Source organism: Gossypium hirsutum, chromosome A01 (genome assembly GCF_007990345.1).
Source record: "Gossypium hirsutum isolate 1008001.06 chromosome A01, Gossypium_hirsutum_v2.1, whole genome shotgun sequence".
Taxonomy (NCBI): domain Eukaryota; kingdom Viridiplantae; phylum Streptophyta; class Magnoliopsida; order Malvales; family Malvaceae; genus Gossypium; species Gossypium hirsutum.
The window spans coordinates 64,263,674-64,335,762 of NC_053424.1; the positions used below are offsets into that span (position 1 = coordinate 64,263,674).

The following is a 72,089-nucleotide window of genomic DNA, read 5'->3' on the forward strand; positions in this document are numbered from 1 at the left end:
TCATCTCATCTCACATATGATTACTTCCTAGAGTTGTCAAGTCTAGGGTTTAAGAACACATAATCTATACCAAATAATCCTCTTGAGAAACCCTAAACCCTTCATTAATCACTTCCCGATCCACTCATTAATCTCCCCTTAGGAATTTAGCCACTCATGTTGTTATTCATAGTCTTAATCTCAATTGAATTAAACATGTAAAGAACACGAATAAATAAGAAGAGAAAATAGATTAGAATAATCCTGGGATTAATGTCGAATGTAGAATGGAGTAGCGAATCTCTCAATTGAAATAATCAATTATCGTCGATCACAAACAAGAAATAAACTAAAATACATTAATAATATAAAAGAACTCTTAGATCAAAATTGATTCCAAGAGGAAAAATAAAGAGTTTAGAAAACCCGAAAGAAAACTAAACCTAATCCTACTCCTAACTACTGGGGTTTTTTCCTATGTCTAAAACGATTTAGTTTCATCAAGCCCCTAAGATCGGAGTGTTGGCAGTCTGGATTAGGTCTTTGACACGTATTAGGTCTTATTATAAAATTGATTGTGCGGATGAAAATAGCCTTGGTATACATGGGCATCATGTTGACCTATGTTGTGCCATACAAGTTCTATGATGCGACACGACATGTAATTTATGTCTGGTATGGTTTGTTTCATGCTTTTACGACTCAGGAAGCTTGTGTATCACTCGTCCTTTGTTCCCACATCAATTGGGCTTATAAATCAGTATCCTACAGAAAAGATAGAAATGTGCAAGTGTACACAATTGCAACAAGTAAATAAAGTTACAAGTAACTGTCGAGATATCGTACCCACAGGGAGTTTATAAGAAATTATTTTATGAAATGCAATTAAAAACACTTTGACGATTAAAAATATTTTGATTTTAAGGAAGTGATTAAAAACTAAAATATAACTAAGTAAGCTAAAATAAAAGAAAAATAAAAGTTCCAATGCACGATTTCAAAAGATGATTTTAATCAAGATGACATAATTGTGTTAGATTAATTACATTTCTTAACTTAATATTTCTAAAACAATGTTCATGTTGCTACGAAAAAATTCACGGCAACTTGGTAACTTGTTAACTATAGCACATACAGGCTTACAAAATTAACTAATTTGTTGAACATATTACTATGCCAATTCAAACAATTAATCAAATTTAATAAGCAAGTAAAAAATTAAGTGAGGTAAAAATATACAGCTATATTGAAACAGTTTAATCACAATAATCTTGCAAGTTATGCAAGGCTAATGTATTGTTTAATACCATCGTTAATTTAACCCTCAGCTACCTTAGAAGATCAAACATGCACTGATTAAGTATTGTGTCAATTAATTACAATTTCAACAAAATTATTAATTAATTCATTAGTTACCTTACAATTGTAATGCAAGAATAACTTAATCATGGTTTTACTTAATCAAACAATTTATGAAGACCTATAACAACACAAACATAATTTTAATAACTCTAGTGGACGAAATGCAATCAACCTAACACAAATTAAATTTAAGCCATGCTAATTAAATTTAGAATAACAACAAAACAAAATATCCGTAGACATGTTCATAACAAAAACAATAAAAATTAAAGGATAGAAAGTAGAATCAAATCTGGTGTTTCTCCAAAGCTTGACTAGTTTGCTCCGCTCCTCCTTCTCCGCTTGTTCTTGTTAAACTGAGGCTTCTATAAGCACTTGAATGCTGCTACCAATGGTTATTGAAGGGCTCTTTTCCAATAAGGAAACTAGTAAGGGAATGAAAGGAAAAAATGGAAAGCAAAAGAAGGTTTGGAAGAAAGAAAATGAGAGAAAAGTGTGGAATGAAATGTGTGAGAGGTGTGTTGAATGAAGAGGTGAAGGGGGTATTTACTGGGATTGGCTGCAAAAAATAGCAAAAAAATCAGCATCTATATGCTCCCCCTTTGTAACATCCCGAATTAGGGCCTAATCAGAACAGTGGTTTTGGGACCGCAAACCTGACATAGTAAAATTCATTTTTATTATATTTTATGGTCTACAATTTCACGGAATTATTTCATGAAAATCTCGTTCGAAAATTTTGACGTTTGGGCACTCAATTTAGTCAAAAGCACTAAATTGTAAAAAGTGTAAAAGTTGAGTTCTACATGTTAGAGGTGTCCAATTGTTATGAAATTTTAAATTGGAGGTCCTTATATGGTAATTAGACCATTGGTTAAGTTGGTGGACAAAAATGGACATGCCTTGGTTAGGCATGTTTCCAAAGTTTTTCATTAAGGGCATTTTGGTCATTTAGTTATTAAAATGAATTAAAAACAAAATTAAAAGACAATTGTTTATCCATCTTCAACCCCTTGGCCAAAACTTGCATGGAGAAACCATGGCTAGGGTTTTTCAAGCTTCCAAGCTCGATTGTAAGTCCGTTCTAGCCCCGTTTTTAATGATTTTTACATTTTTGAAATCCTCGTAACAAGATCTATCTATTTATACCATTTATTTGAGCTAGGGTTGATGTTTAAAAATTTACCCATGTGTGACATGCATGTGTTTTGATGTTTCATGGTAGATTGTGAAAGTTTGATGTGTAAGAAACGACTTTTACTAAGTGATTTTCAGTGAAAATGTCCAAAAGGACTAAATTGTAAAAGTTATAAAATATGTAGTAAAAGTGTGTTTTAATGGAAATTGTGGACTGTGATAATTATAAAAATGATTCGACTAGGCTTGTATGTTAAATAAATTGAATAAAAATCATTTTACAAGCCTAGGGGAAAAAACGTAATTTTTCCATAGTATGGTTTTGGGGTCACATTGAATAATGGGACTAATAAGTGGGCTAAATGTGATGTTATAGATCAAAGAAAATGAGATTCGAGCCTAGAACAAAGGAAAAGGAGTAATTGACGGTTAGGTCCCTCTTTGTCATTTTTGGTGTCGAGGTAAGTTCATGTGTAAATAATGCAATATTATGATCATATTTTTAATGATTTATTAATGTATGAGTTTCTATGTTTAAATTGTTATGATGAGTGCATGAACGACATTATAGACTATGAGAATGACATTGTAAACGAGTTCGACAAGGATGTGACATTGAGAAAATCTCGTTTGAACCTTAGGAATAGTTTAGGATACAAGTGACATGTCACTAGGAACCGTGTGATTTATGAGCTCATGAGATATGTGATATATGTTTATGTGGTTCTGAGTGCTGGTCTTGTACGTCCTACCGGTGGCTGGGTAGTCCGAAATGTGTTGAGGATACCTGATAGCTTGTGTGAGCAGCCCATAGAGCTATGTCCTGATCGACAGCTTGTGTGAGCAGACCCGTGAGTATCTCAAGAATGAGCTTTATGTGTTATGTGATATGAGGTAGGTTTAGCTACGTATGTGGCACTATTGTGCGAGCCTTCCGTGTATCCAATAGTATTCCAAGTGTTCAACAGGTAAATCAAAGATGAGTATGAGAATGAAATTACTACGAGTAAACAGACATGTACGTAAGCCTATAATTGTAAATTCATGATTATTGTGGAAATAATTGTTTATTACCCACTGTGATTGATAGTGTACATACTTGTGATGTTGGATATATGATAAATATAAATGATGATTACGTGTTAGGTTTTTGGGCCAAATTGTGATGTGATCCAATATGCTTACATGCTTAAATTGTATTTCAACGGGTATGTTAAGAACGAGAAATTATGTGACTATATTATGAGTGGTACAGGTATGTACACTGAACACATGTGAAGTGAATTTGGTATATGATGAATTCTTGGTAAGAATGTACACGAACAAGTTATGCTTGTGAAACATTGATAACTTTGTGGCAAATGATCTATATTTATAATGAATAGATGCATGATAAGATTTGATAATGATCATGTGATAGGCTTATGAGCCTAATTGATTTGTGACATATTACGGTTTATTTATTTAAATTGTGTTTCATTGGATATGAGGAAAGGAAAGACAAGCATAATTGTCGAATAAAGTCATTATAAGAATATAGTAAGATACGAGCTTAGAAAACTGAAAGGTGGTTGAACTATATGTTGAAATTATGATTACTCATAAATAATGTGCATGTGATTAAGAGGATGGAAATAACTTGTTAATTAATGTGATATGTTATAATGGGTAGACTATAGTGGCTAGGCTAACGTCAAGGCAGGTAAATGGTGTTTATGAGTTAAAGGAGTAAGCATCACAAACGAATAAGTGAAAATCTTAAGATTTAATGCCAATTGTAATAATAGTATTCTTATGGATGGATAAAGTAAATGAATGTTAATAGTTGTTATTTATTTGCATATGAACTTACTAAGCTTCGAAGCTTACCCCCTTCCTTTCCCATCTCTTATAGGTTAGTTTAGCTAGCTTGGGTTGGAGACCACTGGAGATGCCATCACACTATCAAGCTATCATTAGGTACAAGTGAATGCTAGTATTTTAAGTTTATGGCATGTATAGGGACTTTGTCTTTGATTAATTAAGCCATTGTTAATGTGGCCAAATGTGTTGGCCTAGAATGATTTATGGTCCAATTTGTATATAGTCATGAATGATGGCTTATGTTGATTATATGATTATGTATGTACTTATGTCTTTGAGATGTGATTTGTGATTGTGTGTATGTGATGGGTTATGTTATTAGTGATGAATGCTTGATGATTTAATTGGGATTTGTTTAGTATGATGATAACCATAGCTTAAATAAGAATTGGTAAGTTGGGCTTGACAAAGTAAGGGTTCTTTTGCATGCATAAGTAAAGATGAAATGATTATGATCATGTCTTTTTTGTGTATGTTAAAGTACTCAATTATGTCCTGTTAATTACCTTTGAAGTCATGTATGTGTTTTTGCAAATAAGGGTGGCAATTGGCTTGGAGAGTAGCTTCAAAGTTGTCCACACAGGTAGACACAGGGGCATGTGTCTAGGCCATGTGTGACGCACGGTCTACCCCATGGGCGTGTATTCCGGCCGTGTGTCCCTTGCACCCTAATTAGGTAAAACAGAATGCCCAGAAATAAACACATGAGAAAAGACACGGCCATGTGTCTCGGCCGTGTGAGAGACACGGCCTTAGGACACCGGCGTGTGACTTAGTCGTGTGACCCTATTTTGTTGATGACGTCATAAACAAAGAGTTACACGGGCTGAGGACACGGGCATGTCCCAAGCTACACAGGCGTGTGTGACCACACGGCCTTCCCACATGGGCGTCTAACTCCCCAAAATAAGAAAATTTTCTAAGTGTTTCAAAAGTTCCGAAAGTTCTTGGTTTAGTCCCGAACCACGCCCAATGTATGTTTTGGGCCTCGTGGGCCTGTATAAGAGACATTATGCATGTGAATGAAAAGTTTTAAATTTGGATAGAAATTCATCTCTCGGTTTTGTATGTTTGTGTGAGTTTATGTCAGGTAACGCCTCGTACCTTATTCCAATGTCGAATACGGGTAAGGGGTGTTACACCCTTGGCCGGCCACACATGTGGCTAGTTTGAAGGTTTCAAAATTGCTAAATTTAGCTTGGGGTGAATCTTTAAAAGCACAGAAAGTAGCGGGGTTTGAATGTAATTTCAAGGAAACTTCAAGGGCTGATTTGCAAGTAAAATAATCAACTAATTTGAGCTGATTGGGTTAGCATATTGGATGGTTTTGGGCAGCCTATTTGCTCGGTTGGATCAGTCTTTGGTTTACAAGAACTGGGCCTCCTTTCATAATATAATTAATAATAATTTTTTAACCCAAAATAAATTTGATATAATTAAAATTAATAATATTATGAATTAATATTCACCAGTTGGACCGTCTTAGGTTGAAAAATTAATTTGCCTTGATGCTTCAAAAATTGCTTCATGATTTTGTGCTTCTAGTAGTGTTTGCCAAGCCAATTTTCACCATTTGTGTAAATCAGTCGAAAATAAATAAAAATTTATGAAAATTAATTAAAATTAAATATGTTAATAATTTAAGTACAATTTAATTATTTTATGATTATATTCTATTTTTTGACAAGAATTACTACGAAATTGCATGAATTTGAGTTCAAAAGGGCATGAAAAAGTCTATATATTAAAAGGGCATGAAAAATTTTATATATTTTCGTGTTTCCGCACCCCTAAAATTAATTTATTGCTCCTCCCAAGTAATGCACAAATTGAAAAGAATTTCTTGGAAATACCTTTGAAAAATTCCTTCAGAAAACATTCTTCCCAAAATTATATATTTAGTATACTTATTCTCAAGAATAAGAATTTTGACATTTATGCTACTTAAGTATACATATCGTTCAAATTAATCTCAATTATTATTATGATAGAAAAAATAAACTAAATCCATTCTTAATAAAGACATGTTAAATCCCTACCAATTTGATTTTTTTCCCTTATTTAAGATTAAGTTGTAATCGTCAAGTTTAATTTATGCCTTCATATGTTGAACATAGCAGTTTCTCTCCGCTAATGTTGGTAGCACAAAAACTTGAATCAATAGGTTTTTAAAATAGGTTGTAACATGACTAGGCTAGGGGTAGGTAAAAGATAGACAAATTTAGGCTAAAATACCCTAGACTCAACTTGCATCAAACCTTTGGAATAATTATCTTTGATACACCAACTTGTTTTGCTTTTGCCTGCTCTTTTGTACATCTATTTCTTTCGAATATATATGCTCTTTTTTTACGAGCATTTTGCTGTATATCCTACAATTTTTTGAGCAGTTGCTTCTTTTGAACTCCCCCAAACTTATTTTAAAAAAATATTCTAAATAGTACTGAGTCTAGTGTTTGGGACAATTTAAAGATAATTATGAGAGAAGTGAAGGCTAAAAATTGCAAAGGTTCAAATAAAATTAGGTCATATAGTCTCAAAGTTGGGTTTCAAAGGATAAAAATTCATCAAGGTTGGCTTGAAAGGCTCAAAGGGTCCATACAAAAGTTTGCCTAAATCATTTTAACATTACATGCTTCCTAGAATTTCACCTTAAGAGATTACTAAGTCAATTCTAGAGACTTAAACTTTCATGTACGCTTAGCTTTCCTAAGGAACTAAAAATTTTATGGTATGATTTACATACTTTATTAAGAGTACATTTATGTCATAATTAAGCTAACATACAATTATTGAAATAATAGAACTTTATCCATACTGAAGTTTAGCGCATACTTAATAAAATTTCAAATTCTTGAACAAAATATAAGCCAACCATAATTAAAAGAAATATTTATTCTGAGAGGAAATAATTTCAATTTTTCGGTCCCCCTACTTAAGGTGAACAGTATCCTCATTGTTAGAAGTGAATAGATACTACACACCAGGTAAGATTCTAGAAAAAGAGGAGGTGAGTCAATTTGACTGTTTAAGTACCAAGCGCTCTCTAAATCCAATCCTAGACATGTATATAAATTGTCACACTTGTAATTTTAAAACTTGTTCATTTTTATTTATGATTCCACCTCTTGTTTTACTATTTGAGAAATAAAAATCCAAACAGAACCTAATCCTAACTTAACCTAGGAAAGAAAATAACATAAAGTAAAGATCCCCCCTTTTTATTTATTTGTAGCTCCCTCAGAATCCGAATCATCTTTTTCTCCAACGTATTTGTTTTTGCATGAATCACTTCATTCCCTCTTTGATATTGGGCTCCATGGTTCAAATATAAAATCTAGAAACTCAGGTACAAAAATAAATGGGTCATTGAATATTTTCATAAGAGCGCTTCTCATTGAGTCATCTTGTATTTTTAAATATCTCCAGTAAGCTTGTTGCTGCCATTGCATATGTTGCATTATATCCATCAATTTTGACAGCTCATCTAGAAGATCTGGTCAAGGCAATTGAGTTTTGAATGCTGAGGTTGCCATGTCAGGTTCTGTTATTGGTTCCATTGGTTCTGCCTTATCAGGGATTTCAGCTGGCTGCATTGGTTCAATCTTTGTGGGATCTTCTTCTTCTTCAGGAACCTCGCTCTCTTCAACTCGTTGCTGTAGAACAAAATCTCCTGCTATTCAGTAGAGTCCCAATCTATGATTGTGCGCGCCCTGGCTACAACCTGTCTTTTTATGCTTACAAGAATTTTAGCTTTCAAGCACAAAATTGTTATCGTAATGGGAAAGTAAGCTGGACCAAAATGTCTAACGGCACAATTTCACATTTCTCTTAGAATGATTTCTCCCACATCAATGGTCTTTGTAGTTAAAATCAAGTATAACAAAACTATTTGCTCTAATGAAATTGTAGTCCCGTGTGAAATAAGCATAAGGCTAAATCGAATGAAATAGAACCATACATTCGCTATTGGTGTCAAATATTCTCTATGACAAATGTGAGTTCCATGCTTTGACACAATCCACTTAGAACTTGGAACTGTAATATTCTCATCAAGGAAGAATATTCATAGTCTTCAAAATCAAGTAATTCAAAGAATTCATTAATAGTGTTTGAGCTTATTAGTACCTTAATTCCACGGACAGAAACTTCCGTTAATTCGCTTGAGGTCAAATTCGCATAAAATTCATGAACTAACTCTTCATTTGCACTAGGTCTTTTCTCACAAAACAACTCCCAATTGAGAGCTTCAATAATTTTTTGAATGCACGCCATGAAATCAGTATAGTTGCTTTCTTTCAGTGTAAACCCTATTTTAGGGTGCATTTATTGATTCTTGAAAACGCTATCATATCTTGCTTTGGCTTCTTTAGAGTAAAATTTGTTTTTTGATTCTTCAATTTGGACAGAGGTATGAGTTCTTTTGCGATGGAAACAATTTTTCTCAAAAATTCAATTTTCATAAAATATTAATAATTCAATAAATTGAAAAATTAATTAACAAAATAAATTTGAAATTTAGGAGAAAAATTCTCTTACCACCTTTGTATAAAAATTAAGTACTTGATAAATAAAATTAGAAGCAAAATATTTTAATCAAGGGATGACTGGAAGGGTTGGTTGCTAAACGTGGTGGAAGTGTGGTATAAAGGTAAATATGAGGCATGGCAGTGCTGGCACGTGCGGGCTAGAGTTGGCAGCGGCAATGGCATGGGTAGAATAGCTTGGATCTGGGCGTGCAGGCAGGTGTGGTGACAAGAAGCAGTTGTCGAGCTAGTGCGGGAGTAGGTGCGTCGAATGAGTACACGAGGGAGTAATAAAGCCTGGTGTGAGCGACAGCAGTAGTGTGCGCAAGCGGGTGCGTGAGCAGCAGGCAAGGGCGTTGGGTAGGCTAGCGACATGAGCAAGGGAGCAGGTCACGAGGTGCGCCTGAGGGTGGCTACTGAGCGATGAAGCTGCTAAGGGTACAGATGGTGGGTGTTGGTGTAGTTGGTTAAGGTGATGTGAATGTAATAGCCCTCACCCATATTCACGCCGGAATCAGGTTACAGAGCATTACTGAACTTACAACACATTTAAACATACATTTCACATACTTTTAGTCAATTCATATACAATTCATTCACAACCAAACATTTTATCCCTAATACGAGCCTACAAAGCCCTAACATACATTAGGAGTGGTTAAGGACTAAACCGATAACTTGGGAACTTTTTGAACACTTAAGAAATTTTCTTAAAAATAGGAGACGCGCCCGTGTCACAGGCCGTGTGGACATTCGAAATGGGATCACATGGCTGTGTCTGACCTGTGTAACTCTCTGACTTGGGTCACATGGCCAACACACACGCCCATGTGGCTAGCTCTTGTGCCCTAAAAATGGCCATACATGCCCGTGTGTCAAGCCGTGTGCTAGGCCGTGCCAAACCTGTAGGGTATATTGACTTATGCCACACGACCAAGTCACACGCCCGTGTGTGAGGCCGTGTGAAGCATACTGACTTGATTTTAATCTCAACACCAGGGGACACACGGCCATGTAACATAATCGTGGGTCATACACGGCTAAGACACACACCCGTGTCTCTGCCTGTATGGACAAAAATAGGCTATTTACCAAGCTATTTTGCCACCCTATCTTACGCACACCTATATCAACCTAATTGGCACCAAAACATAGCATAATATAACATTTTAAACAACCAATTCAAGCTTAATTCATGCATAATCTATATCACCTTTCTCAATATACACAAGACACAAGATATACCATACCATTTAAACAAAAATCACATATACAATTCAATTAAATATACACTTCCAAATATGCATCATTTAGCCTAATTTCACAAGCAAATCAACATCCACAAATCAACCATTTGATACTCATAATCCCTATTACCATTAAGCATCACACAACCAACATTCAACACATTCCACAAGACATAGACACATATATATAAACATGATTCAAACATACCAAAATAACCCAAAATGAGCCATCATTCATGGCTATATATACAAACCAAAACATATACATTTACAAGCCAATTCAAATGGCTAAATTCATTACCAAAACATAACCAAAATGACCAAAGTCCCTATACATGTCATATACTCAAAACATAAGCTTAAAAGTACCAAATCGATAATTGGATAGTGTGACGATTTCTCAATAATCCCCAAGTCTGAGCTAGCTTTAAAGTCACTATAAAACATGGAAAAATAACAAAGTAAGCTTTATAGCTTAGTAAGCTCATATGAAATAAACTCAACCTAAATATGAATATTCAAATCTTCAATTTGAACATATCAACATGTAATTTATGTACCTAACAAACCTTTGACATTTTCAATCATAATCTTATATGTAGCTTCACAACTTCTTCGATTTAAGCTTATACAGTTCATATACATACCTGTACCATCTCGTATCACTCTCATACACAAATCACTTCTTTCATTTACCCGTTGAACCATTTAGAATACTATCAGATACATGGGAAACTCGCACCCAAAGGGCCACATACATATATATAGCCGAAGCTATCTCAATCTCATATCACATATACTGCTCACACTAGAGCTATCAACGGGCCTGCTTATACAAGTTGTGGGTCAAGACGTAGCTACACGATGTTGCTCACACAAGCTGTCAAGTATCCGTAACACATGCCGATATACTCAGCCACCGGTAGGACTTACAAGACCAGCACCCAGATCACATAATCACAAATAATCCCCTAATGACATGTTAATAGTATCCAAATCTATTCCTAAGGTTCAACCAGGATTTTAAATGTCGTAACTTTGTCGAATCATTTTTGAACATATCCGTAGTCTCATAATCACAGTTTATACAAAATCAAAACATTTAAAATACATTTATAATGAAATTTATCACATACGAACTTACCTCGGACGTAAAACGGCTAAATTGATCGATTAGTCGAGAACTTTGTTTTTCCCTCGATCTAGATCCGAGTTTCACTTTTTTTGATCTATATGTAATCAAAATTAACTTATTTAATCATCTCTCTATTAAGCTTAGTCCAAAATTCACTTTAAGCCATTTTTACACAATTGCCCGTAATGCTTCACATCTTTTACAATTTAGTCCATATTTCATAAAAACCCAAATTCATGCAATTCAATACTAACCCATGCTAGCCAAATTACTATTATGCCCCTAGCAACCCATATTTTTCATTTATTTCACATTTTAACCATAAAGTTTTCACCTTTCACAATTTAATCCATATTTTGCATTTTTACTAAAAATCACTCAATAAAACTTGTATAACTATCATTAAACATTTAATAATCTATCATTAAATATCAAAATATTCATGTATTCATCAATGGAAACATCTAAAATCTTTAACAGTTTTGCAAATTAGTCATTGGGCTAGCTAGACCTAGCTGCAACGATCTAAAAAACGTAGAATTTACTAAAAATGGGACAAAATTTAACTTACATGAAATGCAAGAGATGACTGAATGCTTGAGATAAGAACAATGGTGTTTTTCTTAGGTTAATTTTGGCTAGAAGATGAAGAAAGATGATAACCATTTGTTCTTTATTATTTTACTAACATATATTTACAAATTTACCATATTAACCTTAATAATAAAACATTAATATCACTCAACAAATGCCCATAATTGTCCACCCACCATTATAATGGTCTAATTACAACATAAGGACCTCCACTTTAATTTTCCGTAACTAATAGACACTTTTAACTAATAGAACTCAAGTTTTACACTTTACGCAATTTAGTCCTTTTTATCAAATTAAACACTCAAATGATAAAATTCCTTAACGAAACTTTCACACAAACATATTTCATGTTGTAGAGATTAAAATAATAATAAAATAATTATTTTAACCTCATATTTTTGGTTCCAAAACTACTGTTTTGATTTGACCAAAAACAGGCTGTTATAATGAATGGTGGAGAGAGTTGGTAGAATTTATAGTGAAGGGAGAAAGGAATTCAAATAGAACTCTTGGAACGATTTAATAATAAAATATTTAAGTCCTAATTCCATACAAAGTTAATAACAATTAATACTTAATATAATGCATATTAAAATATTATTTGCTATTAATTATTAAAATAAAAATTATTAATTAAAATATGATCAAATTTAAACTAATCCTAATTCTATGCAAAATTGATAATAATTAATATATATTATAATAAATATAATTATATATTAGTTATTATCATCTTATTTATTAAAATTAAATTAAAAATTTTTATTTTAACTACCTTTTAAAAATATTTACAAAAAGAGATACCAATTTCAATATTTATAAAACGAGCAACCAAATTTTGCAATTAATTCAATTAATTACCTAGACTTAAAGAAAATTTGAAAATTGAGTTGCAATTAAAAGTTGGATCAAAATTGACCCTTTTATTTGAAAAAAATAAAAATTTATTTTGCCATTTAGGGAATAATTTCTCAGAAGATTATGTTCAAATCAATTGGAAAGATTGGAGGAGTCACAAGCGGTCCCTCTTAAGTTCCAATCTCCTAAACTAAATTTATTTAAACATACTAATCCCAAAAATATACCCTAAATCATTTATTTAAAAATAAAAATAAGAAAAAAATTAAATATCTGATAAAATGAACGAGACTTTATCTCGCTCAATTTTATCCCCCTAGTAATGTTTTAAGCGCTAAGCATTGACTCGGAAATTACCTCCCTTACCTTGACCATGGACCAGACCAATGTGATTTTAATTTACCTCAAAATAACCTTAATCTAAAATTGAACAATAAAACTTGCTGACCGAGAATGAAGTCAATGATAAGTTCGAACATAGGTTTGATAGGTAACAAAATCTAGAGGATCGAAATGCTCGAGTTCATAAATGTGACGCTATTCTAGACACAATCAGTAAAAATTTGGAATGTCTAAAGTACCAAAATTGAGCGTTGGAATCGTAATTGGGGAGATAAGGTTATTAGCCTCGTCTTCGTGCAAATAATGCTCAATGTGTCTCTTGTGCAAATGATGAGACTTTTGTTAATAATGACTATGAGCAACATTTTTTAACTAAATCAAAGTTCTCAATTCTAGAATTTCATGGAAAGAATGATCAAGAGACTTATTGTGATGGAAAAAATGATCACAAATTAGTTTGTCAATTCAATGGGAGATGGTCAAACGAAAGGAGGAATACGATTGAGCTATCACCTTTTGTGCAATGTTATTGGTGTAGTTCAAAAGATCATAAAGGTTTCCAATGTCCAATTCAATATCCAACTAGAGAACAAAGTAAGTATGACTTTGTACCTTTTGTTGACTCATATTCTAGCGGAAAAGAGATTTGTGATGGCAAACTTGGTGAACCAGAAAAAGATGATAGCAAGAATTTTTTCCTTGAATCTATTAAGTTAGATGAGATAGAAACGTCATGTTCTCCTACTGAGATGTATTGTACTGAATTGTATATTCATAATACTTGTGAAGGGGATATGGGAAGTGAGGCAAAATCATGTGAAAAGACCTAGAGAAAAAACGTGACGCTATTCTAGACACAATCAGTAAAAATTTGGAATGTCTAAAGTACCAAAATTGAGCGTTGGAATCGTAATTGGAGAGATAAGGTTATCAGCCTCGTCTTCGTGCAAATAATGCTCAATGTGTCTCTTGTGCAAATGATGAGACTTTTGTTAATAATGACTATGAGCAACATTTTTTAACTAAATCAAAGTTCTCAATTCTAGAATTTCATGGAAAGAATGATCAAGAGACTTATTATGATGGAAAAAATGATCACAAATTAGTTTGTCAATTCAATGGGCGATGGTCAAACGAAAGGAGGAATACGATTGAGCTATCACCTTTTGTGCAATGTTATTGGTGTAGTTCAAAAGATCATAAAGGTTTCCAATGTCCAATTCAATATCCAACTAGAGAACAAAGTAAGTACGACTTTGTACCTTTTATTGACTCATATTCTAGCGGAAAAGAGATTTGTGATGGCAAACTTGGTGAACCAGAAAAAGATGATAGCGAGAATTTTTTCCTTGAATCTCTTAAGTTAGATGATATAGAAACGTCATGTTCTCCTACTGAGATATATTGTATTGAATTGTATATTCATAATACTTGTGAAGAGGATATGGGAAGTGAGGCAAAATCATGTGAAAAGACCTAGAGAAAAGAGACATTGAGTGAGAAAAGTCTACTTGATGGTCCAAATTTGGCGAGTGAGAATCCATATAAGGTAAATTTGGAGAGTGCTCAAGTGAAAAAAGAAAAAGAAAAGAAAGAAAATACCTATACAAAAGTGAGGAATGATTAAGTTTTAACTAACCCTAACTCAAATTTATTTAGTGGTATTTCTTAATTACATGATTTCAAGGATCCATTGATGGACTTCCAATTATATTACTCTACCATCAATAGACGATTTTACTTATGGGAGAGAGGTAAGTTGAACATTGATACTTCTCTATAAGTGCTACAAGGTCAAAAAGGTAAGAAAACATTAGAAATTGATTTAAAAAGGTATATCTTGAATGTTTTTTATAAGTATGCTACTGATTTTGTTTGTAAAATATTTCCTTACAACATGTTTTCTTACTGGTCAATTTTTTTTAAACCTTGGTTTGAAAGTTAAATTGATTTTATGGGTTTATCAAAGTATGTCAATGTTACTTTTGTTGCATTTGATAGGTTTATTAAAGAACTTTATGCATTTAATCTGCAACAAAATTTTCTTCCTTAAATTTTAAATATGGATTTTTTAAATAATAATATTACACTTCTGAATTTCAATTATTATATGGAATTATTGACTAATCTTTGGAAATTCTTATCGATGATCATGCATATTTAAACAAAGTTCCAATATATTTTTTACTTGAGCACTCATGTGCCTAACATTTCTTTGTTTAGTGTTGATACCTTGTTTTTAAAGGAGATGCCCATGATCGAAGCTAATTTAAAGGATCAAAATAATTTCTTTGATCCTGGAATAGTTTTGACGCACAAGAAAGCTTAGGTAAGTATTTTATTTTAATTTTATTGTTATTTATTCTAATCCTTTTTCTTTTTGTGCAACTAAAGATTCGGGGACGATCTTCTTGAGGAAGGGGGAATGATGTGAGTCTTAAGGCCCAAAATTAGGCTCATGAATGTGATGGGCTCAAATCTCCTCAAGGCCTAATAATGAGGTCGAAGGCCAAGCAAATCTGAACAAGATTGAATGGGACCATCCAAGACTTCGTTACTAAGGCCCTAGATGCGCACACGACCAAAAAAGAAAATTAAGATTCACTTTCTTGTTTTAAAGAAAATCAAGAAACCAAATCTTTGTCCAACTTTATTGTTTCAGACAATTTCAAGAATCAAGAAAATTAAGATTTCAAATCTTGTAAATCTTGGTCCAAGAAATCGAATCTTATAGCTAATGCGCATTGGATTTCATGTATGAGCTTGAACGAGCCAATTTCGAGAGCAAACGAATCACAAGATTAAGTTCTTGAAACAATGATAAGATGTCTACAAGTCCATCTTGAAGCTTGGGAAAGTAACTTAATTGAATATCAGGCCAAATTATCAAAATGGCCCAAATTGTAAAACATTTAAACTATAGGTCCAATTTTATTTTAATAGGTGGATTATCATGTAAGAATTTATCTAAAGAGCCCATTTAATTCATTTGGTTGAATTCCCATTAAAATTCCACACTTAGATTTATTTTGTTTTTTTTATTTGATGAGCTGTCATGTTAGTTATTTGATTAGGGTTAGGAAAACTTAATTTGGGGGCCTATAAGTAGCATGGACGTCCACCGTTATAAACACACAATTCATTTATGTTTTTTTTTTGAGTTAATAATAATTCTCTTTGAACTTTTTTCAAGAATTTCTATTAAGTTTCTTTTAGAAGTTGTTTTAATAATCTTTCAGGTTGTGCGATCATCTTCAAGCTTTTTCTTGCCAAGATCTTTTTCTTGGAGGGGGAATTAGAGCCATTGAAAAGATTTGTGTTCTTAATGTTTCTAAGTCTTCTTAGGGCATCATCTTCTCTTTTTTTATCTTTAATTTATTGTTTCTTGCTTATTTAACTTAGTTCTTACTGCTTTGACTTGTTGATTTTATTGATTTTCGTTCTAGGTTAAAGTTGCTTCAAGAAAAACGTTCTCCTATCTTGTTCCAACAAGAAACACGTCAAAATTAGGAGTTTTAATTTTTTTTCTTGTTGTTTCAAACATTCTTGCACAAAAGAGTTTGCTTTTGTCTTTAAAATCACTTATAACAAATCTTTTTGTATTTTATTTTTCTAGATCTAGTTGGGGCATTTTCTTGAGGTCTAAAGACAATTTATTTTCATCCAAGAAACCCTAATTCGTTCTCTTTTGGACTCTTTACCACTCGGTTCATCTTTCTTTTATTTTAATTTTGTTTGACTTTCCTTTATGACAACTAATATGTTTTTGTTGTTTCTCGTTTCAGTTTATGTTCGTCTAGAGATCTAGGATAAATCCGCGACTTTTACAAATTTTACGATCTGCTGTCATATTCATCCACATCATTCATTATCAATCTGGATACCGTGAAACTTGTTTAACACCTTCACCAAAAATGTTGCACAAATGTCCTCTTTACTGGGAACGATCGCTGACCCCGTGACGACTGGCCCATCAACCGGTAAACTGAGTTATAAAGCTACGTCCTTGAGTGTGATTGTACACTCGCCGCCTGGAAAATGGAAAGTGTGTGTCTTGAGCCTCCATCTTTCCACCAACACACTAATGAGTGTAGGATTGAGTTTGCAACTCCCGAGCATACGAGACGCATGCAAGAATCTCACGTCTTGCAAGTAAACACGAATTTCGACAGCTGGGTTCTTTGACAAGTTATGTATGAACCTCTCCAAAACATGATCATCCACCATTTATATCGACAAAAAATTATTTAAAATATTTACAGAAATAAAGTACTTTAAATTTAACTTAATTAAAAATAACGAAATTTAAAATTTTGTCTTATCATAATCACTTGAGCAGTGGAAATGTACTTGTCGTCGAAATGAATCAAAAAGTTTGTCATTCATGATAATTTAATTGAAAAGAATAATATACAAAATAATTAAATAAAACTATAATATTTTTAAACAAGTGTATTGGAAAATTTAGAACAAAACTTGAGAGAATTGAGAGAGTTAAGAGTTTAGAAAAAATGGAGAGGGTTGAATTTAAGTTAAAAGAATAAAAAATGACCTGGTATTTATAGAAAAAAAACTTGTCGTTGGACCCTTCAAAATTTTTATTGTTACCAATGTTAAAAAATATTATTGTTGGTGGAAAGTATGCCTAAATAGATGTGCTTTCCAATTCTCTCTCTTGAAAATGACATATTTTCCTAAATTAAAAAAAAGCCTAAAAAGCAAAAAAAATTGACATATATTGTTAATTTAACCAATAATTTCATGGATAAAATTAAGACTTTTTACATTTTTATAATACGTAATTGCTTTAGAATTGAAGCAATAATCCAGGAAAAGATATTTCAATATATTAGGTAGAAGGGGATTTCTCAAGGTATCTACCGGAGTGAGCCGAATAACTAATCCTCCGCATTCTATAAGCCCATGAAGGAGATAGATGCTGGCCATGAGTTTTAAAGTTACTCCATACTAAAGGTGAGGATCAAACCTTCAACCACTGGCTAAGGTAGGATAGACCCTTACTATCTCACCTAACTCCCATGGTTAGTGTAATAGCTCGTTTTTAGTCAAATCAAAACGATGGTTTCGGGACCAGAAATACAAAGTCAAAATATTAATTTTATTATTTTAATGTTTATAACATGGTATGATGATTGTGTGAAAATTTAGTTAAGAAATTTTATCATTTAAACGGTCAATTTGAGAAAAATGACTCAATCGTGTAAAGTGCAATGTGTTGTTCTATTAGCTAAAGGTGTTTAATAGCGATAGAACCTTAAAGTTAAGGTCCTTATGTTGTAATTTGACCGTGATTAGTGTGAGTGGACAATAATGGATATCTTATCATGTTATTTGATGGTTTTTAATTAAGGTTAAAAAGATAAGTTAGTTAATAAATAATAAATTAATAAAACTAAAAGCCATTTTCTTCATTATCATCTTCTTCTAACAGAAATTAGGGTGGATAAATCCATTTTAAAGCTTTCAAAATTTTGGCTACTTTATTTGGCTAAAATTGGTATGTATTTTGTTTTATTTTTAATGATTTCTATGTTTTTGTAATCGTTGCAACTAGTACTAGCTAGCCCAAGGACTATTTTGCAAAACTGTTAAAGATTTTGAAGGATGTCATTGATGAATACATGTGTATTTTGAAGTTTCTTGATAGATTATGAATGATTGTTGATAGGTATACAAGTTTTGTTATGTGATTTTTGGTGAAATTGCAAAATAAGGATTAAATTGAAAAATATTGAAAATTTGTGGATAAAATATGAAATAAATGAAAAAATGGGCTGTTAGGGGCATAATAGTAATTCGGCTAAGCATGGGTGTCTTGAAATTTGCATGAATTTGTGATTTTGTGTAATAAGGACTAAATTGTAAAAATGTGAAATTTTAGGGGAAAATGTGTAAAATAGCCCTAACGTGTGTTTTAGATTAAATTGAATAGAGAGATTATTAAATAAGTTAATTTTGAATATATTTAGATCAAGAAAAGCGGAATTTGGATCTAGATCGGGGAAAAACGAAAGTTATCGACTAAACAACTTATTTCGTCATTTCCATATTCGAGGTGAGTTCATATGTGATAAATTTCAATAAAAATGTATTTCATATGCTTTGATATTGCATAAATTGTGAATACAAGACTGTGGATATGAACGATAATGATTCGACGGCGATATGACATTCGAAAATCCCGGTTGAACCTTAGGAATAGTTTAGGATGCTAGTGACAAGTCATTAGGGGATACATTGAGTTGCTTCGGGCCATGATATAGCACTTCTAGTGTGATTTGACGACGATATGACATTCGAAAATCCCGGTTGAACCCTAGGAATAGTTTAGTATGCTAGTGACAAGTCATTAGGGGATACATTGAGTTGCTTCGGGCCATGATATAGCACTTTTGGTGCGAGTTATACCGATTTGGCTTCGGGCCATGCATATCAGTACTTCGGATATAAGTTACATTGATTTGGCTTCAGGCCATGGTATAGGTACTTATCGTGTGAGACCCTTGAGTATCTGACTTCTATTCTGAATGGTTCAATGGGTAAATGAAAGACGAGAATATGTATGGGATTAGTCTGAGATGCTACAGGTATGTGCATAAACCATATTAGCTTTGAATCGAAAAAATGGTGAAGAAAGTTTATAGTTTTGTGAATGAGTAATTGAGAGGTTTGTTAGTTGATGTGAATTCCTATACGTATGATCAATTGTTGAATTATGTGATTATGATTATATCAAATTTATGTCATACGAGCTTACTAAGGTTTATAGCTTACATCCTTTATTTTTCTATGTTTTATAGTGAATTCAAAGCTAGCTCAAATTCGGGGATCATCGAAGACATCGTCACACTATCCACCTATTTCTTGATATCTATGAACTTTGGTAGTTTAAGTATATAGCATGTATAGGGACTTTGGTCATTTTGGTTATGACTTGATAATGATTTTGGCCAAATGAATTGGCTTGTAAATGCATATGTTTTGGTTTGTATGAATAGCCATGAGTGATGGCTTATTTCGGTCTTTCTTGGCATGTTGAATCATGTATATATAAATGATTATGTCTTGTGTAGTGAGTTGGTTGATGGTTATATAATGTTTTATGGTAATAGATTTCATGAGTGTTAAATGGATGATTTATGGACATTGTTTGTTTGTGAAACTAAGCTAAAAGATGTATATTTGAGAGTGTTAGTTAATTGAATTGTATATGTGAATTTAAGTATGAAATTAGATGGGATATTATGGTATTTTGTGATTTTTATTGATGGGTAATGAAATGGTATGGAATATGCTTGGTATGAGATAGATTTAATGCTTATTATGCCTTCAGTTGGTGTCTTTGAATTTTGGTGTAGGTACATGAAATTTGGGTGGCAAAAGTGGCTTGGCAAATAGCCTATTTTTTTTCCACACAGGCAGAGACACGGGCATGTGTCTCAGTTGTATGTGGCATACGGTCAAGTAAACGGCCGTGTGTTCCCTAGTGTTGATTTTGAAATTAAGTCATATGCTCCACACGGCCTCACACACGGGCGTATGACTTGGCCATGTGGCATTAGTCAGTATACCCTATAGGTTTGGCACGGCCTAGCACACGGCCTCACACATGAGCGTGTATGGCCATTTTTAGGACACAGGGGCTAGCCACACGGGCGTGTGAGTTGGTCGTGTGACCTAAGTCAGAGAGTTACACGGGTCAGACACGGGCTGGGACACAGCCATGTGCTCCCATTTCGAATGTCAACACGACCTGTGACACAGACGTGTGACTTGGCCGTGTGGCATAAGTCAGTATACCCTATAGGTTTGGCATGACCTAGCATACAGCCTCACACATGAGCGTGTATGGCCATTTTTAGGACACAGGGGCTAGCCACACGGGCATGTGAGTTGGCCGTGTGACCCAAGTCAGAGAGTTACACGGGGTCAGACATGGGCTAGGACACAGCCATGTGCTTCCATTTCGACTGTCCATACGGCCTATGACACGGGCGTGTCAGGTGGCCGTGTGAGACACACGGCCTGGTCACACGGGCGTATGTCCCCTGTTTTGAGGAAAATTTTCTAAATTTCGTAAAAAATTATCGAGCTATCAGTTTAGTCCAGAACCACTCCCAATGAATGTTTAGGGCCTAGTAGGCCCATATTAGGGACAAATTGATTGAGATTGAATAATGATTGTATGAATTGATTAAATGTATGTGAAAAGTATTTATAAATGTGTTGAAAGTAATGCCCCAGCTCCCGCTCAAAGGACAGTGCCTTCTGAATCTAGACCGGTATCGGGTAGTCAAGGAGGAGAGGTTAGAGAAGCATTCTTCCAAATGATAAACGAATGGTTCACGTAGTATATCCGGAAAAACTCGGCTGCTCAACAACCTCCACCCCTCCTAATCCCCAACCAGTTCTTATAGCTCCTCAAGGTGTCGAGCTTTTAAGATTGAATAAACCTCCAGTTGATAAGATCCATAAACATGGGGCTGAAGAGTTCAGAGCGAATGTTAATAATGACCCTGAGAGAGACGAGTTTTGGCTTAAAAATATGAGTAGAGTGTTTGATGAGCTTTTTTGCACACTGGATGAATGTTTAAAATGTGTTATATCACTTCTGAGGGACACCGCATACCATTCGTGGAATACGTTAGTATCGTGGTGCCGAGAGAGAGAGTCACCTGGGAGTTCTTTCAGATCGAGTTTTGGAAGAAATACATAAGCCAACGATTTTTGGATCAAAAGCACAAAGAGTTTTTAGAATTGAAACAAGGTCGTATGACCGTAACTAAGTACGAGAGAGAATTTGTGCAGTTGAGTAAATATGCTCGAGAGTACGTTTCTATCGAAGAGACTATGTGCAAGCAGTTTGTTGATAGGTTGAATGAAGATATTAAACTTCTGGTCGGGATTTTAGATTTGAAAGAATTTTTTGTGTTAGTTGACTAGGCTTGCAAAGCCGAAGACTTTGGCCGAGAAAAGAGGAAAACTGATTCAGAAGTTAGAGATTCGAGGAAAAGACCAATGAATAAACCTTATTATTCCTCATCAAAGAAATCCCGAGATTCATTTAGTCGATTGAATGCATCAGTAGGATACCAGAATAGAGATCGTGGAAATCAATATGTGAATCCTAAAGCTCAAGCAACTTCTATCTCGAGTGTATAACAAACCTGAGTGCCAATAGTGTGGGAGGAAACATTTTGGAGACTGCTAGAATAAGAGTAATAGAGATTGTTTCAAATGTGGCTTACCAGATCACTTTATTCGAGATTGCCCAGAGTAAAGATAAATTTCAGAATTCAAGATCAAGCAATACGACTACGAGAGGGAGACTCCCGACGAATATGGGAAATGTGTCTAGTGAAAAAAGAGTGACAAAGGACTCAGCTACGAGGTCTGAGGCCAGAGCACCTACTAGAGCCTACGCTATTTGCACTCGCGAAGAGGCGTCATACCCTGATGTTGTTACTAGTACATTCTCTCTTTACGACACTAATGTGATTGCTTTAATTGATCCTAAATCAACATATTTGTATGTTTGTGAGAATTTAGTGTCTATTAAGAAATTTTCTGTTGAGTCTACAGAATTTGTAATTAAAGTATCGAACCCCTTAGGCAAGTATGTTCTAGTTGACAAGGTATGCAAGAACTGTCCTTTAATGACTCAGGGTTATTGTTTTCTGGTTGACTTGATGCTTTTTCCATTTGATGAGTTCGATCTGATTCTAGGAATGGATTGGTTAACTTTGCATGATGTCGTTGTAAATTATAGATGAAAGATCATTGAATTGAAATGTCAGGACAATAAAATTCTTCGGATTGAATCTGATGAGTCGAGTGGATTGCCTATAGTGATTTTGTCGATGTCGGCTCAGAGATATGTGAGAAAAGGTTGTGACCTGTATCTAGCATATGGTTTAAAAACCAAAGTGTCTGAAAAAAAGATTGAATCGGTGCTTATAGTTTGCGAGTATCCGAATGTATTTCCAGAAGAATTGTCTAGGTTGCCACCAGTCAGAGAGGTTGAGTTTTCTATTGAGTTAGTACCAGAAACTTCACTGATATCTATAGCTCCGTATAAAATGGCTCCGATAGAGTAGAAAGAGTTGAAAGCTCATTTGCAAAAGTTAATAGATAGAGGTTTTGCATGACCGAGTTTTTCACCTTGGGGTGCACCGATGTTATTTGTTAAAAAGAAAGACGGGTCAATGAGAATGTGTATTGACTATCGATAGCTCAACAAAGTTAGGATAAAGAACAAGTATCCGTTGCCGAGAATAGATGATTTGTTTGATCAGTTGAAAGGAGCAACAGTGTTTTCAAAGATTGATTTGAGATCTGGTTATTATCAGTTGCGAGTTAAAGAATCAGATGTACCGAAAATTGCTTTTAAAACAAGGTACGAACATTATGAATTTCTTATTATGCTTTTTGGACTAACTAATGCTCTTGTCGTTTTTATGGATTTGATGAATCGGATCTTATTTAGACAAATTTGTTGTTGTATTCATTGACAACATTCTGATCTATTCTCGAGATGAGTCTGAGCATGCCGAACACTTGAGGATTATGTTGCAAACATTGAAAGATAAGCAACTATATGCTAAATTTAGTAAGTGCGAGTTTTGGATCCGAGAATTTAGATTTTTGGGACATATTATCTCTGCGAATGGCATTCGAGTTGATCCGAGTAAGATTGCTGCAATTATTGACTGGAAACCACCTAAAAATGTATCCGAGGTCAGAAGTATTTTGGCATTAGCTAGTTACTATCGATGATTTGTGAAAGGGTTCTTGATGATTGCTACACCGATGACCAAACTGCTACAGAAAGATGTAAAGTTTGAATGGTATGAGAAATGTCAACAAAGATTCGATCAATTGAAAGTATTGTTAATTGAGGCACCAGTGTTGGTTCAACCTGAGTCGGGTAAAGAATCTGTGATTTACAGTGACGCATCATTAAACGGTTTGGGTTGCATATTGATGCAAGTGTTCCAGACAGTTGAAGTCGCATGAAAAGAACTATCCGATGCATAATTTAGAATTGGCCGCTATAGTTTTTGCATTGAAAATTTGGCGACATCATTTGTACGGTGAAAAATGTCACATCTTTATTGATTAGAAGAGTTTAAAGTACTTAATGACTCAGAAATATTTAAATTTGCGACAACAGAGATGGCTCGAGTTATTGAAAGATTACGAGTTAGTGATTGATTATCACCTGGGAAAAGCGAATGTAGTCACAGATGCTTTGAGTAAAAAATCGTTTATCCGTTGACATTATCTGATGATGGTTCGATATTAGTTGAATTAAAGGCTAAATGGGTTTTTCTTCAACAAATTTGCGAAGCTTAGAAATGTGATAGTGAATTGCAAACTAAAAGAGTGTGATGCAAGTCAACTAGTGATTCAGAGTACCAAATCGGATCCGATGATTGTTTGATGTTCCGAGATAAAATTTGCGTACCGAAAAATCCAGAGTTCATTCAGAAAATTTTGCACAAGGCACATAATGGTTGTTTATCCGTTCATCCTAGAAGTACTAAAATGTACAATGATATGAAACAATCATATTGGTGGTCAGGTATGAACCGAGATATTTCAGAATTTGTATCGAAGTGTTTGATTTGTCAACAAGTCAAAGCTGCACACCAAGTACCTTCGGGATTGTTACAGCCTGTGATGATACCAAAGTGGAAATAGGATAGAATTACGATGGATTTTGTATCGGGATTTCCTTTGTCTCCGAAAAAGAAAGTTGTTATTTAGGTTGTCGTTGATCGATTAACGAAATCAACACATTTCATTCCGGTACGTACTGACTTTTCGCTTGATAAATTGGCTGAGTTGTACATTTCTGAGATCGTTAGATTGCACGGGGTGCTAGTTTCGATTATTTCAGATAGAGATCTGAGGTTTATGTCATGGTTTTGGAAGAAATTGTAAGAAGCTCTAGGTACAAAGTTGAATTTTAGTACAGCTTTTCATCCACAAACTGACGGACAGTCTGAGCGAGTAAGTCAAGTTCTCGAAGTTATGCTCCGATGTTGTGTTTTAGAGTTCAAAGGAAATTGGGAGAAATATTTGTCATTGGTTAAATTTGCGTATAATAATAGTTTTCAATTGAGTATAAAAATGGCACCATATGAAGTCTTGTATGGTCGTAAATGTCGAACACCATTATATTGGACTGAGTTTAGCGAGAAACAGATTCACAGGATTGATTTGGTTAGAGAAACTGAAGAGAAAGTGAAAGTAATTCATGACTGTTTGAAAACAGTTTCAGATCGTCAGAAATCATACGCGAATTTGAAACGAAAAGATATTGAATTTCAGATCAGTGACAAAATGTTTTTGAAAGTATCTCCGTGGAAGAAAATACTTCGATTCGGTCGCAAAGGCAAATTTAGTCCACGTTTCATCGGGCCGTATAAGATTATTGAAAGAATATAGCCAGTAGCATATCGACTAGCTTTACCGACTGAGTTAAAGAAAATCCATAATATGTTTCATGTGTCGATGTTGCATTGATATAGATTGGATCCATCATATGTAATTTCTCCATCTGAGATTGAAATTCAACCTGACATGACATACAATGAAGAACCGATCAGAATTCTAGCACGCGAGGTTAAACAGTTGAGAAATAAAAGCATAGCTCTCGTGAAAATACTTTGGCAACGACACGGTGTTGAAGAGGCTACATGGTAGCCTGAGGAAACTATGAGAAAATAGTAGCCTAACTTATTCACTTGTAAGATTTTCGGGGACAAAAATCCTTAAGGAGGGAGAGTTGTAACAGCCCGTTTTTAGTCAAATCGAAACGGTAGTTTTGGGACCACAAATACAAAGTCAAAATATTAATTTTATTATTATTTTAATGTTTATAACATGGTATGATGATTATGTGAAAATTCTGTTGAGAAATTTTATCGTTTAAATGGTCAATTTGAGAAAAAGAACTAAATAGCATAAAGTGCAAAAGAGTTGTTCTATTAGCTAAAGGTGTTTAATAGCTATAGAACCTTAAATTTAAGGTCCTTATGTTGTAATTAGACCATGATTAGTGTGAGTGGACATTAATGGACATATTATCATGTTATTTGATGGTTTTTAATTAAGGTTAAAAAGATAAATTAGTTAATAAATAAAAAATTAATAAAACAAAAAGCCATTTTCTTCATTATCATCTTCTTCTAACCAAAATTAGGGTGGAGAAAGCCATTTTAAAGCTTTCAAAATTTTGGCTACTTCATTTGGCTAAAATTGGTATGTATTTTGTTCCGTTTTTAATGATTTCTATGTTTTTGTGATCGTTGCAAGTAGTACTAGCTAGCCCAGGGACTATTTTGCAAGACTGTTAAAGATTTTGAATGATGCCATTGATGAATAAATGTGTATTTTGAAGTTTCTTGATAGATTATGAATGCTTGTTGATAGATATACAAATTTTGTTAAGTGATTTTTAGTGAAATTGCAAAATAGGGATTTAATTGAGAAATGTTAAAAATTTGTGGATAAAATTTGAAATAAATGAAAAATATTGGCTATTAGGGGCATAATAGTAATTCGGCTAAGCATGGGTGTCTTGAAATTTGCATGAATTTGTGATTTTGTGTAATAAGGACTAAATTGTAAAAATGTGAAATTTTAGGGGAAAATGTGTAAAATATCCCTAACGTGTGTTTTCGATTAAATTGAATAGAGAGATTATTAAATAAGTTAATTTTGAATATATTTAAATCAAGAAAAGCGGAATTCGGATCTAGATCGGGGAAAAATGAAAGTTATCGATTAAACAACTTATCTCGTCATTTCCACATTCGAGGTGAGTTCATATGTGATAAATTTCAATACAAATGTATTTCATATGCTTTGATATTGCATAAATTGCGAATGCAAGACTGTGGATATGAACGATAGTGATTCGACGACGATATGACATTCGAAAATCCCGGTTGAACCTTAGGAATAGTTTAGGATGCTAGTGACAAGTCATTAGGGGATACATTGAGTTGCTTCGGGCCATGATATAGCACTTCTGGTGCGAGTTATACCGATTTGGCTTCGGGCCATGCATATCAGCTAATTTGGCTTCGGGCCATGATATCAGTACTTCGGATATAAGTTACATTGATTTGGCTTCAGGCCATGGTATAGGTACTTATCGTGTGAGACCCTTGAGTATCTGACTTCTATTCCGAATGGTTCAATGGGTAAATCAAAGATGAGAATGTGTATGGGATTAGTCCGAGATGCTACAGGTATGTGCATAAACCATATTAGCTTTGAATCGAAAAAATGGTGAAGAAAGTATATAGTTTTGTGAATGAGTAATTGAGAGGTTTGTTAGTTGATGTGAATTCCTATACTTATGATCAATTGTTGAATTATGTGATTATGATTATATCGAATTTATGTCATACGAGCTTACTAAGCTTTATAGCTTACATCATTTATTTTTCTATGTTTTATAGTGAATTCAAAGCTAGCTCGGATTCGGGGATCATCGGAGACATTATCACACTATCCACCTATTTATTGATATCTATGAACTTTGGTATTTTAAGTATATAGCATGTATAGGGACTTTGGTCATTTTGGTTATGACTTGATAATGAGTTTGGCCAAATGAATTGGCTTGTAAATGTATATGTTTTGGTTTGTATGAATAGCCATGGGTGATGGCTTATTTCGGTCTATCTTGGAATGTTGAATCAAGTATATATATATGATTATGTCTTGTGTAGTGAGTTGGTTGATGGTTATGTAATGTTTGATGGTAATAGATTTCATGAGTGTTAAATGGATGATTTATGGACTTTGTTTGTTTGCGAAACTAAGCTAAAAGATGTATATTTGGGAGTGTTAGTTAATTGAATTGTATATGTGAATTTAAGTATGAAATTAGATGGCATATTATGGTATTTTGTGATTTGTATTGATGGGTAATGAAATGGTATGGAATATGCTTGGTATGAGATTGATTTAATGCTTATTATGCCTTCAGTTGGTGCCTTTGAATTGTGGTGTAGGTACATGAAATTTGGGTGACAAAAGTGGCTTGGCAAATAGCCTATTTTTGTCCACACGGGTAGAGACACGAGCGTGTGTCTCAACAGTGTGTGACAAACGGTCAAGGACACGGCCGTGTGTCCCCTGGTGTTGATTTTGAAATTAAGTCAATATGCTCCACACGGCCTCACACGGGCGTGTATGGCCATTTTTAGGACACAAGGGCTAGCCACACGAGAGTGTGAGTTGGCTGTGTGACCCAAATCAGAGAGTTGCACGGGGTTGGACACGACCATGTGCTTCCATTTCAAATGTCCACATGGCCTGTGACATGGGCGTGTCTGGTGGCCGTGTGAGACACACGGCCTGGTCACACGGGTGTGTGTCCCCTGTTTTGAGGAAAATTTTCTAAGTTTCTAAAAATTTCTTGAGCTATTGGTTTAGTCCCGAGCCACTCCCAATGTATGTTTAGGGCCTAGTAGGCTCATATTAGGTACAAATTGATTGAGATTGAATGATGATTGTATGAATTGATTAAATGTATGTGAAAAGTATTTATAAATATGTTGGAAGTCCGGTAATACTCCGTAACCCTATTTCGGCGTTGAATATGGGTGAGGGATGTTACAGTTAGAAGGCAATAAAACTTTTATACATTGTTAAAACAATTCAATATATTATTTGAATAATATAATCTTGAAAACATAGAATAAATATTTGTTTTATAAAGAGATTATTTAGATGAAATAGTGATTGCGATAAATAGATAGAAGGTTAAAATGCATAAATTAGGTTAAAAAATATTTGTATTTGATAAAATGAATAAAATAATTTTAAAATAAGCCTAAGTTAATATATTATAAATAATTGGCATTTTTATTAAAATTAGCATTTAAAAAATGATTTTTAAAAGAAAAACTTTGACAAAATAATTTTTTAATTTTATATGCAATTAATAGGTAGAATGTCAGATGTTACAATTAAATCCAAAAATATTTGCATAGTAAATAAAATATTTTTAAAATAACTCAAAATTAACTATTCATCATTGGTGAAACAAAATTAATATGCAAATCAAATATAAATTAAATGTCTAGCTTTTTTTTTTTTACTTATATTAATCGATAGATAACAAATTTGTAGAGGAAATTAAAACTTGCATTCGTCACTGACCACTCGCTTAAGGCCTAAGGCCACATTGGAATAATGTTTGACTTGAATCTTGCAATATAAAATTAGGGATGAGTGTCTAACCAAATTGAATGAAAAAAAAAATTTGAGTTGAAGAGTTTTATTTTATTATTTTAACTCAATTCAATTTTTTTTTGAATCGAGTCGAGTTAAATCGAATAAAATTGTTCAAGTTAAATTAAAAAATTAAAAATACCAAATTAAAATCTTGTTATTGTATAACTAATTCTATGTTAGAGCAGATAAATTTGAAACCATATTTTTTTAAAAATTTTTCAAAGCAAAATAAAAAAATATTTTAGTATGATAAACTTAAATAATTAATTAACTTATTTAGATCTCAAAAAATTATTGTTCTAGAAAATTTTTACTTTTTTAACTTTCTTTATATATATTTTTAGAATTTTTTAGAATTTTTTTAAATTTTTTAAAAATATATAAATGTTGGAATTTTAAAAATTATTTTGTAATTTTTGTTGAGAGAGACCAATTTGCACATTTTCAAACTTAACAGAGACCAAAATGATATTTACACCAATTTGTTATTTGAATTGTAAAATTTAACTTGAAACTCGAATTACTTATTCAAATAATTCGAATAACTTAATTCGATTAACTCGAAATTTATTTTTTTATTTTTTCAAATTGAATCAAGTTTACTCACTCTATATAAATTTTTTTTTAAAAAAAAATACGTTAAAATTCTCTATTCAAATTCGTGTGACTTGAGTTTAGCTACTAGAAATCACACTTTTAATGGGATGTAAGAAAATGTGATTATCTCTTCAGGTACTGCTATTTGGCGATGCACTTTACATAAATTTTTTAAATAATAAATAATATGCTTATCAATTCAAATCGGTGTTGAAATAAAATTTAATTATAGTTAATTATATATGAATCATACTAATAATAGAAAAAAAATAGGCCTTTTCAATATAAATTAAAATTAAAAGAAAAATAAAATATATTTATATTATTTCTATAATAAAATAAAAATAAGATTTTATTTAGTGATAAAAAGTCTGAAATGAAAATAAAACATTCAATTTTTAAAAAATTAAATAGAATTGAAACAAAAAGGGGTCAGAGCAATACCTTATTTTCGATAATATGTTTTTAACATTTGACTAATTATTTACATTATTAGTTTTTTTCCTATTTTTGAGTAATAATGAACATTGACTGTTTTTAGTATGTTACTAATAGGGAAAGGATTGTACGAAACAGTGACGTCACGTCATCTGTATTCCTTTCTAATAGTTTTATGTCACATCAGTACTCTTATCTGAATTTCAGGATTTTATCCTGAAAAAAATCAAATCCAAATTAAAATATTAAAATTCAAGATAAAATCTTAAAATTTGATAAGAATACTGATGTGGCATAAAACTATTAGAAAGAGATACAAATGACGTGGCGTCATTATTTCGTACAATTCTTTATGTAGAGTTTTAACTTTTACATTACACCATCCTTTCCACCTTTTCTGGCATGGCATGTTAGCCAGCTTTCATTATTAACATCGCAGAATATGTGAGTGGGTTTGAGAAAAGGTTATCATTTACATTCGAAAAAGTCATGCGAGATAGTGAGCCATACTGTTAGGTCCACGTCGCTTATAATAGCCTACCCACTTAGGAATAAAACAACTAGTATCCCAAAAACATAACTTCCACTTTAAGTTTCACCTCATATGCATTTGTTTGACAGGGAAAAAGGTTCAGCAAAAATGGGGAATCTGGTGCCTTTTGTGGGAATGGTAATGGTAATCTTGGCTCAAGTTAGCAGCATGGTAATAACCAAAGCAGCAATGTCTAGTGGGGTTGACAAATATGTTCTTATTGTTTACTCTAATGCTCTCTCCAGCCTTATTCTTCTTCCTTGCTCTTTCGTGTTCCACAGGTCCCTGATATCTTGAGCTTTCCTTAACAAATTTAGCTATCATTTTTCTTGGTTTTTTAACTTTTGGTTTTTGAATTCTGAGATTTTGCAGATCGGTACATCTTCCATGGAACTCCTCCAACCTCTGTATATTGATCTTTCTCCTTTCCTTGATTGGGTTTGTAACATATTTCTTCTCTTCCAATTTCAAGAGTATAACTATTATCTTGATCCGATTAACATTCATGAAAAGAAAAGGAAAAAAAAAACCAGTAGATTCTTCACATCTTTGACCTTTCTCAATGCAGATGTATCGGCCAACTATGTGGATACGCAGGTATAGAGTACAGTTCTCCTGCAATGGCTACAGCCATGCTCAACCTTGTTCCAGCATTTACCTTCATACTTGCCATCGTTTGCAGGTTCCTTTTTATGCGTTTTCAGTACCAGAAATAAAAATCGCAATGTGTTGATTACTGTGCTAGGTTTGGGCTTATCAGCGTATTAATCTGTAATACAAGAAGGGTTATAAACTGTAGTTGAAATTATTGCATCTGTGTCAACTTTCCATTTGCTGGTTTAGGATGGAAAAGCATGAATGGCGAAGCACAAGCAGCCAAGCCAAGGTCTTAGGAACCACAATCTCCATAGCAGGGGCATTTGTAGTGACATTTTATAAGGGGCCAACAATTCTGAGATTGCCTCATCAGCTTCTTTCCTCGCCACAAATAAACTGGATCCTTGGAGGGCTGCTTCTTGCAGTTGAAGCTTTTATAAATTCTGCATGGTATGTTATACAGGTTAGCATATTGAACCCTTGTTATAGATTATGGTAACAAAGATATTCGAGATACTATACTGTACACTGACTTTCTGTAAATCCTGCAGACCATGGTTCTGAAAAAGTTCCCGGCAGTACTAACTGTAATGTTTTATCTTTGCTTCTTCAATGCCATTCTTTCCGCAATATATTCTTTGTTTCTTGTTAAGGACCTTAGTGCTTGGAAACTAAAACCTAATATAGGGCTTGTCGCTATTCTATACTCGGTAAGCACACTATAGTTTCAATGGATCATTTAAAAGAATTGAAGTCGCACACAAATAACAACATGGTGCTATTGATTCAGGCAATAGTGGCAACAACCTTCCGGATCAGCTTGTGTTCATGGTGCCTATGGAAAGTAGGACCTCTATACGTTTCCATGTTCAAACCCTTGGCCATTATCTTTGCAGCCGTTATGGGTATCGTCTTCTTAGGAGATGATCTTTCTCTGGGAAGGTATTTGAGCTTTTCAGCATAACCAAATGAATACTTTAATGATATAACAATAGCAGTAGGTAACACCATAGTCTCTATCAGTTGAGCAGTAACCATAAGAAAACTTGAAAGAATCAAGTAACTTGGCCAACATAATTAATTTGTAGGGTAATTGGTGCAATCATAATTGAAAGAATCGCAGACACTTGCGGTGAAAGAAAACTGAGAAATATGTTTTTGCTTTGATTTGTAGGGTAATTGGTGCAATAATAATTGTGAGTGGATTTTACGGGGTGCTGTGGGGAAAGGCCAAGGAGGAAAGTGGAGAGGAGAGTTTGAGATCGCCTTTGCTTCAAAACAGAACAGAAGATAAAAGGTCTTTTGCATAACAGAGTTTTATTCAATTATATATATATATATAAAGGCAAAGATAATTGTAAATCCAACCAATCAACTCTATTATGGAATTGTTCAAGATCTTTTGAGCTTGTAGTTGTTAGACTTCTCCGGGTAAGTACTAAGTAGTGAAGACAAAGATGAAGTGATAATTGTTAAGCTAAGGGGCCAGCCTGAAACTTTTTAGCTGATCAACACTACAAATAAACAAAAGCTAGCTGCTACTGGAAAAAATAAAAGACGTATTAATTCAGGGAAAAACTTTCAAGTATATTGTTTATACTGGTAATGCTCAAATAATTTCTCACCTATTTAATTTATTCGAGGAACAAATTGACTCTGAAAATTGCTGGATATATTGAGTGGAGAAAATAGATTTGGAGATGATATTGAATTAAACAGTAGACTTCGAGGCACGGGTGACGTTTTCCAAAAAGAATTATTTGTCCCCACAAAAAGTTCTTAGAGGGTTAAAGGTCCTCTCGGGATACAACGAAACTTTTGAATTTCTTTTGATTAGCAAAATCGAGAAATTTCCTAACTCTTAGCAAAATCGAGAAATTTCCTAACTCTTACTCTAATTTCTAAAAATAAGATTACTTGTAATGATTTTGTGTGCACCATAGATCCTTTATTTATATGCACTCAATGGATAATATTTTAGACATACTTTTTAGAAGAAATATGTCCTATGAAAATGTACCCATTGAATGATAAATCATCACTTTCTAAATTTGAATAAGTGCTCATCAATAATTAAATTTGCAACCTACAATTTCCAACAATCTCCCACTAGATTGTTAATTCCAGAAAATAAGTACACAATGATTATGCATAAGAAAGGGTGTTCGCAGACTGAACCTTGCTTTAGTGCAAACTCTCAAAGTATCAACAAAGTGAATGGTGGCTAGTCGCTTGAACCATCATTCTTAAAGTCAATACTGGAAAATTTTCACACATAACCGTTAAGTATGAGAGTAAGAGTTTAATTTGCTTTCACATTGTTATGGTCATGTGATCATCCTGTTTCATGAACATGTATGAGAGAAAACCATAAAGAAAATCTTGTTGAAGCGGCACCACTTCATGTCCATATAGGTGGATTTCATAACAATTAATGTTCATCCATTAAGAGTAAAATTCATCCTCTTAAAATATAAACATTGAATCCTGATGTAAGTGCACGTTGTCATTCGATAACTTGTTATTACCCTTTGAACCTCGAAACTAACTTTTGGCTAGAACAAGGTAGGGTTTCCATTATCAATGACGCGATTACAATGGTTTTAATCTCATCTTAGTGGTGGTACTCTTAATTAAATTCCTTGACAAATCTTTTGTCAATGGATCCGCTAAATTGTCAATTGACTTAACATAGGTAACAATTATCACATCGTCCCTAATCAATTGTCTCACATACTCATGTCTCAAACTTATATGTCTAGACTTTTCGTTGTACATCTTATTGTACGCTCGAGACATGGTGGATTTACTATCATAATATACGGAAATGGCGAACCTACGTTGTGGCCACAACTTTATATTTAGCAAGAGATCTCTTTGTCATTCCGCTTCCTTGCCAATAGCCGCTAAGGCTATAAATTCAACCTCCATAGTTGAATGTGAGAGCAAGTTTGTTTCTTGGAGGCCCAACTAATGGCTCTACCTCTAATCTTAAAATTCATCCTGATGTGGACTTATTGTCACTTAGACTTGTAATCCAACTTGCATCCGAGTAACCTTCTAGTACCACGAGATAATCATTATAGAATAATCCCAAATTTTTTATTTTCTTAATATAGCAAAAATTCCTACAAATTTCTTTCCAATGATTAGTACTAGGACAATTTGTAAATATCGCCAATTTGAACACAGCAAAAGCGATATCGGGTCTAGTGCAATGCATTGCATACATTAGACTTCTGATTGCGTTGGCGTATTCAAGTTGCGCTATAACTCTACCATTTATTCTCACTTAACTTGAAGTTCGAATCTTATGGAGTGTTCAAATCTTGATATTCAAGTGTTTAAACTTTTCCAATACTTTCTCGATGTAGTGAGATTAGATTTGCAAAGCCTCTTTCATGTTTTTTCACCTTTATACCTAGAATTATATCTACTTCGTTGAGATCCTTCATCTTAAAATTCGAGGCTAGATACTCTTTGGTCTCATGAACACCTTCCATGTTCGTCCCAAAAATCAATCGTCTATATAGAGACAAATAATTACACCATAGCTATCGGTGAATTTAATGTAAATACATATATCCGCACCAGTATGTAAAAAACCGTATGACAAGATAACCGAGTCAAATTTCTCATGTCACTGTTTAAGCGCTTGTTTTAAACCATATAATGATTTGGTCAACTTACACACTTTATGTTCATTCCCAGGGAGCACAAAACCTTCTGGTTGCTCCATGTAGACTTCCTCTTCAAGATCACCATTCAAAAAAGTAGTGTTAGCATCCATTGGATGTACATGTAACTTATGGATAGATGCAAGTGCTATAATAATTTGAGTGGATGTCATCCTAGCCACTGGTGCATAGGTGTCAAAATAATCTAGGCCTTCATTTTGCCTAAATCCTTTAGCCACTAACCTTTTAAACACCCATTTACACCCGATAGACTTCGATCCTTGAGGAAGATCAACTATAATCCAAGTATTGTCGGACAATATTGAATCAATTTCATCATTGATCGCGTCTTTCGAAAATGCTACATCCCTAAAACTCATAGCTTCACCAGTGGATGGTAGATCACCATCCATATTAAACATTATGAGGATTTCTTAATTAAAGATTATATATTTCGCTCAACAAGGAATGCTAGAGATTGCGAGGAAATGAAATTGGGACTAAAGTCCTTTACTTTTCTCACTCTTTGACTTTTCCTCATTTTCATATCATTATTGTCACAAAGACATCTTTTGGTTTGATGAATCCGTTGAATCATCGAAAACCTTATTTTCAATGAATACAACATCTCTTGTTTCAATTATCGTATTTGACACTAAGTCAAGAACACATAAGCCTTAGAGTGTTGGGTGTAACACCCCTTACCCATATCTGACGCCGGGACAGGGTTCCAGGCATTATCGGACTTAAACGTACACAATTTCGTGAAACCAGGCCATAAAATTTCATTTAAATTAAAAACATTTAATCACATGCATAATGTCCCTTACACGAGCTACCGAGGCTCTAAACATGCATTAAAGGCGATTTGGGACTAAACCAAGAACTTTGAAAGCTTTGGGAAAACTTAGAAAAATTTTCAAGAAACAGGGTCACACGCCCGTGTGGACATAGGGACAATCCCGTGTGTCTTCAACACACTCATGTCCTCAGGCCATGTAACTCTCTGTTTATGACGTCAGCAAAATGAATTGAACTACACGGCCAGGCCACACACCCGTGTGCTAGGCCGTGTCCTCCACAGGGCTGAGACACATGGCCGTTTCTCTGCCCGTGTGGCTAGCACTTAGGCTAATTTCCAAGCCTTTTTGTTACCATTAATACCTCACATGCTTAAATACATTATAGACACATAAAATGTAGCATCAAGTAAATGATTTAACATCCTCCATTAAGACTCAATTGTAATATTCATATGTCACCATATATGTGTTTTGCTTACTCATTTTATACCAAGTCTAAACACACCAATTCACAATCAATTGAACATGTCATTTTGATTATCACTTATACACTTATACCATGCTTGCCTAAGTCATTCCACACCAATCTCATGTTCAAGCATTATTGACTTATTGCCATATCACACTTTTATTCTCTGATTATAACCACTTCGTTTGGTCATAAGACATTCATCAAACATACATACCGTAATACTAACCATTCATATCAAACAAATATAATCACATGATCACATCACAAGGCATTAATACTTAGCTTGGATAAATAGGCTTACAAGTCATGACCATCATAAGCCACATCTCATGGCTATATACAATGTACTAATATAAGCCAACATCTTGGCCAAATCATAAGAACACATATCAATAACTAAGTCCCTATACATGCCACTCACTTGAAGACGTTTAAGATTCATCAATACCCTGAAAGCGATGGCTTGATAGTGTGATGCTGCCTCTGACGATCTCAACCCCGAGCTGACCTGACAATACTAAAAGAAATGGAAAGGAGAGGGGTAAGCTTTATAGCTTAGTAAGACCGTATGAAAATAATAAACAATTTATTAGTAAGACCGTATGACAATAATAAACAATTTATCAACTTGTTTCTCAAGGTAATACAACCTTATTTGCATTTTTTCTTATGTCACAGTCAAGTTGTTTTCTCAAGTCATAGTTACTAAATTATTTATATCTGGAGCTACGGAACTCCAAACTAAGATCCGTTAATTTTCCATGAAACTAGACTGAAATATCTTCTTACCATAAAATTTTTAGAATTTTTGGTCTTGACAATAAGTACAGTTTATTCCTTAAATTTACCCATTTTTTGCTGTCTAACAGTTCCGACCCCTCTTCACTAAAAATTAATTATCTCATAATACGGGACTCGGATGATGTTCTTGTATATTTCTCTTGAAAATAGATTCATTAAGAATTCTAAAAAAATTAATTAGTATGTGGATATAGTTTAGGAAAATTTAAACCAAATGAAATTAATTATGTTATATATGAAAAAGAATTATTAGCAATAAGGAAAGGAATAAAAACTTTTCTTATATATTTAGCACTTGAAAATTTTATCATAAAAACCGACAATCAGGCGGTTAAACAATTCCTTACTAACAAAAGTTTGGAAACAGTACCTAGAAGAATTAGATGGTATAATGAATTATGTACTTTCAATTTTGAAGTTTTATATGTAAAATGCACTGATAATATCATTGCTAATTATCTTAGCAGGCCTTATGGATAGAGGTAAAAAAAACCTCTAGAACAAGTTAGAGAATGGACCACAGTTCATAAAAAGCCCAACAAAAGGAAATCAATAGCTCCTAATTAAGGATTTATTAAGCCATCTCCACAGCCATCATTTTATTCTAACCAAGGATATTATATTCCCTATCCAAAGTAAAGGATGATTATTACAAAGAGAATACTCAAAGTAAAATATAAGAGAACTAAGCTATTTTTCGATGTCTTGTTTAGGCTTCATACATGCCTATTTATAGCAAAATTCCTAAACTCTATTTAATTTTTTCTTCAATCCCGAACAGTGTTTCTGATAAGGATCAATTTATTGTAGCTTCCACATATCCTGGCAAAATTTATTGTGGCTTCCACGTATCCTTACATTTATCATCTTTGTATTTATCATCTTTTTGTTTGTACATAGATGCCTTGCTTTGTAAGTTACCTTCTGCCTTGAATTTCTTCCATATGGCTAGCTATTTTGTCTTTATCCTTCTTGGATGTTATTGAGATTCCAGGTCTCTATTTCATCTAAATGTAATGATTCTGGTGACAGTCTTGGTGAATTCCAAGTCTCCTACGTGTTTCTGATTTCATCGATTATGTGCGATAGATAATCATCAATCTCTATATCAGGTATCTTTTTTAATAGCTTTAAAGATTCTTCATCTCTATTTTTCTGGATATTTCTAATGTCGTCAGCCACTGTCCTTCTTCCATTAGTCCAGAGTTTATAAGTCTGATGTTGAAGTACATACTGGGCTATTGTTATCAAATCAATTCCTGTTTGGATCTGATAATAAGTAAAATTATTATAACACTTGTCAATGTTTTTTGTCAAGTGTTCTTTGTTTTCTTTGACAACTGATAACTTGGGGCTTCCAATCATTCTTTGAAGAATCTATATTTGATATGGCTGATAAAATCATTCTTTGAATAATCCATATTTGATATGGCTGATAAAATCTTTCTTTTTTAGCAATACCAATAAGACCACTTATTTGTATATAGAAATAATAATAAAAATCATCTTGATTTACTATCTCTGATAATATAATCTTAATAATTGTAGGAAAATATTTTAGTAAATTAAAAGAAAATTTTTGAACAACTATTTCTTTAACAAAACCCCATTCAGTACTGCTTATATCAAATGATTTATGATCAAGTCTAAACTTTATAGTAGGAGATTCTTCCATTTTATTTATCTACGGTACCTAAAACCATCTGTTATGTTATTATGTCTTAAACACAAAGGCCAAATGTTTCCTACTCAAACTTAAACAGGCAAAAGTAAGACAGAATAACAGATATATGGGTTTTAAGATGAATAACCACAGAATTAATGAAATTGTAAATTAAAGATAAGAACTTACAATGGATATTATGATATCATTCTTTCCAAGAATCGTTACTCCGAGGGCCTAATGGATATTATGATATCAGTCTTTCCAAGAATCATTACTCTGGGGGCCTCTGATACCAATTACAGGGAAATAGGGATGCGGAAGATTATTTTTATTCAAAGTAAAAGATGTAATATTATTACAAAGAGAGAATGTTTACAAAGAGAATACTCAAAGTAAAATAGAAAAGAACTAAGCTATTTTTCGATGCCTTTTTTAGGCTTCATAGATGGCTATTTATACCAAAATTCCTAAACTCTATTTCATTTTTTCTTCAATCCTGAATAGTGTTTCTGATAAGGATCAAATTTATTGTAGTTTCCACGTATCCTTGCATTTATCACATCACTTTTTTGTTTGTACATAGATGCCTTGCTTGTTAAGTTACCTTCTGCCTTGAATTTCTTCCATGTAGCTAGCTATTTTGTCTTTATCATTCTTGGATGTTATCGAGATTCCAAGTCTCTATCTCATCTAAATGTAATGATTCTGGTGACAGTCTTGGTGAATTCCAAGTCTCCTACGTGTTTCTGATTTCATCGATTATGTTCGATGGATAATCATCAATCTCTATATCAGCTATCTTTTTTAACAGCTTTAAAGATTCTTTGTCTCTATTTTTCTGGATATTTCCAATGTCATCAGCCACTATCCTTCTTCCATCAGTTTATAAGTCTGATGTTGAAGTACATGCTGAGCTGTTGTTATCAAATCAATTCCTGTTTGGATTTGATAATAAATAAAATTATTATAACACTTGTTAATATTTTATGTCAAGTGTTCTTTGTTTTCTTTAACAACTGATAACTTGGGGCTTCCAATCATTCTTTGAATAATCCGTATTTGATATGGCTGATAAAATCTTTCTTTTTCAGCAATACCAATAAGATCCAAGATATCTTATATCACATAATAATATAGAGTCAGACATAGATTTAGGTCCTTTGTATTATGGTAATAGTAATATAATTTTAACTTTATCTGAGGAAGAAGAAACTTATTCAGAAGAGTCATCTTCTACTATTAATAGAAATAAAAATTTGAAAAACAAAAAAGAAAATATATTACACAACAAAAATATGGATTTTCAATCTTATAAAGAACTTATAGAACATTGGAAAATTGGATTTACTAAAAGTACAAATAAAAATGAAAGAATAGAATATTTAAAATTAATAGAACTTTATGAAAAACATAAAGATCTATTTACTTTATTTAATTATCATTACATGTTAAATTATGATACTACAGAAAGTAGTAGTTCTAGTAATTTTGATAATCAAGAAGATTTAAAAGTTACTAGTTATAAATCTGATGAAGAAAATACTTCAACAGATGAGGAAGAAAATATAGAAATTCCAGAACCTATGGATATTGAACAAACAGATCCTTATGGTAAAAGAAAATTAGAATCAGATATTCAAAAAAAATGATTATATGAGAACTTTAAATAAAGATTTTGAAACAGCTGAAAATACAACTAGGATTTTTGGTAATCAAACTGAAAATATAGCTACTAATGAAATCAAAACTGAATATACAAGAGAATCTTCTAATCAACAACCAAGTCAAACTATACCAATACCACATAGGATAGATGATTTAAATAAAAGCAATATTGCCCAAGGAAGAATATATTTAGACTTAACTAATATTTCAATATCAGACTATGAAAAAACTATAGATGATTGGGCACAGTCAACAACAATTGTTGTAAACAACAACAATAATTGGTCAAAAGAAAAATTCTTAAATTATTTTGTAGGAACTTTTCAAGGTAATGTTTTACAATTTTTAAGACGTTGGGAAGAATTTGAGGTAGGAAAAGTCCAAAAAGGACAATTAATTAATCAAATAGGTACTCCTAAAGATCTTTTAAAAGGATTAACGAACATTCTAAAAATAGAATTTTGTGGTTATTTTGATAAAAAAAGATCAAGATAGTATAGCTAGTTACACCTTGTCAAAAATTAAACATGTGATATAAGATATCTAGAAGAATTTCTAAAAAATTTCTTCATGAATATCAAAAGCTCAAAAATGAAATTATAGAATTTTGGAAAAACCAATATTTTCATAAGCTACCCCCACCATGGGATGAGATATGTATAAAGAAATATGTGCCTTATTTAGATAAACATAGTAAAGAAGCAAGAATAGCAAAAGAAAATATAGATTCTATAGGTAATAGGATAAATTTTGCAAAAGAAAGAATAACTTTATATTGTTTACAGACTAAAGTTTCTAAACAAGTAAAAAATAAATTAAGTTATAGTCATTGTACAAAAATTTTAGAAAATGAATGGGAGTTTGGATGTAAAACAACATGTCCTAATACTTATAAAAAACATAGGAAGAAAAATAGAAAATATATATTAATTAAATGGAAACCAGGAAATGAAAGATATATAGTAATAAGAAAAAGAAAAAATATGTTAGAAGAAAAACTTCTAAAAAACCTAAAAAACAAATATATAAATGTTTTATATGTGATGAAGAAGGTCATATAGCACCAAATTGTCCTAATAAAGGAAAAAAGTGCTAAAAAATGATTAAAAGTCTTGAAGAACAAGATTTAAAAATCTGTTATGAAGAGGAAATAAATCCCGAAGAAATATTATATGAATTAATATCAGAAACAGATTCTGATTCAGATAATGAAGAATATTTATTTATGTTTAATGTAGGAAGTAATTATCATATATCTGACTTGAGGGTATTTCTTTTTAATCCTCTTAATTTTATCTTTAGTAAATAATGGAATTTCTGTTAATCCACCTCTAGTATCTTTAGCGACTGTATTGCCACTAATTTTCTCTCTATGTCTTTGACTCCATATTTTAAACTCAGATATTTTATATATTTCTTTTTTAGAAATATGATTTTTATTTTTTTTTCTATCATTTCATCAGAAAAGTTTTTTTCTTCTCCGATTAAATTTCCTAATTTTATATCTTGTTGCTCAGACTTGGGAATTTCTCAAATCAGAATGGGGTATTTCAAAATTATTCTAACTCTGTCTCACAACAATTTAAATATTTCATAATATGAAACTCTTTTTCTTACATCGTTTCTTCTATGTGAAACTAGAATTATTAAGATTTAATTTCATATTTTAGTCAGCCTCTAACTCAATTTCCACAATTTTTGGTGGATTTTCAAAGTCATACAACGGCTGTTGTCCAACACTGTTTTGGTACAATATAATGATAACTATCATAAGTTCACTTTCGACTAATCATGAACTCACCATTTCATGCATTCCATGTTCAAATGCACAATATAAGTTAACATGATATTGCAACAAAATTTATAATCATAATTCATACATCTTAGCTCACCGATGTCTAAACATTTCAAAGTCTCAATAGCCACAAGCTTAGTGTACATGCCTGTACTCATCGAAATATATCATATAACCATACCTCTTTAACATGCCCTCCTTGGGACTTTCATCACGTCTATTGTATTACCCATTGAACACTCGGAATACTATTGGATACACGGGAAGTTTGCACCTAAGTGCCATGTAAGAAGCCAGAGCTACCTCATACTATGTAATGCTCGCATTTTGAGCTACTCACGGACCTATTCATCAGTTAGTACCCGGATCCCATAGCACTATCATGTAACACTTGCTAATTGAGCTACTCATGGATCTGTACACAAAGTCAGCACCTGGACCCATACAGCGTTGACATGAAATGCTCGCTCAACGAGTTACTCATGGGTTTGGTCACGAAGTCAGTACTAGGACCCACATTTCATATAACATTTATCTCATGAACTCAGACACAACTCATGAGTTCAGACCACATAGTTCCTCATGATATACCTTTTGTATCCAATACTATTCCTGAGGTTCAACGGGATTTCATATCTAACTCGATGTCGTCGCACTTGCTCATAATGTAAGTTACTCTTATATCACATTATTTATACTTTCGTGGTAACAAGTAAGATTATGACACATGTTAACAATAAAACATTTAAACATATATATATCACCTATTTCCTATATCACTTTTCATATATCGTCATTTTCTTGCATTTCATGTAACATTCTTTCATGTCATATTTCCAATCATGTACACCATTCCATCAACTTTTCCAAAGTATTCAATCATACAATTTATGCAATAATAGTAAAGAATTACAATTCAAACATAATATTGAATTACTATTATCATACAAACTTACCTCGAATCCAAGCAAGGCTAATTATTTCATTTTAGTCCATAATCTAGTACTTTCCCGATTTAAGCCTGAATCTCGATTTTCTTGATCTAAAATAATAAAATCCACTACATTAATCATCATATTAACCAATTCATTCCATATTTTATACTTTGGCCAAATGACCATTTTGCCCCTATACTTTCACAAAATTACGATTTTACCCCTAGGCTTGTAAATCGATTTTCATCGAATTTTCTCACTAACCAAGCCTAGCCGAATTCTTTTTATACTAGAGGCAGCACACAATTCTAATTATTTCACACATTTACAACCTATTTTATAAACTTCACAAAATGGTCCTTTTAAGTGTTTTCATGAAAATCTTTTCACAAAAGTTGTTTATTACACAACCAAGACTCATTTTCTTCCATAAAAATTCAGCAAACAACATAAATGATCTCATGGAAAAACCCTAGACTTTCAACCATTTTTGCAAAATAATCCCCCCATTAGCTAGTTTAAGCTACAAGGGTTCCAAAAATACAAAAATCAACAAAAACAACCACAAATTTCACTTACAAGCAAAGGATTTAAGTTGCTGAAAATTTGAGCTTCAAAACCCCCATGTTTGTTTCCATTTCTGGTGGTTGAAAAAGAAAAAATAAAAAAGATGACAACCTTTTTTCCTTATTTTATTTTATTACCAAAAAGTCACCTAATGCCACCAACCTTTGACTTTTTCAAAAAAAAATTTGTCCCTATGTCCGGCCATCACTCCCTAAAAGGGCCTATTTGCACTTTAAAGACCTCTAATTTTGGTTCCCTAGCTATTTAACATATTTGGCTAGTAAAACAAAACTTTTTCCTTTTATGCGATTTAGTCCTCTTTTCGCAATTAAGCTCACAAACGCTAAAATTAATTCACAAAAATTTTCATGCACCCATATAATCATGATATAACACATAAAATAATATTAAAATAATTTATTGACCTCGGATTTGTGGTTCCGAAACCACTATTTCGACTAGGCCCAAAATCGGGCTGTTACATTGGGCATATTCAACGAATGTACCTTTGATGGCTCTTGGTCCTAACTTTGATCTCCATTGGCCGAGAACTCTATAGTAAGCCAAACACCCCTACACTTTGAAATAATCTAAGTTTGGCATCTGACCCTTTCATAACTCATATGGAGATACTTTGAATTTTCTTGATAGTATTCTATTAAGGATATAACATGCAGTCAATAATGCTTCACCCTATAGATTTATATGGAAGTTTAGCATTTAACAACATTGAGTTAACCATATCCACTAAAGTATGGTTCTTTCTTTTTGTCAAACCATTTTGTTGCAGAGTATAAGGTGCAGAACACTCATATACCACAGCTTGTTCCTCACAAAATACATTACATTCACTTAAAAAATATTCACCACCTCTACCACTACGAAGCATTTTTATTTTCTTACTAAAAAATTCTTAACCTCATTTTTAAAACGTTTAAACATATCAAAAGCCTCGTTTTTACTTTTCATGAGATAAACATAAGTAAATCTAGATAATTCATCTATAAAAGTGATAAAATATCGTTTTCCACCTCTTGTTAAAGTTTCATTTAATTCACAATATCTGAATGGATTAAATCTAACACTTACGAATTCCTTTAACACTTATTAGGAAATGGCTTCTTGGTAAACTTTTATTGATTACAAATTTCACATTTTTCCATAAACTCATCATTACTAAGATTGATATAACCATTCTTTTGCAAATATTGTAAAGTTTTAAAATTAAAATATGCTAAACACGCATGCCACACAGTATAAGACTCAACAATATAAGTAGAAGACTTGATTTTATTCATACAATGCTCAACTTGAACATACCCTCGTTACAATATCCTTTTCTTACATATATATCATCCTTAAGCAAGATAAACTTATCGGATTCCAAGACAATCTAGAAACCCTTGTTACACAGAATACTTGCGGACACTAAATTCTTTCTCACATCGGGAACATGTAGCACAGAATACTTGCGGACACTTAACCAATTGATAGATGCCTATAAGCATTTCACGGTTTGCCACTAGTTCGTAACTCTTGAATTGTTTTCGATCGTTACACACATGGACAATAACTCTAGAGTTGAGCCACCAATTACACGACTTATCAGTCATGGCTATGTTGAGTTCGGTAAATATACCAATCTTCAAACTCTCGATCCCTTCCGTAACCATAGCCATTAAGTCTATGTCCTCCAACATATTAGCTTTGGAAGTTGTGGCATCTTGATTCCTTTTTAGAAGTTTGCAATCCTTAATATAATATCCTTTCTTATTGCAATTATAACAATTGTGAGATTTTTTCTTCTTGTCTTGTACGTCATTGGTAACAAATGTAGCCTTTCGCTTACCATTTCAAGAGTTCTTGGACTCACTCAAATGGTTCACTTTAGAACTTTGGAGGAGATACACTACATCATGCTTTTGAGTTTCCTCTTCAATACGCAAATAGCTAAGTATTTTCTCTACAGTGAAGTCCTCTACCATATGCAGAAGTTTCTTCCAATAATTGTTCCAAGACAAAGGCAACTTCGAGATAATAGCCTTGAATTGTAACAATTCCTGAATAAAAACTTGTAATTCATGGACTTGATCCATGATGGGGATACTATCAAGCATTTTGAATTCAAAATACTTTATCATTAAAAATTTATCAGTACCTTGTTGCTCAATGTTATATTTCTCTTCAAGAGCTTTCCATATTTCCACTGGAGACGACATGTAGAGATTATACAATCAATTAGAAAATGTGTTGAGGATGTGTCCTCAACATGTGAAATTGTCTTCTTCACGCTTCTTCTTGAGTTTGACCACTTCTGCAATTTCCTCGGGGTTTGCATTGGGGGCAGGATCCTCCATGGTTGTAGGTTTGGATCCAAAACGTATGCCACATTTAAGACAGTAAGAAGAAACAACATCTTGTCCTTCCAGCGATTGAAGTTTGAACCATCAAATTGGTCAAGTTTCACAAACTCTTGATTCATCACTTTGAATGCGGTGGTAGACTCCATCTGTAACAGCCCATTTTTCAATGGTGATGGAATAGTAGTTTCAGGACCATAAGTTTCCATCATGTCGACTCACAAATATTATTTATAGAATATTTATGGAGTCATTAGAGTTGTATTAATTTTTGGTTAAGAAATTTTATCGTTTAGATAACTAATTAAGGAAAAAGAATTAAATTGAAAAATGTGCAAAACATAGTAATTATTTCATTTAAGTGATTATATAGCCTAATTATTAAATTAGGAAGGACCTATGTAGCAATTAATCCCTAGTTATTAATGTTGGAAGGCATTATGTATAAAAATGATAAAAGAACATGTATTTTTAATGGAAAATTAGTAAATAACCTTAAATTTAAAGCATTTTCTTCTTGTTGATGCCGAAACTCCATTGAAGGGAGCTCTAAGCTTTGGTTTCATATTTTTGTGTGCATTTGAGCTTAATTCTCATTTATTTCTTGTAATTTTTATGTTTTTGAGATCGTTGCAACTAAATCCAGTAGGTAATACCTTCGTTTTTGAATCTGTTAAAAATTTTAAAAGTTTCCATTAATGAATCTTGAATGTTTTTTATGATAATTATGTTTTTGAAGCTTTGATGTGGTATTTGGCTGTTTTGTGAAGTGATTTTAGTTAGTTTTTTATTTAAGGATTAATTGTTAAAATTTCAAAATTTCAAGGCTTATTGGTGAATAAGAGGTGTTTTGTGGAATGTTTAGAAGCCTTGAATATTCGGCTATAATTTTTAACTTGAGAAAATGGTTAATTTGATGATTTTCGGGATAAAGGGCTAAACTGCAAAAGTTGTAAAAGTTAAGGGTAATTATGTAATTTTAAAAAATAAAAGGGTATAAAATGTAAATTAAATTAGAATATGAACTGTAAGCTAATAATTGGGAATTTTATATTTTAGATCAAGACCCTGTTAATTTACGTGGAAAAGGAAAAATTACGGAATAATCCCTAAATTTTTGCAACTATTACAATTCAGTCCAGATACGTTCGTACGGTTTATAATTTAATATCTATATGAATTGTATGATATTATAACATGATATAATAGATATTAATTATTTTATTGATGATGTAAAGTTATTTTAGAAAATGTTATTAAATTTCAATATTTGGGTCGAATGAATGGCGGATAGAGTACAATGTATTGACGACGTGTTATGCAAGGTTTGGAGTGGAGATTGATAAGGTTTGCTTTATATGTTTTTCCCAAGTATACTGAGGTTCAACATTTGTTGCGAATCCTCGTGTTAAACTATCTTCTTCTAGCATGTTGTAGGGGTGGATGTATAGCTCTTCGGAGCATTTCGCGTGTTATATCAATTGGATTAGCTCTTCTAAGCATTTGGCATGTTATTAATTGGATTAGCTTTTCGGAGCACTTGGCGTGTTTTGGTTGGATTACTTGTATACTCGTATTCGTAAGTCATTCATCATATTGTAAATTTTTGTATTATACTTGTATAATAACTTTGAATGTCATGGCATGTAATTGATATCTAGAATTAATTATATTGTGGATATGTATATATTCTCGGGGATTATTGGTTGAGCTTTGAATTGAGAGATGTAATTCACGGGTATGTAGTTGTGGATGATAGAAAACATGTGTTATTGGATCATTTTTTATTAAATTGTTATATTTACTTCAGTAAGATTTATTACTCTTGTATGACGAACTTATATAAGCTTACTTGTGTTAATTTTTGTTCTTGTAGATACTTTTGAAGGTTAGACGATCGGATCAGCACTCGAGTCACACTATCCATCCATTTTTTGGTAGTTTTTGGAATGTTTTTTTTTTGGATTATATGGCATGTAATAGGCTTGTTTGTCATTACTTTTGTTTTAGTATGTAAATCTATAAAGATTGATCCTAAGTGCAAGTAGACAACTTATTATGATATATGTGAACGAAGGAAGATGTTTTTGGTACAAGTTTATAGTATATGTTATATTGCAATATTGTGATTTGAGGTGCCTATGATAGGCATATTGGTTGGGTGTTAAGTTGTGTGAATTGACATGTTTTGGTTGATAACTCATATTGCTGTATAATTGTGTATACTTGTGGTACCAATGAAGGTACATTGGTAAGACAGTTAGGATGGTTGAAATAGCATGATTTGACCTTGTTTAATGTCATTTTAAATGGGTCTAATGGTTGGTAAATAGGTTGCTTAGTGTTCAAGAAAGCTTGAAGTCGTAAACTTGATATTTAAGGTTCATTTAGGTACACATAGCCTGGGAACGCCTGTGCCACTTGGCCATGTGCCACACATGGCCTACGACAGGACCATGTGTATTAAGTCAATGTGTTACACAGCCTACAACACGGTTGTGTGTCACAAGTCAAAGAGATACAAAGTCTGGCACACGGCCTACGATACAGTCGTGTGGCCCAAATCAGTTAGCTACACGGGAAGGGACATGGTTGTGTGTCCCTATTTCAAAAGTTACACGGCTTGGGGCAATATCCACAGCCGTGTGTCCTCTATTTTTGGAATTTTTCATATTTTTCTAAAATTTCTTGATTTGTTCCAAGTTAGTCCTGAATTGCTTCTAAGCTATTTTTAGGATCTCGAAGGCTCAATTTAAGGACAAAATGCATATGATTGGTTGGTTTTTATTGAGGTTATTCAATTTAATGTTATGATGTTAAATGTTTTTTGATTAATCGGTAATGCTCTGTAACCCTAATCTGACGAAGGATATGGATTAGGGGTGTTACACCGTCACCATCTCCAAAATAGTTCTCTTTGATTGTTGGATATATTGAGTGAAGAAGATAGACCCGAAGACGATATTGAATTAAACAATAGACTTTAAGGCACAGATGACGCTTTTCAAAGAGAACTATTTGGCCGTACACAAAGTTGCTAGAGGGTTAAGACAAATGTCCTCCTAGAGTACAACGAAACTTTGGAATTTCCTTTGATTAGAAAAATAGAGGAATTCCCTAACTCTTACTGTAATTTCTAAAAATAGGATTGATTGTAATAATTTTGTGAGCACCATAGACCCTCTATTTATATGCACTCAATGGATATTATTTTGAGGAGTCACAACCCTTCATGTTCGACATACATCTTAGAAGAAATATGTCCCATGGAAATGTATCCATTGAATAATAAATCGTCACTTTCTAAATTAGAATAAGTGCTCATCAATAATTAAATTTGCAATCTAAAATTTCTAAATTTTCAATCTACACTGTTAATGCTCAAATAATTTCTCATCTATTTAATTTATTCAAGGAATAAATTCATTATGAAAAAAACAAATTCAAATATTCATTGCTTCTGTTTTGAATAGACAAATTACACTACAAGCAAAATTATATTTTTCGACTAAAAATTCTGTATAAAATGCTCAAATTTCAAATGATTTTATCTGAAAAAGCTTTTCATCCGAAAATGTTAAATTATTTTTATAGAAAGTGTTTCGTCTGAAATTGTCAGATTATTTTCAATGAAATTTTTGGAAATAATTTGTATTCTACTGAAAAAAGGGCATAAAAAGATTATTATTTGAGTAGTTTAGGCCTTAAGAGTGGAATTGAGTTATGGGATATCGTAGTTTACACTTCAAGATACTTTCTAGTATTGAAGTCAAATGATGAACAAGAGAAATCTCAAATGGAGCGCTAGAGCCAAGTATAGATGATAGCAACAACTCAAAACTTTCTGATATAAAAAATTTCATAATTTTTTGGAATTAGTAACTCGAGGCACTTCAGGAAGTCAAATTGAAAGTTTTCCCAAGAACGGATAAACTTTTAGGGTTTAGTATATGCCCTTTTAACATTAATTGACTTAGAGTTAAAAAATTAAAAATTAATATATGAATTGAATTACGGTCTTTATTTAGTTATTGGCTCAAAGGTATCTAAGCAAATATCCCATTTGATAATATCCAAATTGAGGGGACGTATTATACAATTTCATTTTCATAGTAGTGTAGACAATCACATTAATCTCTAGTTGAGGAGAGAGTTTGTGATTGTAGATATTTTCTTGGTGTTTCAAGGTTCCGTTCTCAATGTTTTTAAGTTTAGAACATCATTGAGATAAGAAAATTCAAATCTGAGTAAGGTTTGATGAGTTCTTAAATGAAGAGTGACATTCTAGAGAAAAAGATAGAGTTAGGATTCTAGATAATATTTATTGTTTTTAAAGGAGGATTAGAGTGTTTTAAAGTTCTAAATCATTTGCAAAACATTAGAATTCAGAATAGGGGAGTTTTGATTAAGAGCTAAAAATTTGAAATTAGTGTTTTGCTTTATCAAATTGCATTATTTGATTAGATTTAGGATCTTTAATTGTTAATTGATACTATTCTAACTTAATTTTTTGTTTTGGTATTGAAATTGAAGCTAAGGAGGTTGATAAAAGTTTTAAAGTCAAAGGAAATGAGAAAGTAGTAGAAGCTTAATTGATTTTAATTTGTGCATTCTAAACATTCGATATGCTCTTAACTGCCGCCAAATGTGCGAATGTCTAGACTAGAAATACTACAACAAAAAGATATCAAATTAAAGCAATGGTGTCTACAAGTATACCAGTCCAATTGTAATATAGGTTTGTACAACGAGGTATTGGAAGTACTTCGAGGATCGTATCCAATGGAGGATGGATTAACTCTAAAATTATCTTCTACAATAAAAGGTCTAAATAGTATTCACCAAAATATCATATTAATATAAATAATAATAACGAGAATTAGTATTCTGAAATAAAATAAAACAAACTTAATCAACACAGTAATCTATTTTAACAGGAAGAAGATTAACTTGCTTTAGTGGTTCTTATTAATTAGCTAATATCTAACCAATTATTACATATCGGCCTCTAACTAATTACTTAATCGATAAATATTCACTTATCTCTCGACCTCACTCTCTAAAATAGGATAAATTATGATTTACTCGACAAATTTTTCTCTCAACCTTGTTTAGTAAATGACTTCCTAGGGTCGTCAATCCTAGGTTTAAGCATACATAATTTTTACCAATTAATTCTTATCGGAAACCCTCGTTCTTCCGTTAATTACTCCAACATCCGCTCGTTAATCTTTTCGAAGGACTTAGCCACTCATGGATCTAGATGTCATTTTCCTAAGAATCAATTTAATCATGCAAGAACACAAATTAAACTAAAACAATAGGGAAATAGAAATTGATTTGTTTTTGTAAGTTAGATACGCTTAGATTCGTGAAATCCTTTGACAGCTATGGAGATATCGATGTCGACAATTAATAAGTGAAAGAAAAATATTAAAATACTTAATAACCAAGCTCAAATCGAATCCAAGTTCGAACAAGAAACAATAATCGTGTAACACCCCAAACTCAGATTCGGCGTGTCACATTGAAGTGTTTTTCGAAAACCATGTTTTCATTGAAAACCCTTCTTGATGTAAAATTCATTGGAGCGTTATTGTAAAACTCATGTTTTAATTAAAAATCTTTGAAAAGAATATTTTCGTTATAGATTAAAGTGAATGGAAGCTGTGCACCAGGTAGGAAGCCAGAAAAGAGGAGGTGAGTCTATTGGACTGCTTAAGTACCAAGCTCTTCATGGATCCAATCCTAGACATGCACACATCCATTGCCAGACTTAAAGCATATTACTTGTCCACGAACAACAAATTAACTTTAAGTCCATTTAAAATATTTATTTCCTTTGAAAACATTTACGTTGCGGAAGCTTTGCTCGGTAATCGTGATATTTTTAAAATAAGTAACTTTTATAAAACGCGCCCTAGAGCTAACCAATTTAATAACCCAAAATATTAAAAAAAATAAAAAAGCGGCATTATTACAACTTAAACCAGAATAAAAATAATCAAAATAATAAATGCGAAACTTATTTTAAAGAAAATAGAAACTTAATCTTCGTGGCCACTCTGAATCCCGCCCAGCTCCAAGTCCACCAACTAGGACTCACCTGCAAGGATGGAAAAGAAAGGGGGTGAGTTTGGAAAACTCAGTGTGTAAAGTATCCCAACCAGAGCCCAAATCAGTTCAAGCTTTACTAGGCCTAAGCCCTATTCAGAAATCAGTGTTAACTGGGCCTTAGCCCATATCAATATTAATCTGGGCCATAGCCCCTTACAGTATCAGAGTATATTAGGCCTAGCACATATCAGTATCAATCTGGGCCGTAGCCGTATTACAAGTCGAGATATATTGGGCCTTGGCCATATTAACACAGTTGGGCCGATTTCAATATAGTTGGCCCATAACAAAATAGCCTCATATGATTAATGCATGATAACCCCATCCAACCCTGCACTTGCCTCCGTCCATCCCTACACTTCCTGTGGGGAATAAATCACCCACACCATCCCTACACTTACAGTGTTAGTACCGATTGCGGCACTAACTATAATCCGCAGCAAAGCTGCTTATATCAGAATATGTGGCACAGCCACCAGAACGGGTTCTTCCTCCATAACATAACCCAGATCCTATGCAACAAATATACATGTCATGGCATACAACAAACAGAATCAGAATATCATGCATTTCAGTCAAAATTAACCCTAGGGGTATAACAGTCATTTTGCACCTAGGGGTAAAATGGTAATTTTCATACTTAGGGGTATTTTAGTAAAATTCACTATTTTAGGGTTTACATACATCCTACAACCGTTAACGCATAAACAGAAACACTTACCGAGCGTCTTTACTAAATTGGGCCCATTGGCCCATTAACCCATTTTCGGCCCATTAAGCCCAAATATACCGAAGTGCACGAAATTGCGCACTCTGCAATCATACCGCTTTAGATTACCAAAACTAACAAACAACCATCTCACAAGCGCTCACACGCTCGCAAGTTCACAAAATGTTGGCTTTCCGGCATTTCGACTTTTCGACTTTTGCCGATCTAGTCTATGAGTGGGTGTCGTTTACACACCCGTTTTTCGACGAAACGTTGACGAGTTCCACACACGAGTTGCCTACAATCAGTGACTAACATGTTAAACTATGAATCCATAACAACTTAACACATCAAACCCTTACCATATTTGGCCCTTAACACCTTAAGCACTAAAGTTCTTACCTTTGCTGGAAAAATGGACTAGATCTAATTCTGGTCGTTCCAAATATCCAACCCTTGATTAGTAGCCTTTAATCCACACTAGAGCAAAACAAATCAAATAACACCACTAAACCCTTTTAGTTTAGTCGACAGGCACCTTTTGCATATAGGGGTTTTCGGCTTTTCTTTAAATCCTGAAATAAAGAATGGAAATAAGATTCCGAGTACTTACCACCAATGATGTACTTGTCAAGAGCATTTCAAACACTTCCCCAATCTCAGATCCACAGTGAATCCAATCTTAAAATACGAGTAGAGAATAGAATTAGATATTAATTCCCGAATCACTATGACTTATGAAGGTTTCGGCTTTTATGAGTGATCGGATAAGGTGATTGAATGGGAGAGGTTTTTTTTTATGATTGGTGAAGCAAAGAAGATGGGAAGATGACGATAAAAGAAAGGAGAAGAATGGTTTAATGGCCTCGGCTTGAAGAATTAGGAGAGCAAGAGAATGAAAAAGAGAAGAGAAAAAAAATGAATCATAAAGGCCAAAAATAAATGGCACTTATTTGCTATGGCCGAATGAATGCATTTCGATATAAATCTTCCTTTTAAATTCCAATCCCCTGAATTGCTCCTTGATTCTTGGCCAATTTCAAAGTTTGAATTCCTAACCGCTGATCTGCAGCCTTATCCACCGCTTCATCATGCTGCTAAGAAGAGTTTCAGTCAAACTCTAACTCTCCCCCACGTGACCAGCAAAATTAGTAGCCCATTGCGTGTACAACAGATCGAACTCCAGACCTCAATCCACCATTGCGCCTACGCCCTTGCTGCTGGCCACTGCACCAGACTTCCTTCCTTTCTAATATATGGTTACAACTAAATATAAACCTTATCTGCTTCAGTTCTGGTCCACTTTAAAAATAAAACGGAATTTGCCTTCCCCTGGAATCGAACTCATAACCTCACGGCAAGCCTAGCACACTGCTGCCACTACACTGAAGCTCTTCTCATGATGTAATCTACTCACAATTAATTATAATACTTATCTACTGCAGTCCCGGTTCGTTTAAAAATAAAACAAGATATCGTTACTTACCAGACTCGAACCCCCTAACCACATGCACACTCTTAACGCCTCCTTGCCACTTGACCACGTGCCTTTTTTGTGTCACCTTTCCTCCCAAGATATTTATAAGGCCTCGTTGCGGAAAATCCTTGATTGTAAACAAAACAACCATTGGCGCACGCCGTGCCTTGAACCCAGGCACCTCCCACGCGTTCCTAGCGTGCTTAGCCACTGGGCCAAGTGCTCCTTTACGCTAAAACCAGCCCAAATTATTATTAAGGCCTACTGCCCAGATTCCCTAAGGTAGCATAAAATTAAATTTTTTCTAGAGTCTTAAACACCAAAATAACAATACTTTTATAAATATATATATATATTTTTTTTCCCTATCTAATAATAATAATATAATAATAATTTTATAAATATATCTAATAATAAAAATTTCAAATATCAATAATACAGTAAATAATAAAAATTTTCATAAAAATTTTCAAACATACATGCAATAATATTTTTTTAATAATAATAATTTTATCTCATAATACTAATTAAAATTTCGTAAAAATTTAAAATATCCGTAATAATAAATACAGTAAAAATTTTCTAGTAGTAATTTAATTCAAAAATTTTTTCCTTAAACGATAACATTTAAAACTTCTTAATTATTCGGGGTTTCTTCTATCCGAATCCCAGACTCAAGGCCCAATTCTTTCTAGGCCCAATTTTTGGGGCGTTACAAATCATTTTAAAAAGAAAATAAAAAACCTAATTAAAATTCTAATTAAAAACTAAGTCTAAAACTAAAACCTAAATTCTACACTAAAAGCCTCCTCTTTTGGCTTAGCATCCACTTAACTATTTATAGGCAGAGTTAACACTTAGGTCAATTACAAGACCTTAATTAGGCTAAATATGTATTGTGCAGATGAAAACACCCTTAATTGATTTTTTCCCTCCGTCAGACATGTGTCGTGACACAGGCTTATGCGTGTCGCGACATACAACTTCTAATATGTGATCTAGAGCTTGTCTTGCTGTGTTGCAACCCCGGAAGTGTAATAGCCCGATTTTAGGCCTGGTCGGAATAGTGATTTTGGAACCACTAACCCGAGGTCGGAGAAATTATTTTTAATATTATTTTATGTGTTATAGCATGTTTATTTGAGTGCATGAAAATTTTGGTGAAATAATTTTAGCGATTGCATGCTCAATTGCGAAAAAGAACTAAATCGCGTAAGGGACAAAAGTTTTATTTCATTAGCTAAAGGTGTCAAATAGCTAGAGAACCAAAATTAAGGGTACTTAAAGAGAAAATAGGCCTTTATTAATGGCATGGCCGGTCATAGGGACAAGAAAATCAAGAAGGTCAAAATTAGGTGAAATTTGGTGATCAATTTGACTAGAATAAATTAAAATAAAAAAAGCTATCATCTTTTTTCTCTTCTTCTCTTCTCCACTGAAATTTTTAGAATGAAAGGGGTCTTGAAAGCTTGAAATTTTCAGCCACTAAGTTCTCTCATAAATAAGTGATTTTGATGACTTTTCTTGATAATTTTTGTACTTTTAGGAGCCTTGTAGCATACGCTAACTAAAGAGGAGACTATTTTGTAAAATGGTTGAGAGTCTAGGGTTTTTCCATGAGAGTATTCATGTTGATTTTTGAATTTTTATGGAAGAAAATGAATCTTGGTTGTTAAACAAACAACTTTTGTAAAGTAGTTTTCATGGAAACCCTGACTAAGGACCATTTTGCATAAGTTATAAATTATGGTGTAAATGTGTGAAATAATGGGAATTGTGGGCTACTTTTAGTATAAAAAGGATTCGGCTAGGCTTGGGTAGTGAGAAAATTCGATAAAAAATCGATTTACGAGCATAGGGGTAAAATAGTAATTTTGTGAAAGTCTAAGGGCAAAATGGTCATTTTGAAAAAATATGAATTATGAAATGCATTGATTAATATGATGATTAAATTAGTGAATTTTTATCATTTTAGATCAAGTAATACGAAATTCAGACCTAGACTAGGGAAAGGCCAAGCAAGTAGACTAAATCCAACTAGTTGCCCACTTTTTGTATACCGAGGTAAGTTGTACGTAAGTAAGGTAACTTTATCGTTAGTTGTACGTAAGTAAGGTAACTTTATCGTTATTATGTGTTGAATGATTTATTTTGCATAAAATGGTTGAATATGATTATGAATAATGTATGATGAAATCAATGCGGTAAATTCCCGGTTGAACCTAGGAATAGATTGGATATCCATGCCATGCCATTTGGGTGATATGTGTGCCAGTGTAAGACCATGTCTGGGACATGGCATCGGCCACGATATGAGAGCCAGTGTAAGACCATGTTTGGAACATGGCATCGGTGATGTTGTGAGAGCTAGTGTAAGACCATGTCTAGGACATGGCATCGGCATTGAGACAAGAGCCAATGTAAGACCATGTTTGGGATACGGCATCAGCCTCGACATGTGAGCCAATGTAAGACAATATTTGGAACATGGCATCGGAAATTCACCATATTGTGTAAAGCTTGTCAGATATCCTTGAGTATTCCAAATGGTTTCATGAGTTATTTTAAAAGTTTATGACAAAGATATGGAATGATATAATCACGTTATGAGTGGTACAGGTTCTTATTCGAAACTCATGAGATATGAGTCTAGTTATGTTGCCTTGATGGTAAGAATGACATGAGTAAGTTCTAGCTAAGATAATGGTTTTGGGACGATATTGAAATCTTAGGTTTATACTTGTGATATACATAAGCATGTAGTGATATTTACCCATGTACACTCAAGAATGTTGTGTTGATTTATAATATACATAGTTGATGTTGTTACTTATTTATATGCAACTTACTAAGCTTTATGCTTACTCCCTCTCCTTTCCATCTTCTTATAGTGCCACCAAGCTAGTATCGGGGATCAAGAGACGTCGGAGGCATCGATCACACTATCACCTGAAGCTTTGGTATAGCTAGTTTAACATTTGATTTTGGGCATGTATAGGGACTTGAAACTTTTGTTTAGTGTCTTGTTAGTTTAGCCACAAGAGTTGCTCATATGATAGATGTGATATTCATTTTGTAGAGGCCATTAATTTTGGCTAATAGTGATTATTATTTAATGCATTTGATTGAAATTTCTCATGGTTGTGGTGGTTTTGGTTATATCTCTTATGCTTGGATTGGTTTTGGTTGATATTGTGTAGGTTGGTGCAAGTAAGGGTGGAAAAAAGGCTTGGTAATAGCCTTATTCTTGTCCACACGGGTAGATACACGGGCGTGTGTCTAGGCCATATCGGTCTGCCCCACAAGCGTGTAGTCCAGCCGTGTGTCCCTTGCATCTCAATTTTACAAGTCAGTATGCATGGTAGTAAACACACGGGTAGAGACACAGCTGTGTGTCTCAATCGTGTGGAGGACATGGCTTAACACATGGGCGTGTGCCTTGGCCATGTGCCCTTAATTGGTTGCTGATGTCAGATACAGAATGTTAAGGTTTTTGTACACAGGCTGAGACACGGGCATGTCATGGCCGTGTGAAGGACACGGGCCATGGACATTGGTGTATGCCAGGCCGTGTAAAAACCCCTGTAGGTTCAAATCAAGTCAAAATACTCGAAATTATGCGTATAAACATTTATTTTGCAATAAAATGAATCTAATTTATAAAAATAAAAAATGCAATAACTAAACACGAAATGACTTAAAAACAAGCTTGTTAAGTGCCGAAAAGTACCTAAATTTACACTACAATTTGTGGCAGGTCAAATACTCCTACAATTAAGTCATTACTTGTCCTCAAGCAAACAAGGTAAAAATAAATGAAAAAGAAAAGAAAAAACAAAATAAAACAAAAGTAATCGAGCATGCTTTGTACATGAGATTGGACTGGAGTGCTGATAATAGGAAGATTTGTTAAACAAGTAATCCTAGCTAGATGTCTAAACAACTTACAATTTTCACATTAAAACTTGCTAAATGTAAACACGAGTATATCATTTACAATTGAAGAATACATATAGTTTGAATTTTAGGTACTCAATTTCTTTTATTCATGCTTTGAACTCTAATACAATATTTGCAAGTATAAGCAATTCACAAGTATTTGTGCCAATATGAGTGAGATTTTCTCAATTTTTCATATTTTGATTTATTTCATTGTGATCACTCTTCACTCCCTTGGCTTTTATCCACTTGCTTTGCTTTTAAGCCTCACAATGCTTTTGGTCTCTCAGTTCATTTTAATTTTACGCATATACTTGTAAGGGTTTTATACTTGTTATACTATATTGTTTCAATAACCATGGGTTTAATCACTGAGTATTTGAATTTAAAAAACCTATAATTCAAACAAACATATATGCCTACTTGTGCCTACCTCTCTCATTTGGTATGTTTAACTCCTTTTTCCTCGGTAAATATGACCAAGTCTCAAATGTCAAAGGTACGCCTTATTAGAGTGAGAAGTTTTAAGTCTTTTATTTGATATTTCAATATCAAGAAGTGTGTACATATTTGGTTTGATAAAATAGAGATTATTTGACATTTATCAATTACAGATAAGATTGTGATTTCTAAATATTGCAATTTCGTTATTAAAAGTCAAGGTCAAGCATCTTTATATAAACATGCAATGGAAATTAAGTTTCTTTTGAAACTTCGTACATAGAAAACGTCTTGTAAAATTATCTTCCTAAAATTATCAAAATAATTATGTACATCACCCATTGCTTCAGCTGTCACACTTGTCTCGTTCCCCGCAATGATAAGCTCTTATCTCTAAGATCTTTGGTCTCCTTTAACCCCTGTAGAGAAACACAAACATAATTAGTGGCTCCTAAATCAATGACTCAGTAGTCTATTGAGTCTTCCACTAAACAAGATTCTATCATCAAGAGTTTCATACCTTTGCCTTTGGTAGCTAGGTATTCCTTCCACCTTTTACAGTTTGTCTTGAAATGCCCTTTCTTATTGCAAAAGAAACATTTAAACTTAAATAAGTCTTTAGGATTTCTAGATCTCTTCCTTTCCACTTGTGGTTGCCTAGAGATCTTAGCCTTACCTTTCTTAGCAAGCTTTCCCTTCCCATAAGAAGCGACAACTATAGTCGCTTTTACTTTATAGGCCTACTGACTGTCGTTCAACATCAACTCATAGGATTGTAACTCCTTAATGAGTTGTGTAAGTGTCAAGTTTTTGTTGCCAAGGTTATATGCGGCCCAAAAACCAGCAAAGTCCTTTGGCAAGCTTTTCAACATCATCTCAATTTGAGTGTTCTGGTCCAGATTTGCCTCATTTTTTCGCGACCTCGGAAAAATATCCCATAAGAGTGATCATATGGTCTTTGACCGGAATGTTGGCCTTTTATTGGGAATTCATCAATCTAGTTATGGCAAACTGTTGAGCTAAGGCAGCTTGGCCTCCAAACATGTCTTCTAACTTATCTACAATCACTTTAGCAGTCTTACAACTCTCCAGTTGCTTATACAGAGTACTAGTCATGCTTTCCAGCATATAGCAACAAGCTATCTTATCATACTATTCCCAGCGTTTTCTAGTCTCAACTTGAGTGGTCAGTGGACACTTATTATCAAGAACTGTTTTAAGTTTCCAACAGCTCAAGAAAATTATCAAGTTCCTTTTTCATTCTTTATAGTTATTTTCGTTCAATTTATTTTTAGTGAGTATGTTCAATAAGAGAGTTGGTATCATTTTTGAACTGAAAATAAAACATTCATATATTAATATCTTTGTATAAGGCAAATGTTTGAAAATGTTTTGCAACATTACGATATGCATTAAGATGATGCATGCATCTTACATGAAACCTTGAAAACCTTTGTAAGTCATTGTAATGATAATTCCTACACCCATAGAATTAAGCCACCTTAGGGTGATTATGATCAACTAGTAAGAACCAGGATTTCCATCCAATTAGTACATGAACCTAATTCTTTAGGAATTCACACTTACTAATAATCGTGTAACATTTTACCATTATTCTAACATAAGCATAGCTCCTTGGGGAGTTACTTAACTAGATGATCTTGAATGTATAACCATCAACTCAACACCTATCGCATCATGCACCTTAAATGAGTATCTTTGGATAATCTCACTAAGTAGCATGTTGTGACTAGCTTTCATCTTTAAAGACACAATTTCTTAATGTATCACAAGATAATACCTACCATAGGGGCTAGTCCAACTATCATATGATCATAAGAAAATTTTGGTTACTTTCAGAAAGCCTCCTCAGTGCAATCTACATGACAATGTCTACCTTTGGGCATGTCCATTTCATGTCATTATAAGAAACAATTGATGGAGGCTGTAGGTCTTTTTTAGGAACCTTCTCTCACTCAATATTTTAAAAAACATGCAAGGTTTTTTTATTATTATTTTCAGTTTCAATCATGTATGCTCAATATATGCATGATAAGTACATGTGACATTCTTTCCTAAACTACATGGCATGTTTATCTCATGTATGCATAACATGCTATGGCAAATTTATAATATTCACATTCAATTATTCACAAGAGTCAATCAAATTCCCCACAATTTTTCTTTTAAGGGAAAAATCGAACACCAGGTAGGTTCCCAAGAAAGGGAGGTGAGTCGTATTTGACCACTTAAAAACCAAGTCTTTTCTTACCAGATCCAATCCTAGACATTCACCTTCTTATTACCACACTTCTCACAGTAATCAAATAACCAAAAGAAATGAATGGAATAATACAACACAACTATTTTCTCATTACCACACTTTTTATCTTTGATAGATCAATTATGGATCATCTCATACATATATATCACAATTATATCATAAATAATTATTAAATATATATATATAAAGAGATGGGTAATAAAATAAAATTGCCAACCAAGGTTTCCATAGTTTCATTTCTAGAAAATAAATTAAAAACAAAAATTACATAGTTTTTCATCACAAAGCATTCCTTGTGTCTTCGACTGACATTGTTTCATCTTCTTCTCATCATGGACTCTTTTTTGGAAAAATTACATTTATGCCTTATGTCCATTTTCGACTCATAAGAATTCTAAAAATAATCCTTCGTGGAGATGATAGTCCACGATTTATTTCCTAAGAACCACAACCTTGTCAAAAAATGATAATTATATAACAAATATATATAATATTGTATTCATTCACATACATTTCCCTAAACATGCGATTAATTACAAGAATGTCAGATCTTATCAAATATTAATCAAACAAGATGAAAAGAGACATTTGGTTTGGTTTACACTATAAACATAGCATAAGCTGGCTCTAATACCAATTGTTAGAAAAAATCTAGTTTGAAAATGATTTTCTTGCACAACAGAAAATTAAAATTTTGGAAACCGACCTAGTTTGTGATATTTATAGCAATAAATCTTAATCGAATTAGTACATGTTTTTTTGGATAAGCAAATATTGATATTTTTCCACTCTCAACCAAATGATCTTCTTCGCTATTCTCGTATCACAAACTACTTCGAGTGTGAACTTGAACCAATTAAATCAAAATGCAAAACTAGAAAAAGTTTTCCTTTTGGGGTGAAAACAAAATTCTCTCTTCTATAATAGAAATCAGTAAAATTGTTATTCTGAAAAATATCTTTATAAGTTGAGAATAAATTCTCTCTATTTTTTGGTAAAATAACAATATCTCAAAAGTTGTACTAATAGCTCTAATGGTGCCATCTATTTATAGGAAGAAAAGGTAGAACCCTTGTAAAGTTGTACAAGTTTATTTCTACTAGAAAAACAATAAACTGGGATATAAGGGCGGTAACCCTAGTTAATGATACTAGGGTTTTGTCATCTCACCTCCTTACATGAGGGGTTTTGGGCCTCTCTCAAATCAAGTCCAATTATGAGTACTTTTTGGGCCTTTTTGATCCACTACTCTTTAATATGATCCAACCTGATTTAATTTTTCTATTTTTCAAAATAAACTTTAATATCTACATATTACATAATTTTCTCACTCCAATTTAACACTTAGTAAATTTTTTATGATTTTACCATTGGTTAAATTTTGACGATTTTAACCCTGTTAAAATTTCGAGAAAATTCATTTAATATGTCACAACTCAACATGTTCATTATGACCGAATGATTTATTTTCATTTTTGAGCTTCAAAATAGTCCAAAAATATAAACTGATTCTTCCATCATTTTTTAAGGAATCCTATATAGGATTGTAAGTTTTCAATTTCATTTTTGGAAACCTGCATTCATTTCTAAATGATTTCATTTCTCCATTTCAAAGAAAAACGTAATCATTCCTGAATGTTTCTCTTTTTCTTTTTTTCTATTCATTCTGTTCATTTCTATTCAAACATGCAATTCACTTCTAGTTTCAACGAGCTAGTGAAAGGACCAATTGGACATATGTGGTTGAGGCTCAAATGATTTATATTAAGTTTTGGCTTTTCACCTATTAATTAAAAAATCATTTAGTCACGAAATCATTTCACTATTGTATCGTGACTGAGCTCTCTCCAACGACATACCAGTACGAAAGCAACTACTCAGTCATCATCCAATGACCTTGTCGTAAGTGTGTTACCCTCATAGGGTATCATTACATTTTCCTTCATGAAAAGTCAATCGCTATCAATTAGTGATCAATTCATCCATCGAAAAAATAGATGAGTCGTGGCCACGTTTACTTTTCATCAATCATGTAATGTCAATAAGAGGATATCATTTACATATGTTTTGGGCTATGAATTCCACTGCTGTGAATGACGCTACATACTACAAATTTCATACAACCAACGTACCAACTTTCAATTCCTTATCTATTTAAACTCAGGCTTTTACTTACATCAAAGTGTACGAGTCACACATACATAGTCTGTCATCCACTCAAAATTTAGATATGTCACACTATGAATGTCACAAGTAAATAAATCCATAAATGGATTCAAGATCTATTCTGCTTGGGTCATGTCCGATGTACTTGTAGTCCAGTTAGTCACATCTATATCTATCTTCTAAAAGCTATTCGCTCCGATGTCCAGCATAAGACATCTCCTCAATTGGACTTGATAGACGACATAGTAGTCTTTCAATCGGTTTGCTCATTTCCAATTAGACTAAAGACATGCTTTGTCTTTCCGTACTACGATCCGACCACGTAATACCGCTTAATATCAATTTAAACAATAGACAACCAATGAACAACATTTGCTTCTATTTTTCTTTACGTGCAAAAACCATTTGAGAATAATAATATAAAGTATATTAATTTAATTCATTAATAATTTTATTAATCAATTTGTTCAAAAAAATTACAAGTGTACTTAAACGAAAATACTATACTTAAGGCACCAGATTCAACACATATCCACCGCCACTTCCTCGTTATTTTCCTTAAACGAACCTTCTTAGTATTACGATCACTAAAACCCCGACAATCCTCACCATATTTTACATTTAGAGAGTTCTCCATCAAAATTTTTTCTCTTTAATAATTAACTACTTTCCATCTTGAATTATTTAAGATAGTCTCTTTTATAAATAAAAAATTTACATTATCAGGAGTAGAGGTTTTAAATTGTTGCAAATTAGTTAACACCATAATTGCATCAAGACATTATGTATATTTTAAAATTAAAAAAAATCAATATTTTATTTGAGTATTAATATATTATAATTTAAGTAATATTATTATTAATTTTTTAAGTTATTTATTATATATTGTTAAATTTAAATCTTTCAATGTTAAAATTATTAATATTTTTTTATTTTATATTTATCTTGACTCTATTTTAATCGAAGAATGTAATTAAATTTTATTATATTTAAAAAATATATAAATTTAATTTGAAAAATATTATTAATATGTAATTATATTTTAAGCTTAACAATTTAATATCATTGATTTCAATATTATAACATTAAAACCTAATTTAATTAAGTAAAACCTTAAAATAAAAATATAATTTATTAAAAATTAAATTATATTTAACATATAAATATTATAAAGAAAAAATAAACAAAAGGCAAGGAATAGATTAAAAAATTAAATGTAAAGAAGTAAAAGAATAATTTATCTAAATTGAAAATAAATGCTTCAAATAGAAAATATTATATGTTAAAAACTATAATGTAAACATGATTTTTTTTATGAACTCATAGTATGTATAAAACCAAAGCATATAATTAATTAATTTCCATAGAATAAAATCGAAAAATATACATTAAAGTTGGTTTAAAACTCCAAACATAAAGGTGATTGAGTTTTAGCTCAATTGTCATTGATATTGTTGTTAGTACAAAAGAACATAGGTTGAAGTGCTTTTATCCTCTTATTTAAGAGTTGGGAAACAATTATAAATAATTTTAAGGATTCATAATTTAGGTTGATGAACAATATAAAATTAAGATTAAGTTACACTAATGGGTTGTTTATAGTCATAGCAATAAATAAAAATAGATTTTCAAAAGAAATAGAATAGAGTAAGTTTAAATTTTGGTTGCACATATATTAGTAGATTGTGGAAGGTTTTAGACAAATCTCATAAAATACGTAAAAAGTTATATATGATTGTTAAAGAGTTTTGGTAATAGAAAGTATGTATTAGGATTAGAATTTTTTATTCCTCTTAAAACTGGGATGTAATCTGGTGGCTGACATGGATACGAGTTAGGATCCTTAGGAATAACTACAATATCCATGGTTTTATCCCTGAGGTTTTGATGCGATTTCTCGAGATTAGGATAGTTTGAAAAATTGTTTATTTCAAAGGATCATCTTAAATAGGTTCAAAGGTTGGTTGAAACCGCGACCCATAGCACTTGAATATTTTACGGAACCGGAGTTATAATCGAATTCGACCCACATAAATTTGACAAACACTAGTGTAACGCCCCAAATCTAAAGTGATTGAAATTGTATGTTATGTTGCATATTGGTTTGCTTGCTTTAATGGTTAAGTACGCTAGGAGGTGTCTGAGAAGTCTTGGGATCAAGCCTGGGCATGAGCAAAAACTCTGTTTTTTTTAAGGAATTAACTCTGTCTCTAGTTAGTAGGTTTCTTAAATTAATGTGGTTATTTCTTGGCATAAAGAGCCTGCTGGTTAAAAGGATGAGTGGCGTGTTGATCAGGCTTGGGGACAGAGGTTCAAATTCATATGGGGGTGGTAGAGTGTTTTTATATTGCTGCAAACGTGGGAGAGGTGTTCTAGGTTAGTCGAAACTCTGAGGAGTTTGAATGGGATTCAAATTGGTAATGTGATAGATTGTAGGAGGGATTTGGGGAGTGGATCATGGGATGAGAGAGTGATGATGTTGAAATGGGATTCCTCTCAAACCATTCGGTTGCCTTAGAAGTCTCTAGCCATTTGGTCATTACCCATTTTCCGAATTTTTTGAGGTCTTTTGCTGAATTTCTTTTACTGCTCTTTCTCCCTTCTGCTCTCTCAGTTGTTCGAGTTTTTGCGCTTGGATTAATTGACCACTTCTTTTCTCTGTCATTCACTTACTTTGGCAAAACATGGTAAGGCTTACTACGGGTTGCATTCTTCAAGTCTTTCTCTCCTTCTACAATTTCTTTTTGGGTTTAATGTATTGACCGAGTATTATTTCTCTTCTTTCCTTGATTCTTCTTTTTCTATTGTGTTGGTTGAACCCTTATGCCCCGTTGTTTTCCTCTTGCCGAAGCCGAATACACCTCTTCAATTGTGTCAACTTTTAGGCTTGGGTCTTGGCAGAATATTGGTTAGTCTTCTTCTCAAGAAATTTCGATTTCTTTCTTTGTGAGCCGAATGTATCCTTCTCACTAATTCTTTATTCCATTTTAATGATTGGCATTTAACACTGTGGTTCTGTCGATTGTTGCTAGGGGCTCGATCTCTGTAATCAAAGGGGTTAGGCCGATCTTTCTTTCCCAACAAGTGATCTTTTCACTCGTGGTAAGTGCTTTAAGTGCTTGATATATTTATATTAGGTTATAGATTCTTATGAATCGTTTAACTGTTTCGTGTGAAGGTTAAAGCATTGGACAGAATGTTGGTTTTGGAACTGAAGGAGTTTTGCAATTGTTCAATTGGAGAGACTGTGGACCTACTATTGGGCCGGTAAGTGTACCTCGACCCTTATTTTTGTAAATGACCGATATACCACTATCTGATGTATGACTGTTTGAGCATGCCATCGGTACTGTATACGCATTTATATTATGTTGCATTGCATGGGGTGGGATATATGATTTTGGAGGAAGTGTACTGAAAGGCTATAAGCCTATTACTAGCAGCTCTGTTGCAAATAATATTTTAGTGTCGCAACCAATGCTACTTGGAGTATAGGGTTAGTGGGGTCGATTTTAACCCCACATGGTGTGTAAGGTTGGTACGAATATGGTGTGTAGAGGTTGGACTGGGTTGGATTTTCTGATTGCATACTGTACTGAAACTGTAATGGGCTTAGGCCCCACTGATACTGTTACTGAAATGGGCTCTGGCCTAGAATGCTACTGTTACTAAAATGGGCTAAGGTCCTAACTGAGACTGAAAGGACTTAGGCCCAAATTGTGTTTGCTCTGATTGACTGCTATTATTGGATTACACACTGAGTTCATAAACTCACCCATCTGTTAACTGTGCAGGTAATCCCCAGACTTAGGCGGATCATTGCGACGGAGGACTCAGTGGTGGCCATTCGCTTTACTTAACTTTTATTAATTTACGTTTTGGTTTTATTATGGGTTTTCTTTATGTAATAAGGCTTCTTGGGTATTTATTTTTAATTTGATATTTTATTTTTATTTTATTCATGGGATATATATATCTGCTAGCAGTAGGATAGTTGCATGATTTCAAAAGTCAAACGTTTCAAAAACACCACAAAATCACAACTAGATTTAAAAGCTTCAGCTAATGAAAACCGTTTTACAAAATTAATAATGTTTTAATATAAGTAAACTTTAAACAGTCACGACTTTCAATTGGCTTTTCAAATTACACAAAGAGGCTAGCTAAAGTTTGGATTTATACTTTTAGAAAAACACTTCAATGTGATATCGCTAGATCCGGTCATGACGTCTGGGCCGGGTTTGGGGTGTTACAACTAGAACCTTGGTATAAAGAAGACACCACACTTCAAGGTGGTAAACAAGTCATAAGTCAAAGGGTTGAATGCCACAAACTCAAATGAAGTTTGATAAATTCAATTAAGAACCTTAGAGAGAAATTCTCAAAAATAAAAGTTGTTTTGTATTAAAATGACCGAACCATGAAATTTCCTTTTCCATGGTTTATATAACACCTAAAATGGCCATTCAATTTTAGCATAAATGGATTCACACTAACATAAACACATTCACATCTAACACTTAAGTTGTTCACACTAAAACATTAATGTGTTCACACTCCATGATGTAAATCTAATTCATGCTTGATGTTTGGTGCATTCTTGGTCGAATAAATGTTATGTCTCTTCACTTGGGCATTCATGCATGCTTAGCCAAGAAGTATTCGTCCAAACCAATGTAGGTGCAACCTTTTAATTTCCACAAATCCCCCATTGTCCGAATGTGTTGTGCATGGCTCATGCATGTTCTTAAATGACGTTTTAAGGAGCTTGTGATGCATGGATGGAATCATGCTTCTCAAAGTCCCTTCCTCCACCATTCATGTATCTCTATTAATGCCATGTATTCTTCCTCTTTAAGAAATGAATGTTGTCATGTATTTAGCACACCATATGAACAACCACATGAACCACAATGAAAGCTTGAATTCTTGAAGATTCTAGAATGCTCCTTTTGTGCATGAATTCGGCAATGGATGGTCACTTAAGGCCCATAGAATAGACACCTACATAAGTATAATTAGGCATCAGTCACTTACATCTCTCACAAGCATATTTGAAAAAGACAAATAACTAACAAATTAGACACTTGACTCACATGCATATAACATATGAACACAAAACACACACATACATGCTGTAACACCCCTAACCCATATCCGTAGCCAAAATAGGGTTACAGAGCATTACCGGAGCTTATAGAGTAATTTCATATAATTTATGTCATTTACTTTTCATATTCAAAATTAATCATATTGTCCCATGAATGGACCCTCGAGGCCTAAATTAAACATTAGAATCAAGTTGAGATTAAATCGGGAACTCAAAAAATTTTCGTAAAATTCCAAAATTTTTCTTTTTTACAGGGGTCACACGCCCGTGTGGATAGCCACACGACCATGTCACATGCCCATGTCTTAGGCTATATGGGCATTCGATGTGAGGCACACGGTTGTGTCCTAGCCTGTGTCCTTACCTGTGTAACTCCCTGACTTGTGGCACACGGCCTACCACACGCCCGTGTGCTAGGCCGTATGGTCAATTTAATTCTTACAAATAAGGTGCAGGTTTCACATGGCCAACACACACGCCCGTGTTCTGGGTCGTGTAGCACACACGGCTGAAACACACGCCCGTGCCTCCGCCCGTGTGCCCAATTTTTAGCATTTTGTTTCTCAAACTTAAGATGCAAGGGACGTATGGAAAAATGACATGCTCATTTGCCAGGCCATGTGTCACACACAGTCAAGACACGCGCCCGTGTGTCTACCCTTGTGGACAAAATAAGGCCATTTCCTAGCCTTATTTCTCACCCAAATTTAACCTTCAATCTATAACAACATTTGTATATATTTGTAACATTCCGAATTAGGGTCTAGTTGGAACAGTAGTTTCGAAACCACAAATTCAAAATAGAAATAATTATTTTATGATTTTTTTGATGATCCATGAAATGATTGCATGTTTGTGTGAAATTTTCATGAAAGAATTCTATGCCTAAAGTGACCAATTTGACTTTAGGGACTAAATTAAATAAGTTGTAAAACTTGTGTTTTAGAAGCTTCAAGCATGAAATTGCACTAGATTATTAATTAGAGGTCCTTCAATAGAAATTTAACCAAGTTCTAAAATTTTGGACAAAAATGGGCATAAATAGGAAAATTTTGAAAGAAAAGCTTTAAGGGCATTTTGGTCATTTGGTTAATAAAAGAATAAAAAGGGAAAAATCAAGAAAAAAACTTGTCCATCTTCTTCCACCTTAATCGAAATTTGCAAGGGCTCCATAGCTAGGGTTTTCAACATTTTCAAGCTTGATTATAAGTGCTCCCAAGTCCCGTATGTTCTTTACATTTTTGAAGTTGTTATCAACAGATCTAGCTATTTCTACCATTATTTTGAGCTAGGGTTCATGTATGAAATTTGACCCATGTGTGACATAGTTATATTTTGATGTTTAATGGAGGAATATGAATGTTTGATGTGTGATAAACATCTTTTGCTAAGTGATTTTTAGTGAAAACACCTAAAAAGGACTTGTTTGAAAAAGGTGTAAAAATGAGTAGTAGAAATGTGAAATAAAAGAAAATGTCGGCGATATGAGCTAGAATATGAATCGGCTAGGCTTGGGTAACCAAGAAATTTCATGCATTTCATTTTTCGAGCTTAGGGACTAAGCGTAAATAAGTGAAAAGTTAGGGGTAAAAAGGTAATTTTACCAATTTATTTGTTATGGGTCGATATGAGCAATGTATGTATTAAACAAGTTGAATTTGGCATTATAGATCAAGAAAAACGTGATTTGAGTCTTGATCGGGGGAAAAACAAAGTTTATGAGGATTAGGCTCATTTCTATCATTTTGTACCGAGGTAAGTTCATTTACAAATTATGCAACATGTACCATACTTTAAATGCTTTAATATTGCATGTATGGCAAGTACATACATATTTAATGTAATGTTGTATCATGAGTTTATTGCCCAAATTGTATTATGAATTATGCTTGACAATTCCATGAATATGTGATTGGTGCTATGAGTATTGAACTCGACATTACGAGCAAGTTCAACAGAAATGTCGTATCGAAGAATCCCGTTTGAACCTAGGAATAGTTTAGGATACAAGTGACATGTCACTAGGAACTATATGATGTGAACTCATTGAGTTGTTGTCTGAGTTCATGATATATGTGACATCTGAACTCATTGAGTTATGGTCTGAGTTCATGATGTATGTGACACATGTTTTGGCGTCCAAGTACTGGTCTCGCATATTCTACCGGTGGCTGGGTAATCTGGCATGTGTTGCGGATGCCCGATAGCCTATGTGAGCAGACCCATAAGTAGCACAAAAGCGAGCAACATGTGATATGTGATATGACGTAGCGTTGGCTACATATGAGGCACTTAGGTGCAAGATTTCGATGTATCTGATAGTATTCCGATTGTTCAACAGGTAGTTCTAAAGGAAATTCAAAGAGTAATCTTGATGAATATGTCAAACACGAGAAAGTAATTTATTATGTGCAAGTGGCATAGGTATGTACATCAAACTCATAACAATGACATGTGATATGATAGATTGTGGTAAGAATATATATACATGAAGAATGAGTTTAAGAGATTTGATAATATGCAAGATCATATTCATTATGTTAAATGTATGATTAATACTTGTTTAAGTTGCATTTTATTTGCATGTGAACTTACTAAGCTCTATTGCTTACCCCATTTCTGTTCTCTTTCTTATAGTGTCGCCAAGATAGCTCAGGGATCGAAAGACGTCGGAGACTCGATCACACTATCAATTGAATATTTGGGTATAGCTAGTCTCATCATCTTGAGTATGACATGTATAAGGACTTGATCTTTTTGTTATATGTCATATTGATTAGCCAAATGAGTTGGCTCATGAAAGTATTATGATTATTTTGTATATGGCCATGAGAGGTAGCTCATATTGATTATTTGGGTTGCAACCCTAATTATTGGTGCATGCATGCAAAGGTGTTTATGTTTTAATGTGGTTATGGTTGCTTATGGTTAATAAGTGTGATGGATGGCATGTATGTTTGGTGTATGAATTATGATTAATGTGTATGACAATAAAGGTGATGCAAGTATGTAACTTGAAAATAGGTTAGTAAAGATGATAAACAAATATGCAATTGGTGTGGAATGCCATATGAAAGCATGATAGTTTAAATAGGTAATATGTTGACATTACCAAGTCATAGTTTAACCATGAATGTGAATGCTTGAATAGCCAAGTGTGCCATGTTGCATGCCATGAAGTGAGTGCAAGTATGTGAGTGTTTAAGGGTGACAAATGGCTTGGAAAATAGCCTAGAAATTGTCCACATGGTTAGACACACGGGCATGTGTCTAGCCATGTGTGACACACGGTCTGCCCCATGGGTGTGTGATCCAGCCGTGTGTCCCCTGCACCCTAATTATGCAAAACAGATTGCCTAGTAGTAAACACATGGGCGTGTGCCTAGGCTGTGTGAAGCCTTTATTTAATTTTTAGAATTTAATTTGCCACACGGCCTAAGTACATGGCCGTGTGACCTAGCCGTGTGACCTTACTTGGTTGATGACATCATAGTCAGGGAGTTACACGGGCTGAGAACACGGGCATGTCCCAAGCCACACGGGGGTGTGTGACCAGACGGCCTACCCACAAAGGCGTGTGACTCCCCAAAGTAGGAAATTTTTCTTAGTTA

At 33.2% G+C, this 72,089-nt stretch overlaps 1 protein-coding gene and 1 long non-coding RNA gene across 2 annotated transcripts; one reads left to right on the top strand and one right to left on the bottom strand.

Moving 5' to 3' along the window:
- Positions 1-30,915: 30,915 nt before the first annotated feature.
- LOC107901983 (WAT1-related protein At5g40240) lies at positions 30,916-33,064 on the top strand. Its single transcript, XM_016828178.2, has 7 exons — positions 30,916-31,178; positions 31,270-31,335; positions 31,466-31,579; positions 31,741-31,957; positions 32,046-32,204; positions 32,285-32,436; positions 32,669-33,064. The coding sequence occupies exons 1-7, from the start codon at positions 30,970-30,972 to the stop codon at positions 32,802-32,804; spliced, it is 1,053 nt and encodes a 350-aa protein (XP_016683667.1). The 5' UTR covers positions 30,916-30,969; the 3' UTR covers positions 32,805-33,064.
- Positions 33,065-52,917: 19,853 nt separating this feature from the next.
- Positions 52,918-54,358, bottom strand: LOC121220303 (uncharacterized). Its single transcript, XR_005917558.1, has 3 exons — positions 53,675-54,358; positions 53,464-53,541; positions 52,918-53,359 (listed from the first exon to the last, which is right to left on the bottom strand). It is a non-coding gene; the product is annotated as an uncharacterized lncRNA (long non-coding RNA).
- Between the last annotated feature and the right edge of the window lie 17,731 nt (positions 54,359-72,089).

Coding starts and splice junctions, on each gene's coding strand:
- LOC107901983 (XM_016828178.2), top strand. CDS start 30,970: ATGCATTTGTTTGACAGGGAAAAAGGTTCAGCAAAAATGGGGAATCTG. Junction 31,958..32,045: donor CTGCATGGTATGTTATACAG/GTTAGCATATTG, acceptor TAAATCCTGCAG/ACCATGGTTCTGAAAAAGTT. Junction 32,205..32,284: donor TTGTCGCTATTCTATACTCG/GTAAGCACACTA, acceptor CTATTGATTCAG/GCAATAGTGGCAACAACCTT.